At 46.0% G+C, this 68,234-nt stretch overlaps 1 protein-coding gene and 1 long non-coding RNA gene across 2 annotated transcripts; one reads left to right on the top strand and one right to left on the bottom strand.

Moving 5' to 3' along the window:
- Positions 1-12,906: 12,906 nt before the first annotated feature.
- LOC149859917 (uncharacterized) lies at positions 12,907-59,903 on the bottom strand. The gene is made up of 3 exons (XR_016443416.1): positions 59,671-59,903; positions 16,530-16,825; positions 12,907-13,173 (listed from the first exon to the last, which is right to left on the bottom strand). It is a non-coding gene; the product is annotated as an uncharacterized LOC149859917 (long non-coding RNA).
- PPP1R3C (protein phosphatase 1 regulatory subunit 3C) lies at positions 36,512-40,719 on the top strand. The gene is made up of 2 exons (XM_090058326.1): positions 36,512-36,664; positions 38,008-40,719. The coding sequence occupies exon 2, from the start codon at positions 38,009-38,011 to the stop codon at positions 38,954-38,956; it is 948 nt and encodes a 315-aa protein (XP_089914452.1). The 5' UTR covers positions 36,512-36,664; position 38,008; the 3' UTR covers positions 38,957-40,719.
- Positions 59,904-68,234: the final 8,331 nt, after the last annotated feature.

Raw genomic sequence — 68,234 nt, 5'->3', positions numbered from 1 at the left:
AACTGCCTGCCTCCAGAGGAAAGCTCAGCAAGACTCTGGATGATACTTGTGAGTAATGTACTTGAAACCTAGCTAGAAATATAGCTTGCTGTAAAGCAGATATGTGTTCAAAGTCTACCTAGCCACATTGTTTGCTCTCAAGTTATTCTGTGATACATCTCTATCCTGTACCCTTCCCCAAGTCTACACTCTGTAACCAATGAAGCCTCTCCACTATATAAAGCCTGGTGGTCTGGCCAGGAGAGGGATAGGGACATGCCTTTGTGTCCCCTTGGTCCAGCTGACTAAAGGAGGCTATTTTTTGTGCTAAAGGAAGCACCCCAAGTTTTCACAGTGGGTTGAGCAACCACAAGATCTACAAGGCCTGTATACCCCAGAGGGCACAGGGCCAAAGACAGACCAGAACCCCCGGGTAGTGGCAGCGGTGACCCCAAGATTGTGGGTGCGCTCTGGAAAGGGGGATAGCCAGACGTAAGGCACCCCCAGGGAGGCACTTGGAGCTTGGTAGGTGGTTGGGCACAGTGGGATGGGTGGCTCAGCTCAGGAACACCCCTTACTGGTTTGCCACAAAGATAACTGAATATAGCACTGACTAGGATGAGAGAATAGACAAATTGACCGTGTCTAGATGAGTGCGGCCGTGCAGCATGTGGTGCTGCAGACCCATCTGCCGCATCACACACTGCACATTCAGATATTTTCCATGCTGCTACCTTGCAGCATGAGAAGGTTTTTTGACCCTGGGAGATCTTGGGGTCAAAAAAACCTATGTGGAAAAAAAGTGATGCAGAGCTGGTAGCAGCATACACCACCCAAAACCAGAGCCTGGCTGGCTGGAGCTACATTCTGGCTGCCAGCAGGCTCCCAGCTGCAGGAACATCACAGCTGCAGCTTCCTCTGCCCTCAAGACCCCAGGTAAGGCTGCTGGGGCCAGCATGGTTGCTGGCCCCAGCATCCCCTACCCCACCCAGTGTAACTTGCTGTGTACCAGAGCATGCGTGGCACAGGCATTCCCTGGGGACAAGTAGCAGACACAAGATTTGCTGCTGCTTCTTGTCCCTGGGGAAACAAATGTTCGTACTCGTGTGGATGTGGCCATTGAAAGCAAAGGAATAACTTTAAAAAATACCCAAACATTATGGCAAAGTTAAGAAAAAGGAGTTAAATTAAAATAGATGCAAAGCCCAAACTACTGACTAGAGTCTTGTTTCTGGTTTAGAACTTGATGCAGCCAAAGAGGAACCAGGGTCTGGTAACAACTCCTGAATTTGCATTTGGGTTCTGGTCTGTGCATTATTATAGAAGTAGGATATAAACTAACCAATAAGGTCTCTAGATTTTGTTGCCATGAGCGTCACAGTGTGTTTCAGGTAGAGGTGGTCTACCCATGTCAGAAAAGTCATGTTGCCAATCTGGCAAGTAGCATGTATAGCTGCCATAGTGCAATCTGAGATGGCTAACATGAATTCAAGTTTTGGCCAATACTTCAGCCCCCACTAGGGTTAGAAAATTAATTTGAATGACAAAAAAAACATTGTATGAATTGAGGAGATCAATCATAACATTTCTATCGTGGTAGCCATATTGAAGTCCAAGGTGAATTTACAGCTTTATTCGTTCTTATACACCCAAAGAGACTCACCCTTACTGTCCTTAAATAAACATTACAATGGAGCATATAGGATCACTGAGTTCAGTGAAGTATGGGAGTTACAACTCAGAATCTACAAGATGCGTCATATGTCTCGAAGTAGGTTAGCAATCAACAATTAGCCAAAGTTACCTGCTGGAATTGCACGAATAAATGAAGCACTTGTTCAACATAGGACAGTTGCTAAATTTGACACTTTTTATGGCATTATTCTTGACAAACTATCATGTTGTGTTGATCCTGCACTGCAACATTCCAAAAGCCTGAATTGGCACTGTTCTTGTTACAGCTCTTTTACACACAAAGGACATATTAAGAGATCATTAAGAAAGTCGCATAAGATGAAAGGAAAACCCTACCAACAACATCAGGTGAAGAAAACAAGACAGATTATCTACTCCAGCAGCTCACTGAAGGATGTACATATTCTGCCAGAAATATTTTAATAAGAGACTGAGTCAAGTGTTGTCATTTGAATTAGCCAATGCAATACATATGCTGGCAGAGAAGAATGAAGTGTTGGCGAATTGGTGTAAAAAATGTAATAGCTGCTGAAGCATGTTACCATCCTGAATGCAGGCAGAGAAACAATGAAAGCACCAAGTCTCTCATTCCTATTCACATACGGAGATTGAGCAAGAAGATATCCTTCTAACTCTTGAAGCAAGAGCATGGCATTAAGTAATTGATGAACTAGATGCCAGTTTTGCATGGAAAACTGTGTACAGTCTGACAGATAAACTTGAAAGATATTGAGATTTAATAGAAGATGAAGGTGGTGAATGTCCTCTGACCGCACTGAAGCAAATGAAGCAAGAACTTCAGAGAGTCATTCAGTTTCAGCACCAAAGAAATGCAAATCTTCCACTCCTTGTTTTCCAAACTGTGACAACTGGTAAAGCCGTACAAGCAATTATAACTTTGCATATCAATGATGAAGAAGCCATTGGACTGCAGTTCAGAGTAGAGTTTTCAGAGATACAAAACTTGTACTATGCTGCTCTCAAGATCAAAGCAGATTTGAAAGTTATAGCCAACATGAAGGGATACAGCAAGCCCAAAAAATGCATTCCTGATGGCCTTTATACTTTGATTTTTGATCTTGGAAGATTACAGTGTTGATTTAGATGTTGGACGTCATGCACAAGATAAGAATCTAGACAGAGCTGTACTGAATATATGTCAAGATTTGATTTACCTGCAATCAAGGGGCAAAAAGCTAATGCTAAAACATTTTGGATTAGTATTGCTAATGTATCATACAACTAGATCTGAGAGGCTGGTACAAAGTCTTCATGCTGCTGGATGCAACGTACTGTTGATTGCACTGAGACCACCATTGCTGAGAAAAACTTAATGGAATTGTTATCCCAAGGAATCTCAACACTGACATCTTGGAGGAGATATTGGATGGAAAACAAACATTTCATGCAACGTGAATTGTAGCATTTCAAAGAGGAACATCAAAACCAGTTGAGATTGAAGAAAGCACCACCATAATAGGAAGGAAAAGAACCTTGAAAGATGTACCACCTGAATTTGACAAAATCATCCTGGTGATGATAACTTGTCACATGTCATTGAAACCACCCATCCATAGTACAGGTAGTGATATTAATGAAAAATTCAACAACACCACTGTTCAACAGATGTCAGCAGAGCTACCATGGATTCTGCGTAGAATATCAACTGACAACCAGGAGAATGTTGCCGTACCAGGTTGGATAGCACTTAACCAGTTTCCTTCTGATGGTACTTCACCATCAATTGTTGGATTTTGTCCTAAGATGCTGGTGCAGGCCGTAGAGTATGACACAATTCAAACTGTCATTATGCAAAGTAAAACAATTGCAGGATGCCTGGGACAACAGTGCACAGTCATAACGTTTGATCAAGCATTGTACTGCAAAGCAAATGAACTTGTGTGGGCTCAGCCAGAAGACACAGAAAGAGTAATCATTCAACTGGGAGATTTCCATATTATCATTATTTACCTAACAGCTACTAATCAGCATTCTACCACTTCAGGACTTGAAGACTGTTGGACAGAAAGCAGATTATTTTCAGAAAACACCACCACCAACATAATGGAAGGAAAATTGTACAACTGTACTGTCAGACCACACAAGATAACATTTGAAGCAATATGGTACATTTTGATAAACTAATTCATTTTGTGGTTGTCTAGTTCACGCAAAGGATTATATTATGATGTTGTTGACCAGCTTTCCTGTAGTATAGCTGTTGTCTTCAGAAATGATAACTGCAAAGCAGGAAGGAATGCAGTGAAAGAACTATTAGTGCATCTGCTAACAACTGTCACTCTACTTCAAGAATTTGTGGAAGAATACTCACATTAAGGTATATTCAAGTACTGGATGAACTATTGGAAATAGTCAATACTCTCTTGTGCTTCATCAGAGATGAACCAGAAGGAAACTGGCATGAGCATTTATGTGCCTTTGGAGAAATACTTCTAGTGATAGCTGTGCATGATAATGGGATCCAGTATATCTTGAATGTATGAAGGGTTTAGTGAATTTTGCTTCTATGCTATATGCTGAATTTATGGAAGGAGGATTCAGGGTCAAGACAACTGATCTCCCATTTGTGAACATTTCAGCTGACCAAGCAATAGAGCACATTAATAAGGTTTGTAAAATTGCTGGCGGCAAAGTAAACATAACACGCAACAAATCAGTTAGACAATGTTGGGAGCTAAACTACAATAAAAGAGGTCACCTAACTGAGATGGTAAATTTAAATGTTTGGGATCAATACAGCAACATCTTTCAATCGTAACGCAAGACAAAGGACACAACTGAAACAAGAATGCAATGAAGTCAAATTGATTCAAAAGCAGTTAAATTTTTTTCACTTGTTTAAGGTTCCCAATGATGAACTGTTATGTATTTCTACACGAGATGTGGTGCAAGAAGATATTGCATTAGATATTCTGAATGCACATGATAAATAAAGAAAGACAAATTATGAACACCATTATCCAGAAATGTCTTACTGCACATGCTACTGAGAGCTTCTATGCAAATATACCCAAATCAAAATTGAAAACCTTCAAGGATGTAAAGTCAACTATGGGACAGTACAGCAAAATGAAACAGATGCAGAATGTAAAGGAGATCCAGCAAAGGCTAGTTGCAGTGGTTATAGCAGGTAAAAAGTTTGACATGCACTCTTCCTACAGCATGAACTGTCTGAATACCCTCTGTTAATTTTAAACCCAACAAATCACTCAACATATTGACAACCATCTTGGATTCCAATATAGTGCTACATGCAGTACTTGCCAGATTGACACCATGACTTTTCTGACATTTGTAGACCACCTCTACTCATGAACGCTGCATGCCCCCGGAGGCTGGGTGGGGTATGGTGAGCTCCTGTAGGCAGTGGCAGCATTGTCGGTGGTGAGAGCATGGTGGTGGTAAGTTGAGAACTCACACAGGCAGTTGCGGTGCTGTCGGTGGTGGTGGGGTCTCGAGCACTAACTATCAGTTAGTGACCACCCACAGATGCCACCGGTGGTGTCGGTGGCGACCAACCGCAGGTGCCGCCAGCAGTGTCAGCGGCACCTTATCGCAGGGGTGTACCACCACGCTCGGGGTGCGCATGCACCCCCTACGTGTTTCCAATGCTACTACCCAAAATACACTATGGCCACATGTGGCAATAAGGTGCCCATGGGGTGACACCTTTACCCGTCTTATTTTACCCTACTATAGGTTACACCAGGCTGGCAGGCTCCAAACAGACTGTCCACCAGGTGAGAATAGCTAGAGCAGTGCTCTGCCCATGATCATTCCTGCCCTGGCATGCACTCTTAGCATTGCCAGCTTTATGTCACCAGCTGACTATCCCCTTACACCAGCAAAACTCTCGGCTGAGTCAGATTTCACTGCTCTTGTGCCTCCAGGCAGCTCAGAGCGATCAGAAGACAGGAGAGAATCTGCCCACCTTCCCTCCCCAAATCAGACATGCTAATTTATCAATGGAAGAAACTTGAAAATTAACATAGGCAGACTGCAGTGAAGAGAACCTTGAGGTAGTAGGCCTTTCTGAAACATATTGCCATGAACAAAAAGAGGGTTACCCAGGTTACTGAGACAGTGATTCTAGCGTAGTGGGAGAAAATTTCTCCAAAGAGAGGGCCACGAGAGAATCTGCATAGACTCAAGTCATATGAAGTATTTTAGCAAATCCTTTTATTTTTTTAAATTAGTCTTCAGATCAGTAAAATGACATTGAATATCCAGCTTCAAGGGATGTAGAGACACAACTAAGTCTAATGAGATGATAATGTGGTACTTTGCCTGCCCACATATATAAATTGGCTAAATGTCAATATAGGGGCTACATAGGGAGTTTTGATGAATTGTCACAGGCTGGGCCAGCAATCCCTACCCTCTGCAAAAATTCACCAAAACTCCCTATGTTCATGGGGTCGTGGGCAGATGGGGAGCGGTGTTTGGGAGTGGAATGGGTGTGTGAGGCCAGGCTCATAGGGTGTGGTCATGGGGGGTGTGACATTGTGGGGCCAGGGCAGAGCCACAATCCAGTCCTGCACACCTCTCTGCCTGTGGGGGATGGGGGGGCAATCTTAGGGGGGGGATGTGCAGACGTGTATGTGTGGGAGGGACTGCCTGGGCACTACGTCCCAGGAACTGGCTGGGGGTGAGGAGAGGGAGGAAGGGCCAGGGGGTGCATGCAGCAGAACTTGCCTGGACGGTGCAGTTCATGGTTGCCCCTTCAGCACTCCACATGGGGCTAAGCCCCTACCCACTTTAGCCCGTGCCCACTGGGCAGCTTACTGTAAGCCTACACAGCTTACTGGCAGGGCTGCTCCCAATGTGGCTGCAGCTGCCTGGGTGTTGCTCAGCTTCCTTTGTCTCCAGCAGCAGTTCCTCCTGCTCCTGCCCCTGCTCTGCCACTCTGGGCAAGGAGAAAGCTTCAGCCAGGTGGTTCCTGCCCCTACACCTGTTTCCACCCTCCCCCACAGCTCCCTCCTGCCTTCCACCTGCTTCACTGCTGCTCATACTGGGTGGAGGGATGGAGTGGGTGGAAGGCAGCTGGGAGCTGGAGCCACATGTGCTGGGGCAGGAGCCTCCTAGCTGAATCTTTCTCCCCACCTGGAGTGATGTAGCAGGGGCAGGAGCAGCAGGAGGAGCCACTGCAGGAGGCAAGGGAAGCTGAGCAGCACCGGGGTGGCTGCAGCCACACTGGGAGCAGCCCTGCCAGTAAGCTGTGCATGCTGCTGGCCTCGCCTGGAGACGGCAGGTGTGGGCAGGAGCATGGTGCTGGCTGCCCTGAGTGGGGCTTGACCCTATGCAGAGCACCTCAGGAGCAACCCTGGGTCAGATTTAATCAATTGATGGGTGTGCCCTGTGGGCCAGAGCCAGTCAGTTCGCAGGCCAGATCCAGCCCACCACTGCTTATTCTGCCCACCCTTGCTTTAAGACAAGACTTAGGCAATTTTCCCAACAATTTAAAGAATGGCTTCTTGGAACAGATAGTTCCTTAGCTTGGAAAAGGAAAAGCTGGTCCTAAGCAACACTTGATTCAGGAAGTAAGTATCGTTTTGCCTTGAAGTACTGATACTCCAATATAATGAAGTTGTTATATTAATTATATCCCTTGGGGGATGGATCAAAACCCAAACTTTAGGAAAGGACTTCTGATTTTTTTTAAGGTAAAATAGATCCTGACATCAAATGGTCTTCATCTGAGAAACACTCAGTGTGTTTGCCTGAAAGTTCATCCACCAAAAACTTTGGTATAAGGATAGCAGTCACCCACAAAAACATGTCTGTGTAGATGACAGTGCACATTCCTGGGGCTGGGAGTATGGAATAAACTTGCCCAGAAAGTAAGACCCACACAAACCTTAGAACCTTCCTTTCCAGGTGCCACACACGCATTTGTTCACAATTCTGCCTTAACAAAGGCAACGCTCATAAAACAACACTGCCCATACAATTTGCCTGGAGTGGAACTGACAGAAAAAAGGAACACTGTATAATACATGTTAGTAGAAATACCTACTTATCAGAGAGATAGTATAGAGATGGTGAGGAATATGTTGGGCTAGTTTAATGAAAATATAGGGAAAGAAGGGCAGAATTGGTGCCTAGCTGGTAGCCATGGAAAAGAAAGATTTAGGGAAAGGTATGGGGTGAAATGAACAAAGTGGTTCAGCTAATTTTAATGAGACTATATACTTGTAATAAGAATAAGTTTTAAATGGTCAACAAATTTCATTCAGTTCCCTAGTTATTTTACTCTTGTATGAGCTGTAGACCTGAACTTGTTGGGCTTTACCTTTGCTGACAAGATCCTATGGTTTGACATACAGTTAACTGTGATTCTTTCAAAGCTGACAAGAATAGAAGCGGCTTAAGGTAAGCTGCAAAGTGAGACTCCAGGGAGTTAGAAATGAGAGACATTTCTTCAGTCCCTGCCAGCCAGTTTCCTACAGCTCAAGAGCTAGCTAGTATTTTTTCAGTAGTCAGTTGACAAATATTCAGCTGTAAGAGGCCAGAGGAAAGCAGGGAAAAAAAGTGTGCTGTATTTTATTGCCACATTTAAGTCAATAAAACTCACTTGCTTCATCCATTTGTTTACATATTTCCAATAATTTAGAGTAGTGGCTAAGCAGAGAACTTTATAGGAGTCAGATTCACTTCCTTAGGCACAGGGTGTGCATCCAGATGAGTGCACATGTGCCTCTTGAGGCATCTTAAACCAGTTTGAGACGCTGCAAGAGGCATGCTGAGAAGAAAAAAACATTACCTGAACTGCATATTTGTAGTGCAGGCTCTAAATTTGATACCTGGATTTCCAGGTATAAAAAAAAAAAACACCCTGGAAAAAACTGGGGTAGAGCATGGTTCCCCAGCATGCCCTGAGGCAAGCCAGGGCTCACTTCCAGCCAGGGCGGCTGTGGCGGGGTTGTGTGGGAGGGGCTGGTGGGGGGCACGGGTCCTCCACAGGGCTCACAGCCCGCCCCTGCAGCAGTAGTAGCTGTTGGGTGCTTAGGGTCCAGTGCGGGCAGAGCCCCAGTGGTGTGGCACAGTGTCGCCCCAGCCGCCTCAGACCCAGCGCCATCTGTGCTGCTTGTCACAGGTCCGGCCTGATGTGGTGTAGCGTGGGACTGTGCACCTTCAGGCAGCATGGGAGCCACTTGGGCTGTCACCTGGGGCCCAGCACCGCTCACAGGGACCACATGTCATGCCAGGCTGGGCCCTGCCTCCATGGAACTGGTCGGCCTGATGGCATGCAGGGCCCATGGAGGCAGAACCCAGCCTAGTGCTACATGTGGTCCCTGCTAGGGGCACTGAGTCTCGGGTAACAGCTGGAGTGGCCCAGTGCTGCCTGAAGGTGCATGTGCTGGACTTGTGACAAGCAGCATAGGCATCACTGGGTCTGAGGTGGCTGAGGCCGTGCCATGCCATGCCACTGGGGGCACTGCTCTGGCCACAGCAGGCCCTGAGTGCCTGCTGGCCGCTCCTTGCTGTGGGGGTGGGGCTATGGCCCTTCAGGGGGGAACTGTGGCTCTGTGAGGAGGGGCTGTGGCCCCAGTGGGGGGGAGCTGTGGGCCCTGTGTGTGGGCAGTCTGTGAGCTGCGGGGGGCTATGCCCTGCAGGGGGCAGGGGACCTACCTCCCCCGAACAGCCCCCCTCCATACAGCCCCCCTACACCCAGTCCCCCCACAATCCACTCACAGACCCCACACCCCAAAGTGACCCCCACAAACCTCTCACCCATACACCTGGCCATGTGGGTCAGGAGTGAGGGGACTGGGGTGGGGAGGGTGCTGTGGGTTGACAGTGAGAGGCAGGGGCAGGATACTGGCATATCAGTGCTGCCCAGGTGTCACACGTCCTGTTGAGTGAAGGGGGGTAGAGCGGAGGCATCCCATCTGGGTCTGGCAGGTAGGCAGCTGTGGGGCCACAGGTCCAAGGGGGTGGATGTTGTTGCAGGTGGCAGCAGGTCACAGCCAGGCAGCAGCTCCCACTGCCAACTGCTGCAGTGGGTAGAGGGGGCAGGGGCTACTCCAGGTTAGGGCTGCTTCAGCAGTCCAGCTGGCACAAGGGGTAGTATCCTCAGATACCAAGTGGCTGGGCCTCAGAATCTCCTGAAGGCAAGTAGCCCTGAGATGCTCACCAGGGCAGGTTTTTGTATTGCTGGGGCCAGCACAGAGTGGGTTTTTATACTGCTAGGCAGACCCCCAGCGGTGCATGGGGACACTGATACATTTTCAGTATGGATGTGTTCAAATCAGCAGGTCCAGATGATCTCCACCCCGGGGTGCTGAGGGAATTGGCAGAGGTCATTGTGGGACCCCTGGCACAGCTTTATGAGCACTCGTGGTGCTCTGGAGAGGTGCCAGAGGACTGGAAAATGTGGTCCCCCTTTTCAAAAAAGGGAGGAAGGAGGACCCAGGAAACTATAGGCCTATTAATCTTACCTTGGTCCTGGGGACGCTCTTCGAGAAAATTATTCGGGAGCACACCTGAGAGGGACCAGCAGGGGAGATTATACTTAGGGGCAACCAACATGGGTTCATTAGAGGCAGGTCCTGTCCCATCAACCTGGTTGCACAAAATCCTTGTGATGGACGTAGTCTTTCTGGACTTTAGGAAGGCCTTTGACACCGTCTTTCACCCCATTCTCATTAAAAAAATTAGGCAACTGTAGTGTTGATGCCTACACAGTCAGATGGGTCGCAAATTGGCTGGAGGGCCGCACCCAGAGAGTGGTGGTGGATGGGTCATTTTTGACCTGGAGCAATGTGGGCGGTGGGGTTCCCCAGGGCTCGATCCTTGGGCCCCCAGTGTTCAACATCTTCATCAGCAACTTGGACAAGGGGGTGAAAAGCACGTTGTTCAAATTTGTGGATGACTGTAAGATGTGGGGAGAAGTGGGCACACTAGAAGGGAGGGACAGGCTACAACTAGATCTGGACAGGTTACAGTGGTGGGCAGATGAGACTAGGATGAATTTCAATACTGACAAGTGCAAGGTACCGCACCTAGGGAGGAAGAACCAGCAGCATACCTACAGGCTGGGGAACTCCCTTCTCATCAGCACAGAGGCAGAAAAGGATCTTGGAGTCATTATTGATTCCAAGATGAACATGGGCCGCCAATGTGAGGACACGGTCAGTAAGGCTAACCGCACCTTGTTATGAATCCACAAATGCATCTCGAGCAGGTCCAAGGAGGTGATCCTCCCCCTCTATGTGACACTGGTCAGGCCGCAGCTGGAGTACTGTGTCCAGTTCTGGGTGCAACACTTCAGGAGGAATGTGGGCAACATTGAGAGGGTTCAAAGGAGGGCCACTTGCATGATCAGAGAGCAGCAGGGCAGGCCCTATGAGGAGAGACTACGAGAAGTGAACCTGTTCAGCCCCCACAAGAGAAGGCTCAGGGGCGATCTGGTAGCTGTCTATAAACTTACCAGGGGGACCAGCAGGGAACAGGAGAGACCCTGTTCCCCTGAGCACTACCAGGAGTAACTAGGAATAATGGCCACAAGTTGATTGATGGTAGGTTCAGGCTGGACATCATGAAGCACTACTTCACAGTCAGGGTAGCTAGGATCTGCAATGAACTTCCAAGGGAAGTGGTGCTTGCTCCTACCCTGGGGGTCTTCAAGGGGAGGCTAGATAATCACATAGCCGGGGTCGTTTGACCCCAGTACTCTTTCCAGCCCATGGCAGGGGGTCGGACTTGATGATCTGCTCAGGTCCCTTCCGACCCTACCAACTATGAAACTATGATACATGAGACATGGGAGGCTGCTGTAGTGTGGTAATTTCCACACTCCAGCAGACTTGATTAATTGAGTCTTCTCTAATGCACTGTAATTATAGTATGTCGGAGCAGCCTCCTTGCACATGTATAGGAGCCCTATACATGAACAATGAAATTATCCCCAGAGACAGGATGATTTATTTTGTGTCAAATCCTTTGCTCAGTCCTATTGGCACAGGCTACCTGGGATATGTGTTGAATCAGTGAAGCTCTCAGCTGGAATGGTCAGAGCCTGCAAGGCACTTCAGCACATGAGCAGCTATTTTGACTCCAATGGTCCTACTCAGGTGCTTAAATTTCAGACCCATGCTTAACTGCCTCACTGAATCAGGCTCCTAGGTGGCAGTGGTGGCCACTCAAGCATCCTCTTAGGACAGGGCTGGACAATTATTTCGGGCGGAGGGCCGCTTACTGAGTTTTGGCAAGCCATCGAGGGCCGCATGACAGGCAGTCAGGGGCAGATAAATATTAATTTTCTCTTTTTTTTAGGGGCCCCGCAGGCTGGATAGAATGGCCTGGTGGGCTGCATTTTGCCCACCCCTGTCTTAGGAGGTCACACATTGCCTGGTTGTGGTACTTCTGTATGAAACAGATTTGCCACGATTAGAGGGCTTTAGCTTAGTACTTACTGGCAGAAGCCATGAATGGGCAAACAAACATCCGTCTTTATAGCTATCCTTAAGCTAACCATTCCTCTGTGCTAATTATATCTTGGTGTAAGATATACTTGATGCTGACTCTGCATAACACATTAAATATATAGCTAAGCTCTTGTATAGAATTCCTTTCTACTTTATGAAAACAGAAGACTTCACACTTCAAAATAGTAAGAAAAGAAACATAACAGTGGGACCCACCAGCTAAAATATTGATGAAAACTGAGAACAGTAGGAAACCATGTTACTAATTACATCCACCACAGAGCTAACACAAATCCTTTCCCCTTGAATTAACATCTCTTGAGCAAAACAATGCTTGAGCTGCAGGAGCATATTAACAGCACAAAGTCTCCAGCCTGAGCATCAGCAGCTCTCAAGGTCCAGGCCATGCCTCCTGATGGGCCAGTTAGGCCACATTTAAAGCATCACCAAACCTGAATTAGAGGCATGTGTATCCATATGGGAGTCGGAGCATTTGAGTTCTACCACAAACTAACACAGGAGCTAGGACTGGAGAACCAAATGGATATTTTACTTTTTGAGCAAGGAAGTTTTATTAACGTAGAAACACTTCTTAGAGAAACCAGTCAGAAATCCAAATTTGTCTTTGTTTATGTTTTTGAAAATGCCTGTGTCTGTCTGTTGGTTAAGCTTGCAAATACACTTGGTTTAGATACCTTAGAGATCATTTCAAATATATAGTTTATTACAGGTTACTTTCCTTGGAGAAGATGCCACAGTGTCCTCATTTAAACCCATGCTTCTGGTGCCAACTGCTCCTAGGACAAATGCAAAGGCTTAAGTGACTTCATAGTTGCCAGACAGTGTCCATACTTAATATTTCAGTAGAAGCTAGATAGTAACTCTTCTACAGCTATATTGGGGGACTGATGAAAAGTATAAAAGAACATGGTTATTATGAGTACTTGCAATCTCTGGTGTTCTTTTTATCCCTCTGGTGCCAGGAAATCTGTTTATATTTTAAAATGTAATCCATGCCATTTGGAAGTCCAGCCTTCTGCCCATAAATCTACAAAAGAGAAAATGAAGTTGACTGAAAAGGTACCACAAACACAATGTTCACTATGTGTCAACACATGCTACTAAAGTCAACTATTTAAAACCAGCAAGAGACTAATTTTCAGAGAACACGATGCTCACATTTTAATAACTGCATTAAAAATATGGCCAAGAACCTACCCAGTAATACCACATGCCAATTCTATTTTGTGCCTTGGTCTTTTACAAAAAAATGGGAATAAACACCTATAATTACACCTACAAAGTTTCTATGGAATTGCACAGATGAGAGGCCTGTTTCCTTGGAAGGTGCCTGCTTCTTAGAGAAAATTGCATTGCCATGCTCAAGGAAAAGAATTTGCTTTTGAAAAAGTAAAACAAACATACACTAGAAAAAGGTGATAATGCTGCAGATGTCAGGGCTAGAGCAAGATCATGCGAGTCCCCTGCTTCATCCTTATTTTTAAATAATGCTTACTTTAAATCTTCCTTCTTTGAAGGGTCCTGGGAAAATGGAGGTATCTTGAAGTAGGGTCAACTTTTGCCCTAATGCTAGATATTTGATGATATATATTTAAATATGGGGTAGTATTTACATATTTGCTCTTTGCCCTACTGTTATACATGTATTAATCAAGTGAATTACCTTCCCTTTCATTGAGTTGTATCTAAGGGACTTGTTCCGAGAAACCTATATGCTGCTAGAAAAACAAATATATGTTTGCATATATGCACTTGACAACTGCTCCTTTGTGTCTGTCCCTTACTGATGATCCTCCTTCAGAGCACTCTGCAATGCAGCACTAATTTCTTAACTTAGGTTGATCTGAGAGAGGAATCATTAGATTTGTGATGATGAATTTTTGTGTCGCAGAAAAAATGAAACATCTATGTCTAGGTAGCAGACTTACTGGGTCTGGTGCTACTTCATTTTTTTGATCCTTTGAAAGTGTAGTAAAATGTTATATTATTTAATTACATAATGCATTTTCATAGGGAAGACAACATCTCAGTGGGCTGGATTATAAACCAGTGAAAACTCTTAGTGCCATTAAATCAGTGGAGCTACACCAAGCCCCATGAGTTTAAGATTTGGCTGAATGACCAAATGGGAGCCTAAACTGTTGTATCTCTTTTATTGAAGGGACAGAAGAGACGAGTAAGAGAAGGAAAAGGAAAAAATGTGTATTTTAAATTAGGTTATGAATTATCAGTATTTAGTTAACATCCCACCCTTGTATCTGTGTTATACCATTTTAGGCACAAGCGGAAGGAGTGAAGGAGGGGATGTGGTTTACATCAGTAAAGCATCATCTCTGAACTTGCCCCATTTTGTTTATCAACCCTCAAGAACACAGAGAGATGTTCTTCCAGATACAAATCAAAGAGGAAGTGCCTGTAAAGTGCTAGCTGCATAACAATGACACAATTAACCTCACTAAAATAGGTGGCAATAGATGAGAAGTTAATCTATTCACTGATATTTAGATAATATATATGAATCAACTCATCTTTTGCTTCCCTCTACCCTTGTGACAGGCTACGTTTCATTAATAAAATGCATAAATAGCCTAATTTTGATTGACCTTAAAAAAATCAGACAAAGCAAAGATTCCTTTAATGTACCAGGGTTTTCAGTTCTGATTTAGCATCAGCCTCAGCCTTTAGAACATAGATGATGGCAGAGTAAACTATTACAATAAGCACCCTTAAAAGACTCTTCAGGACCAGATTTGTGGCACTTGCCCATCATTTTGGCTTATTTTCTTGCTTGATACCATCTTGATATCAGCCTTCTTTTTATCAACTTCCCCTTTCTTAGGGTCCTGCAGGCCTATTATATTGTTCAGCTTGGTCTATCTTGTAGTATAACAGGTAACTTTCACTACATTTCAGTTCAATAGTACCTCTTTCAGGAAAACAGTCAGTCATTTTTTCTTATTTAAAAAAAAAGCCAGAGGCACTGATTTCAGTGCATCAGCCTCTCGTTTTCATGCTCTCTCAGTCTATGCACATACCTTCTGCATTACAAATATTATCACCTGCTTCTGAAAACAGGCTGTACAAAAGTAAATTTAGAAAAGGATGCATAGTCAATTATTTGCATGAATGAAGTCTCAGTGATTAACTGAGCTGGGAAGGTTTTTACAAGACAAGAAATTGATTTGGGGCACCGTGCCCCACCAACAGTCATGGTGAGTTCTGGCAGTTTAATAATATTTTAAGTACATGAATGAATGGAGGTGAAGTTTCAACAGACTAGTCTTAAATATTGTATGCCAGATCTTTTGGACTAATGCCACTGATTTGTAAACATAAACATTACATAATTAGCAACAGAAAAGCTAATTAGGGAGGCAAGAGGGGTGTGTGCAGCAGAGTTTGCCTGGGCAGTATTTTGCCTACCCCTGATTTATAGACTGTCTTGTCAGCTACAAAATTCTCTTGCTTTGTTTTAACAAATCTAAGACGTGGATCCCAGATCTGTTATAGACTTGGGGTGCTGCTTAGCTAATTAAGCACTCACGGATGTCTAAAGGAGAATGATTTTAGGACAAGCTCCGCTAAAGTTGTTTCATTATCCTGACCTCTCAGTGACCTCATTTCTCCTTTGAGAGGACAAACTTGCTGAAGGAACAAAAAGTTTTTTCTAGGGCATTTCAGTTTTCAGAAGAAAACAACTGGCATTAATGACTCCAAGGGTTTTTTGGAGATTTTACAATGGAAAATACTCATCTCAGTTCCTCTGGATTTACCTCATTATAACTCCATCAGCTCCACTGGAATTTTTCCAGATTTAAATCAGCATAAAGAGCAGCATGGAGAAGATGATCTGAATATTTAACAAGATACTGTATAGCTGTGGTTTTACCATTTCAAGTATATGCTTTGGTACTTCCTCAAAATATAAAATGGAAATTTTTGTCATGTCTTAGAGCTTAAGTGGGATAAGATTGGCAAATATTAGCTAACACACTGTGGGTGAGTCTACACATGCGCATTTACTGCGCAGTAACCAAATTTACTATCCAGCGTGGGCACACATCTACACATGTATGCCCATACTGTGTAGTAAACCTGGTGACTTACACTGACTTGAGTGTAAATTTAATACCTGCATCAAATTTATGCCTGATTAGTTACTTCGCAGTAACGTGTGTGTAGACACCTTAGTGCGCAGTAACACTGTGTGTGGAACTAACTTTAGTCCCACATCAGTCCACACACGGTGTTAATGCTTCGTGATGCCTGCAAGTGTAGTCACTGGCCTATTCCCGCTTACCGCGCAGTAATTTACTGTGCAGTAAATTTAATCTGGCATAGATGAACATGTAGACATGCCTTGTTTGTACTGAAATTCCTTACATTTCCTTGTTATTTCTGCGTACAGGTTACTTGTATTCCGGGGTAGGACTTCAGGATGATGTAAAAGTTTTCATATATGATGTTTTGATAACATGAGAATACCCATGTCTTAGTGCTCAGTGGCTAGATGGGGAATACTTGTCTTTAAGTATACTTTGAGGTTATTTCTTCAAGTTTCTTTTTCCTTAGCATACCATCCTGCCTGGAATCTTCCTACTATCTTCTTCCTGTTTTCCAAACAATCTTGTTCTACTACTGTAGCTTCAAGATCCAGAAGTGTGACCACCATAATACATCTGTTGGAAAGACACAAAAATGTTATTTTAATATAGTCTGCCAAGCAGGCTATAAGCTGTGCAACTTCAAGAAGTTTAACTTATTTAACTTAACTAATATTACTTATTCCTATTACCAATACTAACCCATAAACAAAACAGTTACTCAGTTATTCTGTTCCTGCTTTGAGGAACAGCCAAGAGATGGGAAGTAAATTTTATTACACAAATTGTTTGATTCTATTACTGTGTAAAAAGCTAAAAGCTGAGTGCTTTTTTTGTGTGTCACATCAGTTATATATGGGTGCCACTGATGGAGTTAACTGAGTATCTTGGTGCAAAGCTGGAGTTAGTCATACAGTGCTCTCAGTTAAAGCTGTGCAACCCCATTTTGGCCAGTGGTCATACACAAGTATAAATGAAAGCAGATTTGTCTCACGCCCTCACGGTATGTTTGAGGGAGTCATTTGTTTTGCAGAAACTACTATCCAGAAAGTTGGGTTAAAAGAAACAGTAGGAAGAGGTGAAGTGTCAATGCCTATCCTTGAGGTTGCTGCATGGTAGTGGTTGCCCTTTCTGGGTTGGTTTCTTTTTTTAAGATTCTGACCATCAGAAGATAATGGCTCAAACACAGATCTGTAAGGGAATGTGTGAACTCTATAGTGATACAAACCATGTTACACATTTAGAAACTATGTTAATTCAAAGGATGGGTCTCCCAACCCTGGGTTCACAGTTTACCACAAAGGACTCACCCATCTGTTCCTCTTTGGTCATACTAGGGAGGGACCCGCAACTATGCAGATTAAATGATTTGGGAGAGACCCAAGTCCCCTCCCTCAGATCCATTCTCAGGATCACCCAGAGACTGAGAGCCTGAGCCTAGCCTCTGGAATAAGTACTCCTGCTTCACCCATCTGCTTAACTTCCCTAATTGCTAGTATCTGTTGTGCTGAGTAGGACTGAATGTATGGGCCTTTTTTTTCCTCATCTGTGGCAGATCTGAGGTCAGGAGAGAGGTCAAGCAGACATGTCTTGGAAATCCTTTGTGCAAGCTAAAATGGTAGCAGACAAGAATATGGTCATATTTATTGTTGTACAAAAAATGTACCTTCTAGATAAACCAGATTAGGCCATGCAGTATCTAACAATGAGTCTAATAAGATTAAACTAGGATTTTAAATTAATTTCAAGACCAACCATAGAAGGCATATGCATGGCCCTGTGCCAGGATAGTCTATAAAAGGAGATTTGATTGCCAATCAAGGATCTGTTTAGACCTGCAAAGCATTGGAATCATATATGAATCAGCAATCTTATTTTTCAGATCAGTAAACAATGAATCATCACTTCTTTCATGCTCCTTTTCCTGTACACTTTATGTAAAAGGTCACATATATTGGCTCTTATTCATTGCTCTTGCAGTGTGTTGGCATTTTGACTTCGAGGTGATAAGATCCTGTGTTATATGAGCGGCACTGTTTTTAGGTAAGATCTAAACTATGGCTGCTTAAGGTTATTCCTGCAGTAGTTATAAGACAGTAGGGTAACCCTACTGTTAGTCCTTTAGTTACAAATAGCTTGAGAACTCTAAGCTTCAACTAAGCCTCTAGCACAGGGGTGAGCAAAATGTGGCCTGGGGGCTGGATGTGGCCCACCAGGCCATTCTATTCAGCCCACAGGGCCCCTAAAAAACTTAGAAAATTAATATTAATCTGCCCTGGGCTGCCTGTCATGTGGCCCTTGATGGCTTGCCGAAACTCAGTAAGTGGCCCTCTGCCCAAAATAATTGCCCGCCCCTGCTTTAGCAGACCCTTTTGATGATCTCATGATAAATGCCTTAATGCATGGTTAAATCAAAAGTCTGTTTGGTACCAGACTGAATCAAATCATATTTTAAATGTACTTTCAAATTGTGCTAAAGCCTGGAACTTTCCAAGGCTATATTTCGGTCAGAAGCACAAATAAAATGAGTTTTATTTCTACCAACGATGCAAGACAGAACAGCACTGTGACCACTTTTTAACTAGGATGGATTTTACACTGTCAGTTGACCCTTACAGCTGGATCCATTTAAATATAGACATACAAAGAACTACACTCCAAAAGTAAGCCTTTGGCAACTGAGTCTTTACAATCCGGAAATCAGACATGTTCTTTTGGCCAGATGAGGACAATATGAATACATTAAGAACATGGCTGTTACCTAGAGAAACTAAATGAATGTATATGTAGAAGGTAATGGCCGTAATAAATTGGAAAAATCATTTATATGCTATTGCTTGTATATACAATGAGCATTCACTTATCAAATGCAAATGGTGTGTGGTTTGCAGGTGGGTTCCATGTGACTGGAGAAATGGGCAAAGTAAAGTAGTGGGGGCAGTACAGCTGCAGCTGGGTGGAAGCGTGGAGAGCTACGCACAGCCTGCACCCAGGGGGGCAGTGGGAGTGCGGAGCTTGGCTGGGCAGGGTGTAGGTGTGAGGGAGGGTGGGGATCCCTCAACACACTCCCCAATGTGGTGCGCAGATTCTGCTGCCAGCAGCAGCAGCAGCAGTCAGGGGGGCTCAGAGCACTCATGTCTGGTGCAGGCACTGGCTCTTGGTGGGGCACAGCTCTGGCCAGTGCTGTGTGCGGTGGGGGGCAAGAAGCACAGCCTGCCTGGCCCGCCTCTATTGCAGGGGCTCTGTACTGCGCGCCTGCAGCTCCGACACTCGCATTGGGGGAAGTTCCATGCTGGAGCCAGCTGCCTTCCTCACCCCCTGCACGCAGGTTCCCAGACTCTGTGGGGAGTGGAGGGAGCCCTGTCCCCTGCTTCCATGTGGAGTCAAGCACAGGACTTCCCCTGGTGTAAGTGTGGAAGCTGCAGGAGCACAGTGTGGAGCCCCTGCACCAGAGGCGGGTCAGGCAGGCTGTATTCCTTGCCCCTTAACACAGCAGTGGACATGAGTACCCTGAGCAGCCCCATCTGCTGCTGCTGGCAGCAGGGGCTATGCGCCATGTGGGGGGGTCCCCATACCCCTCATCCTCCCTCACACCCCACAAACCTCACACATCCACACCCATTCCCCACAACCTCCACCAACATATAACCCACCCCAACATACTCTATGCCCCCTGGACACACACAGCCACACTCCCACAACTGCCCTACACACAAACCCCACCATGCCCACACCCCACAATACACACATATACCCCCCCATACCCCACCATGCACACACTCCCACACACCTCACTATACCACACCCCACACTCCCCACACACAATAATCAGGAGTAAGACTTTATTTTTGAGTTATTATGCAATCAGCTCTATATAGACTATGCAAACACAAACCACAATAAAAATATTTTTTGTAATAAAATTAAAATATATGATAGATGTTTGACTTTTAGTGTGTGGGGAATTTTTTTGCTGGTTCTAAGATGGCAGCCCCACCTCCCAAAAGGGGTATACAGGGGTATGGGGACAGGGAAGGACTTCTGGAGGCAAACATCAGGGGTTAAGGGGCAGGACTTCCAGTCCCAATATAGTGACCAGGAGGTGGGGCAACTCTCAAGGGATGGGGCTACCCATGTGGCCTTTGACAGATCACCAAAACTGGTTAAGCAGCCTTCTAGCTGAAATAATTGCCCACCCCTGGTGTAGTAGGAGATGGAGGCAGATATTAAGGCAAAAGTCCTGACAGCCAGAGAAAGGGAGTCTGCAGTAGACAGTACCAAAGTGGCATGGCCCTTCAGGAGAGGAGGCTGAAATTTAATATAGAGAACATCTGCCAAAATACTGGTTTTAGAGGTGAAAAAGGTAATGTGGCGGCAAGAAGCCCCCACAGGTGCTGAGAACTCCAGAGACAAACTCCGGCATTCCTGGAAGGGGAGAGAGAGCACCCTGCACCCTGGGAAACTTACCATCTGGACAGGCGGGGCGGAGCAGGAGCCGTGCAAGCCGGATGCTCGCTCTTCAAGCTGCTGCTTCCTGAGTGGGGTGGCGGCCAGCTGACTGCAAGTTGATTACAGCACCTTATGCCGCCACCACGGGGAATTTAAAAACCCTGCCGGAAGCTGGCGAGGGTGGGGAGGAAGCCAGCTGGGAGCATGCCAGCCAGGCGGAGGCTTCAGGCGCTGGCTGTGGTAGCACAGAAAGTACTGCCCCGCAGCAAAGGAGGGGGAACAGTGTCTGGCATCAGGCTGGGGACAGACAATCCCCAGCCCCACAAAATTAAAGCTTACTAGAGGTGTCCCTGTTGGTGAAAGACACCAGACGCCTATGGCTCAGACCCTTGAGACCAGGGACTGAGGCTCCAGGTATATCAATATCCCAGCAATGGGCTGGATTACCAAAACCAACACTGGACGCCATAGTTAAGGGGGCCAACGTAGATTGTTGGGGCAATGAGTGGAATACCCAAGCAGTGGATGGGGTGTAGGAGAGGCAGAGCCCCGAGGAACACCTTGGCACACTTGTGAGTACCCCGTCTTCAGGTCTATAGGGGAAGAGAACACCACTAAATCCCCTTCTTCTCGTCATATACCAACTAGTCATGGCAGGTGAGTTGGGGGACCCCGACCTAGGGGGTGGTGTTGTACTCACAGCGCCTACTCAAGGCGTTACAGGTAAATACAACTTATTACACCTAGAAATACTGTCACCCAGACAAACATCTCCTGTACATACCAAATAGCATCGAAGGAATTGCACAAGTTTCTGTATTTTGGGGGGAACATTTGTTCACCAGAGCACCCCAAGGGATGATGAGGTTGAACAGTCATAAACTACTACAAGACCATTTCAGGCTGGACATAAGGAAGAATTTCTTTACTGTCTGAGCCCCCAAGGTCTGGAACAGCCTGCCATCGGAGGTGATTGAACACCTTCAAGAGCAAATTGGATGCTTATCTTGCTGGGATCCTATGACCCCAGCTGACTTCCTGTCCTTTGGGCAGGGGGCTGCACTCGATGATCTTCTGAGGTCCCTTCCAGCCCTAATGTCTCTGAAATCTATGAAATCTATGAATTATCAGGGGCCTTCCAGACATGCAGGTAAAGGTGCAAGGGGATCTGAAATATGACCCATGCAATTGTACCTGCTGCCATACCATATAGGCATGGCAGGAGGCGTGATCCTGGGATCATGCTTTAGATCCAATAACACCTTATTGCTGGTGCAGGGTGAGCCCAGGCAAGATCCCAGCTGCTAGAATTGCCTAGCCTGAAGTGTTTCATGCACCCCAAAGGCTGGGAGCTCCTAGCAGCTGTGATCTCCAAAAGGGAACGATCCTAGATGCATAAGCTAAGTCTATTCTGTCTCAAAGGAAAGGCAGCAAAAGGGCACAGCAGCCCTCTTGGCTCAGCAAGGAACTAGCGGACCTCCTGCGTCTAAAAAGAAAGATGTACAAAAGATGGAGGACAGGATCCACCTCCAAGGAGGAATATTCTGCACTGATCCGGACCTGCAGGGAGTGAACCAGGAAAGCCAAGGCTGTAACGGAACTCCAACTGGCTATAAGTATCAAGGATAATAAAAAGTCCTTTTTTAGCTATGTGGGGAGCTGGAGGAAAAGCAAGGGCACCATTGGACCCCTGCTAAACTAGATGGGACAACTGAAAACCGACGCCCAGGAAAAAACGAACCTACTAAATGGGTACTTTGCATCAGTCTTTTATCAGTCCCATGGGACACCCCTGCCCACTACGGGACAGGGAGGCCCAGGTGAGGGAGATTCCTTACCCTTCATCAATGCTGACCTCATGAAGGAACACCATGAGAGGCTGGACACCTTCAAGTCAGCCGGCCCTGACAATCTACACCCCGGGGTACTCAAGAAGCTGGCTAGCATCATCGCTCAGCCCCTAGCATGGATCTTCGAGAACTCCTGGTTCAACATCTTCATTAATGATGTGGACACTGGAGTCAGAAGTGGACTGGCCAAGTTTGCTGACGATACCAAACTCTGGGGTAAAGCATCCAAACCTGAGAACAGGAGGGCAATCCAGGCTGACCTTGACAGGCTCAGGAAATGGGCGGACGAAAACTTGACGGTGTATAACACCAAAAAATGCAAGGTCCTCCACCTTGGTGGAAAAACATACAGCATGCTTACAGGTTTGGCAGTGCTAGCACTAGGTTCTGGCTAACACTACAGATGAGAGGGACTTGGGGGTCATGATTGACCACAAGATGAACATGAACCGTCAGTGTGATGCTGCAGCCAGTAAAGTGAGCAAAACGCTGGCTTGCTCAAACAAATAGATGCTTCTCGAGCAAATCCCGGGACGTCATTCTCCCATTGTACTCGGCCTTGGTGAGGCTGCAGCTGGAGTACTGCGTCCAGTTTTGGGCGCCACAATTCAAAAAGGATGTGGAGAAGCTTGAAGAGTGCAGAGGAGAGCCACGTGCATGATCAGAGGTCAGGAAAACAGACCTTATGATGAGAGGTTGAAAGCCATGGGACTCTTCAGCCTGGAAAAGCGTAGGCTCAGGGGTGATCTGATGGCCACATATGAGTTTATAAGGGTGTTCACCAGGATCTTGGGAAACGTTTGTTCACCAGGGGACCCCAAGGGATGACAAAGTTGAATGGTTATAAACTTCTCCAAGACCGTTTCAGGCTGGACATATGGAAGAACTTTTTTACTGTCCAAGCCCCCAGGTCTGGAATAGCCTGCCATCAGAGATGGTTGAAGCACCTACTTTGAACGCCTTCAAGAGAAATTTGGATGTTTATCTTGCTGGGATCCTATGACCCCAGCTCACTTCCTGCCCCAGGGGCAGGGGGCTGGACTTGATGAACTTCCGAGGTCCCTTCCAGCCCTAATGTCTATGAATTCTATGAAATCTCCCACCCTTGTCAAGGTAATTTTACAGTTAACCAGTTAATTGCATGATACCTGTAATGTGTAGAGGGAGCCTGAGCTTGAACATAGTGTCTTTGCTACAACAAACAGATAAAATAGGATTCTGTTCAGATTCTTCTAAAAGGGAAACCAAAAATCTTATCCTGAGATCTAATCTTGACAGGGTAATTCCCAAGAGAATTGAATAATGGTTGTTTTGTTGTCAGACCCAACTGTTTATGAAATAACAAAACAATATACTGTATTTTAAAGGTTGCAGAGCTTGTTGCTCATATTGCTTGTAAGAAGCAAGTACTACTTGGCAATGATCAGCTCTCCATGATTTGGGAAGTACACATGAGTAACTGAGACGTGAAGTCATTACAAATGTGTTACCCAGGCAATAGTCCTAGGAGCAACTTGAATTCCACACTCGGAAGCCCTCACAATTTTCCTCTTACCCACTGTTTAAAACAAGAATGCTCCTGTACTAGGATTTAACAGAAGCTTTATTCTTGCCAGCAAATATGAAAGTGAAGTTATGCTTCACAAACATGACCCTAGAGGGTCGGGGTAGAATGGAAGGAGGGAAAAATACAGAGGAAGCTAGAATAAACAAAGTAGTGCCTACTAACCCCCCATCTTAAGATTCACGTTATTCAATACCAGACAAGATCTGGAGGAGAGAGGGTTCATTTGTATCTTACACCAGTCAGTGACCGGGGGGTAGGAGGGAGGAAGGGAGGTCCCCCGGTGGCTGATCCCACCGACTGGGGGTCGGGCCCGCAGCCACTTCCGGAAGCAGGGCAGCCACTTTTGCTGGAGGCCCTGCTCCTCAGCTGACACTCACGGGGGTGGGGGGAGGGGCATTGATGCTCCCACCTGCCCTCGTGCCCACTGGCTAAACAGGGAGTGCAGCCTGGCAGGGGGTACACAGCTCCCACCACAGAGATATCGGATGTAACCATTGTCCTGCTTAAACCTAGAGACCCTGTGTACCTGTTCGGCTGTGCCTCTCAAGGCCTGATGCTGGGCACCTCAAAAGCAGAAAAGAATTCTTTAACTACTAACCAAGCACCTGCAGCATACAAGCACCAGAGGGTTACATTAGAGATCCCTACGTGCCTTCAGACAGCTTGAAGGCTAGAGCAGTGTTTCTCAAACTGTGGGTTGTGACCCAGAAGTGAGCTGCAAGAATATATGAAAGGGTCATGAACAAACTTTAAAAATGGATTCTCCTTAAAGGAGAAAAACGTGGGAAACTGGCTTTTCCCTAGCAGGTAGCAGAGTTCCAGCTTGTGAGGGGCTCCTTGAGGTTGCGGGGATCAGGAGGAGGGCGATCAAGCAGGGGGCACACGTGTATGGGGCGTGTTTGCTAAGCAAACTACAGGGTCATGTAAGGTTGCAGGACAATTTGCAGTGTCAATGCCCAAGTTGTCCTCGTTCTGTTTATAAATAGAGCACTCAAGTTTCCAATGATTTCAGTTTGGCTCATTTTCTTTAAAAAGACACTGTTGACCTCCCCCATTCACCAATCTTGAAGCTTCAAAATGGGAATACTACAGAAGAAATTTTTTATTGTTGTTTTTGTGCATTTGACAGTATTTTGCATGGGTTACTTTTCCTGTTTGCTTAGGTTTTACTCACAGGCACATACGAGTATTGTAGGAAGAGACGAATATGATTACAAATATATGAACGCTGGCAGGTGTTGTACCTGAAACAAATTATATTGTGCTTAAAACAAAATTGATCAGATTCCACTTCTCTGGTCTGTCTATTATGGCGGGGGGGAGTAAGTTCATATGATGAACTTTAGTTCAAGTGTCCCTGTCACCATTTTTAAGCACCAGGATGCTGATCCCACGGACAAGCCGCCTGCGGCAATGTCCCACTCCCTGCCCCTTCCCTGGGTCCCATTCACCACCCTGGCTGGGCAGCACCCCCAGCCCCTGCCCCAATCCCTCCCTCATCATGGGGGCCTCAATCTGACCCCCCTACACCCTTTCCCCTCCACAGACTTACCTGCAGGGAGCTGATCGCCATGCTGGCAGGCTGCATTCCTGTTGTGGTAATAAATTTAACTCGGCTCCTAACTTGACTAAGGAAACAGAGACCAGAGGTCCTGATACTGCTTACTTCAGTTATATGTTCTGAGATAAGGAATCCTGCATGCCTTGTTTTGTCTTGATATATTAGCCTGTGTACAGATGTTAAGTTTATTTTTCTCTCTGAGAAACCAGAAACTGATAACTATTTCTATAAGCACAATGTTTCACTCTTCTTTAAGTAGACTGCCTATATGTCTGTGTGTATGTTAGATCAGTGATTTACTGTCCAAGGTCGTTTTTTTCTCTCTCTCTGTCTTAAGTATAAATATGCTTGTAAACTTATAGAGTTTGAGAAATCCTTTGAAACAGACAAGTGGGTGATTCCTCTTGCTGTATAGAATTCTCCCTGTGATCACAGGATAGCCCTAAATAAAGAAAAGCTGGCTCTGTCAGTTCTGATTCAACCACAAAGCAAAGTTTGATTTCTTCCACACTGTAAATCAATTATCAGATAGGTATCAGCTGATATGACCAGTATGTAATAATTGGTAATAATCAGCTATTGGTATTAGCCAAGAAAATCTTTATAGTGCACCCCTAATATTTAGAGGTAAGTTCTACCACAATTCTTGCTGGCTTTGACTTTTTCAAATGAATCAACTCTTAAAAAAAGAACCAAAACAACCCCAACACCTCTCTCCAACAACGGCATCATTAACAGCACATTAACATGTTTGTGTTTGAATGTTAGCTAACAGACACCAAATGGCTTATTTGTTTCCTGGTTTGTTGCAGGGAGCAAAGGAAAGAACTGGTTTTTGTTTTTTAACCTGTGTGCTCAGACTAAGTAATTAAATGAGCTTTTGGGATTCTTTATTTGCTTTAATGGCTTTTAAGTTCCTGCTGCTGGGTTTGTGCTGCTCTGTCTCCACAGTTTTAGGAGGAAAGAAGGGGGCTGTGCTGCAAATGAGGATACTGAAGGACAGGCCTCCAGCAAGCAGCTGAGTCAAGCTAAGGCAATCATTTTCTCCGGACAAATTTAAGACACACCCACATCCATAGAAAAAGGGGGACAGAAGAAGAGTATAGTTCAGGGGTGGGCAAAATATGGCCTAGGGGGCTGGATCCGGCCCACCAGGCCATTCTATCTGGCACACAGGGCCCCTAAAATTTTAGAAGATTAATATTTATTTGCTCCTGACTGCTTGTCAAAGATGACAGGAGCCAGGGACAATAGGACCCAGCAGCAAGCCCCCCCCCAGCCCTGCCTAGCAGAGGCTTCTGGCCTGGGACTGTGGGGCTGTTCCTGCTTCCGTGCACTGGAGAGGGAATTGCAGCCCTTGGCAGCTTGCCAGAACACAGTAAGTGGCCCTCCACCCAAAATAACTGCCTGTCCCGGCATAGTTCCTGACTTCACTTGCCTTATAATCCACCCCGGGAACAAATTGCTGCTGTTTACAGGATGGGAGATTAACAGAGTATCCAACTTGCAGTAACAGCTTCTGATTTAATAAGGAAAGTCCAAAAGTAAGTTTGAAACTAAAAAAAAATTACTTCTCAAAAGGAATCTCTGACTTTTGCTTAATGTATTTTTGGGCAATAAAGGTGATGTCAGTTGGGGCAGATCCAGAGAAGGTGCAGAGCTGGGGCTGCACCCCCCTTTCAAATCACTCAGCAACCATGGACATTTTGAATCCCCCAAGCAGATAAGAATTCCACTTGCTCATTTGTCCTCTGTGCTCAGAGGCATATCTCCTCCCCTCCTTACTTCCTTGCCCACCACTGCCACTGCCCCCACTGATCCGGGGGTGGGGAGAGGTTCCAGGGCCAGGCTGTGTGCTCCAGTCTGGCTGCACGTGGGTTGGCTTCAACCCAGGATAGCAGCACATGGGATCCCGCTCCTTGCCTGGTCCCCCTGGGTGTTCCCTGCCAGGATTAGAGCAGGTGGAAGGAGTGGGAACCCACCCATCACCGTCCCATGCTGTGTCTAACCCCTCTGTGACCTGGCTGCAGCTGGACAGAAGGGGCTCTGGAGTTCCTTTTGCCCATGGGGCCATTGCGACACCTCCCGTTGGGCACATCCAGACGAGCACACACATGCCAGTAATGGCATCTCAGACTAGTTTGAGACACCACAAGAGGCACACTGAGAACAAAAAAATGTTCCCAGTGCAGGCTCAAAATTTGATACCTGGATTTCCAGGTATCAAATAAAAATACTGCGGAGAAAAGCAGTGCAGGGCACGATTCCCCACTCTGCCCTGAGGCAAACCATGGCTCAGACCTTCAGAGACACTCTGGCATACAGCCAGAGCATCTCTATGGTGCCCCCTGTTGGAGGGCAAGCAGGAGAGGTGCAAAGCTGTAGCCAGGTGCTGTCCCCAGTAAGTAGGGACTGGGGGGTGAGGAGGTTTGCAGGGGTGGGGGGAGAGGGGAGGCTGTACATATCTCCCAACCCCCACAACTCCAAATTGCTTTACATGTGTAAATATATCAATAAAACATTGCCCAACATTGCCCAAAAGTATCAATAAAACATTGCTCTTACTATCCAGCCCACAGGGCCCCTAAAAATTTCATTTTAATAGAAGAAGAACACTATTTGGGGTATTTTAATGAGAGAATTTGGGTTCTTCTCTGATAAGAGGGAACACCAGAGATCTCTGCTGGTGAGACAAGTGGCAAGACCTGTGCAGAGGAGCCTGTCCAGAGCCAGCACTGGGGACTCAGCTGGAGGGCAGATGAGGTTTCATAGTTTCCAGGGTTGGAAGGGACCTGAGTAGATCATCTAGTCCACCCCCCCTGCCATGGGCAGGAAAGAATGCTGGGGTCAAACAACCCCAGCAAGGTGTACGTCTAGCCTCCTCTTAAAGACCCCCAGGGTAGGAGCCAGCACCTCTTTTCTTGGAAGTTGGTTCCAGATCCTACCTGCCCTAACAGTGAAGTAGCGCCTCCTGATATCTAACCTAAACCTACCCTCTACCAGCTTGTGACCATTATTGCTGGTCACTCCTGGCAGTGCTCAGGGGAACAGGGACTTCCCCAGTACCTGCTGGTCCCCCCTGACTAGTTTGTAACAGGCCACTAGATCCCCCCTCAGCCTTCTCTTGTGGAGGCTGAACAGGTTCAAGTCCTGTAGCCTCTCCTCATAAGGCCTGCCCTGCTGCCCCCTGATCATGTGAGTGGCCCTCCTCTGGACCCTCTCCATGCTGTCCACATCCCTCTTGAAGTGCGGCGCCCAGACTGGATGCAGTACTCTAGCTCCAGCCTGACCAGTGCTGCACAGAGGGGGAGGATCACCTCCTTGGACCTGCTTGAGATGCATCTGTGGATATATGAGAAGGTATGGTGGCTGACCTCTTGGCAGTTTGGGGCGAGGAGCACATGCTTTGACAGTTCAAAGTGGGCCACCACAAGGAGCACCTCTGGGCAATAGCTGCCCAGATGGCAGAGTGGGGGCACCCCATCCGGAACTGGCAGGGGTGCAGCCTTGGGGCCAAAGGCCCAAGGGGTGGCGGATGCTGTTGCAGGTTGCAGCAGGTCACAGCCAGGCAGCAGCCCCCACTGCCAGACTGCTGCAGTGGGTAGAGGGTGCAGAGGCCACCCCAGGTTAGGGCTGGCACAAGGGGTAGTATCCCCAGATACCAAGTGGCCAAGCCTCAGGGCAGGTTTTTATACTGCTGGAGCCAGCACAGGTGCTGGCCCTACCCTCTAGCTCTCTCTGGCTGCAGATCTGGAAGGATCTGGGCAGGGTTATTTTGCCCCAAATGGCACAACTTGCCCCACACCAAAGTCTGGTGCATGTCTGGGCACATGCGCTGAGGCAAAAATCCCTGGCTCAAATTTGTGCTGCTCTTATTTCAGCTGTTGCAAGTGCATGTGTCTGTATGTGTGGACACACCCATACAGTGCAAAATCTTGCAACTACTTCTGTATGTCAGTAGAGAAGCAATTGAGTGAGAGCAAACTGAGATTTTTTTTGGCATGGAGCAAGAAGGTCACAAGAGTACATGGTGAAGAAAGATCAGGCCAAGAGATTTAGGGGCTGGAGAAGAAGTGGAATACTCAAGAACACTTGGAACAAGTCTATAAACCGGCTTGAGAACATGCAGCGGTGTTTCTGTTGAGATGGCGATGAAAAGCAGTTTGTGTAAAATGACGAATCATAAAACAGGTTCCACTGAGGGGGAGATACACTTAGACAATAATCTTTAGGGTACGCAGCATGACTTAGTTACAGGGGTGGCCAGAGGTACTCACCCTGGGAGCCATATCTGATCCTCCACCAAATTTGAAGAGTTGGAGAGGAGGGGAGGGAAGGGAGTTAACCATCCTGGATTGGAGGGGCGGGGGGCGGGCTGCTGAGCGACCCTCACACATACACCACCAGGTCAGTCTGGCTTTTCCCAAGGGGAGCATTCCCTGGGGTAACTGGCACAGCTGCAGCTCCTGCCCCGCCAGCCCGGCACCTGAGTCGGCAGTCCCGGAGCAGTGGGAGGTGCCAGGCTGCTCTGTCCCCTGGAACCACCTCAGGGAAAAGTGGGCAGGGCTCTAGGGTGCTGTCCCCCAGAGCCACAAGAACTGTGCTGGTGAGCCGCATGTGGCTTGTGAGCCATGGTTTGGCCACCTCTGACTAGTCCATGCTCATGAACCATGGAGAACATACAAAAGTGACAATTTTTGCCTCATCTGGCTCCAGAAAATGGTCTACAGCTATGACCAAACAGAAGTGCATGGCTGGAGACTTCTTTAAAAGGGCCGAATCCTGCAAAAACCTGAACACGTTACAAAATAGAGTGTGTTCTTTAACTTGTGTCCAGGAAGCTCTCAGCCTGCCACTGTTTTCAGAATGGGAGAGAGGAAAGGGAGTAGAGGGAATTCAGCCTAAATTTTTTTCAGCCAGCACTGGAGGATGGGATGGGTGTATTGGAGCCCCTCCAAAGTGTGTGTGTTGGGGGTCCAGTTTACCCACCCTACCCTTCAGCATCGGCTGGGGAACCCCAAGAATGAGCTTCCTCTGCTCCCTGCCTCCCCTCCCATTCTGAAAACAGTGTCTGGGCTGGGAGAGCAGAGTGGCATTGCTATGGAGACTGGGCTGCAGGCCCACAGCAAGCAACTGATATCCCCTACTACCAGACCCAATAGCGAACTTCTGTTGGGTCTGGGAGATCACTGCAACTCATAGCGCTTCCTCCAAAGTGCTATGAGTTACAACAGGGAGCCGTTCTTCTGTCTGCACCCGAAGTTAATGAATTGCCTTACCCCAGAGAACAGGAATATGTATATTTACTTTTGGACCAGTCTGCGCTGTAAAGGAATGATTCATAAGAGCACGGAAGACAAGATGCTGTAACTGGTTTATGTAGCCATCAGTTTGCTGAGAAGACAGACATGCCTTTCAGAGGTGTTGGATGGAGTACAGTATTTCAATTTTGTTGGATATTGGATTTTTTCCCCCACAACCATTCACAAAAGTTGAATCGTGAGTCTATATCAGTGACTCTCAAGTAGAGTGCTGTGGCACTCTTGGGTGCCATAAGATCCTTTTAAGGGTTCCATAGGGTGTTACCCAATATTAGCACCATTAGGTGTGCAAACGCCTGCACAGGATTCACAACATAAGTCCAGAGATTTCAAATAGGAATCCATGGGCACATCCCCATAATCATGCATGTGCAGTTTGTGACACCACAAACCCCATCTGCAGTGCTGCAAATTGCACCCATTGCACACGAATGCATTTGCCATGCTACTAATTTACAGTGCAGTGGGTTTTTTGACACTGGAAGATCCCGGTGTAAAAAAAAAGTGCCAGAGAAAAGTGGGGGCAGTGCACATGGCTGCAGCATGGTGCCACCTGAAACCAGTCTGGCCAGAGCCTGGTGTGTCCAGATTGCTGCTGCTGCAGCCCCGGGAGGCCCCTTGGGCCCCAGGTAAGGCTGCTGGGGCCAGCCCAGGTGCTGGCCCAGCCTCCCCTACCCCAACCCTGGGCAATCTGTGAACCAGAGTGTGTGTGTAGGGCCATGCCTGGGGAAAACTAGCAGCACTGCTGCTGTTTGTCCCCAGGGAAACGCATGTTCCTGCTTGTGGGGATGCATCCCATAGTGTCAAAAACAGTCGGACCTGCTGTGGATTTTTGAGTGCTTTGCAACAAAAAAATTGCTCTATTATATTTCCATAACCAAAAAAAAAAAAAGAGGAAAAACCTAGGAGCTGGCATTTTCTGAGGGATTCCTTGAGCTTAAAAAGGTTGAGAATCCCTGGTTTATATAGTTAGCAGGGTTTTCCTTAGGCAAATGTTTATTTAATCTGTTACCTGAGTACCATATACACACCATCCACTTGTCATCTCTCATTCTCCTCCCTAGAAAGAAAAAATCTCTCTAATGAGAGTTTGTCCTGTGATTTCACAAAGAGTAGTAACTGCAGTCTTCCCGGTGTCGTTTTTGTTACAAATACGTAGAAAAAAGATTTGTTTGCCAGCTAAGAAATGCTGATTCCCCCCAGCTCTGTGTGAATGTTACTAATTCTTTACAACTTCTTCTACCAAACTGTGACACTTCTTTGCCCACAAGGGGACAATTCCTGATCATCTTGCAGGAATAGTAGTTTTGTCAAAATGACTAATAGTCCCCCAAGATTTGTCTGAGTTCTACTGACAGCCCTGGATACAGAGCATTTAGGCAAATATTTCTATATCTTGTTGCAGACCAACTTGCTTGGGTCTGCACTGAACTCTTACAATATGAATGTTTACCAACAGAGAGTTTTAAGAGGCCTTTACAGTGTCTGAATAATGCTCTTTTACTTATTCTACCATCAAGCAGCTGTGGTCCATTTCTAGATTTTACTTAATTTACAAGGTTCTTTTTGTTCTGTATATCACAAGGGAAGATCTAACCTTAGAAATTACTACAAGAGATTTCTTTGTCCATGTGTTTTTTTTGGATTTGCTAGATTGAGATGGAAAAGTTCTCCTATGGCAGGGGTAGGCTAAGTATGGCTTGTGGGCTAGATCTGACCTGCCCACTCACTGGATCTGTCCCACGCCGCTTCATACGGGTTCAAGCCCCACCCACTCCCACTGGGGCAGCCCCTTATACTGCTATGTTGGAAAAAGGAAAGTGTTCAGCAAGATTTCAGAGTAATTTGTTGTTGGCACATTTGTAGATTTCAGCAGGTAAACAGTCATTGTAGAATGCCTTGTTTCCAGGAACTGATTAAATGGCTTTCTGCACATCTAATGTAGGTGCGTTGTCCAAATCCATCATAACTTTGAACTGTAGTAATCCTTCAAGCTCTTTGTGTTTGATTTGTCTCACTGTTGTACAGAAATCCATACTGTTTGGTGCAATGCTTGAGTTCTTTTTATCAGTAATGACATTTCCTTCTAAGTCTTTCAACAGAGGTGACTAGACAGATTGCTCATTTGATGCCTTTGTACATTCCACAGCTCTCACCTGCGTCAGCTGCTTTCTGAGTACTGTCATGGAGTTTCAGCCAAAAATCTTGGACACACCTCTTAGTCTTCTTTTGGATTTCTCTTTGCATCTTTCTCAATTTTTCCAGAGTTATGGTGCTGAGACATTTCTTATAGTTGGTTAGTGCTGTCCTTTTTTTGTTCTTAACCAGTGGTAGAAGGGTTTCAGAGTGCTTGTCAAATCAGTCTGTAATTTTCTTGAATTTTTTTGCCAAATGCAGTTACAGCAGCATTGTACATGTTGGTTTTTAAACTTTCTCAATCCTTGGCGGCTGAGCTTAGGTAAACTTGCTATCACGACTTCTTCATGAAATAATCAACATTTTTCTATGTCTTTAGTTTGGCTGATGTCTATCTGAGGACAACTGTAAGTTTTGCTATGGTGAATCTGACTTTCACATTGATTCTGACTTTCCAGCAGACTAAAGCATGGTTAGTGTCACAGTCAGCACTGTGACACAACCTCATAATTCAGGATTTCTTTCAGGTGGTTATGCCTGGGCAGTACTAGACCTAATTGGTGCCAGTGCCCTGATCTTGGATGTTTCCATGATGTTTTTCTTGTGATTTTTCCAGCAAAGTCAGGGTTAGTTTGATTGCATAGATTTTTGACTTGCTAAAGTTCTAACATTTACTGGCCATTTTTATTCATATTACCAATTCTGTGTTTGCCCAGAATACCAGGCCATTTCTTAAAACTACACCCAAATCTTGCACTGAAGTTGCCAAGTATTATTATAGTCTAATTTTTGTGAGTTTTCTCAATGTCTTCTTCAAGTTGTTGGTAGGAAATGTAGGTGCACAGACACTAAACAACATTATGAAGCTGTTCTGTGTATACACTCTGTTGTAAGTCTAAAAGATACAGCAATGGGGCTTTCACAGAAAGATAGTAAGTTTCTAACAGCAAAGCCTATTTCCTGCTCTCTCCTTTCTCCTGATAGCTTCCCATGCCAGAACATAATGTAATCACTCTCTTGGATAGAACCTGCATCTGAAAGCCAAGTTGCTGATAATGCAGCAATGTCAATTCTGAGTCTAACCAATTCAGAATTTAGTAATGCTGTTTTCCATAAATCAGAGTCCGAATCAAACCTAGGGGGCAGAGTCTGAGCATTCCAGCATGTTCCCGAATGTGTAGAGCTGTTGATAATTTCCTAGGGGTCCTCAACACATAGGGACAGTAGCTTTCTGGTAGAATACACCTCCTGCATAGCAACACCCACAGGAGGTTTGCCTAGACTGATCTGGTTTGCTTAGGAGGCATTGTCATTGTGGGCTGCCAACTTCCAGACAGACGTCATCACTTGCTTCCATACTGCTGGGGGAAGACCTGGCTTGTGGTCTATCTCCACAACTCTGATTTTGCTGCAAATAGTGCTGCAGAACACTCTGCAAAACCTCCTCCCTGCTGATGGTGAGACTCCTGGTGAGTACTAACCCATATGAACACACGTGCACAACTACTCCTATGATCTCAGCTGGAGGGCCTTTTGTGGTCTGTAAAGGCAGGGAGACCACATCGTAATAAAGTAATTTCCTTCTGCTCATTCTGCATATGTTAAGATTTCTCAACAATTTTTAAAAAAGCAAATGACCTAAAGATAGTAAATGAAACTTGACTACCTTTGTAGATGCAGTAGCACTCTCACATAACACTGACCCACATGTGAAAATAAAGATCATGTCTATTCCTCTATAACATGCCAAAGTACTTTCCCTAACTGATTAAGAGTTGTGGAGAACCTTGCACAAAGGCTGAGGAATTATATTCAACTACAGAGAGATTTCTGACCCTGCCAACCAGAGTTTATGTTTCTTCAGTAAAGCTTGTTTTCTACAACTTGGACTAGGAGCTACTTTTGTTCTAAGTATGTCAGACCCTTCTGGCTGGGACTCCAAAGCTCACTCTTGTGGCTTAAACAAAATCCACTTCGCTTTGGGTAGCCATACAGCAAACCCTGAATGCTTCCATGCTGCTTGTGGACATGCCATTTGAAAAAGACTCCTCTTAGCCCTCTGGCTTTCAAACTTTGCTTCAAGGTTGAAAATGAAAATCCAGCCTGTAACTCTACTGCTGCCTCCTTCCTTCACTCCTGGAGACTGCTAGCTCCAGGCTAATCGCCATAAGGATCTCCTCAAGCAGGGAACCTCCAGGTGACAGTGTCAATTCTCAGAGATCTGTGCTCAGCACCTTCACTAATGCAGTTCCATGGGCAATCAGCTCCGAAAAATGTTTTCTCAAACAAAAAATGATTCAAGTGCCCTGAGCTAGAAAAAGGAGCTGGGGGGAGGGAGAGATGTTAAAAAAATAAAAGTTTCTTCAAGAACAGTGGTTTTGGAAACAACTTTGGTGGAGTTTTGCAGTTTGTGGGGGACTAGAAGGGATTAAGAAAAGCTACACTTTAATCCTCGAAGTGTGGTCCCACTTGGATAACGGTTCAGTCCTTAATGCAGCCTCAAAGAGCAGATATCATACTGGGAGCTGCTAAAACCTGTGCAAAACAGGAGACAGGAGGTCTTTGTAAACCAAAATATCACAACATGCTGTCTCTTGTCAATGCATTTAAATATATTGCAAATAATTCTTCCACCCGATCCTGCAGTACTTGCTGGTATTTGCAGAGTTTAAGGTTAAATGTACATAAAAATACAAACACGGGAGCTACCTCATCATTTACATTTTCTATTAGCAGGAAATGAACGAGTACACAGCTATTTGCCTGGTTTGCTGTCTGGAGAGGGGCTGTTATTCACTTCGCAGCTGGTTAAAAATATTACATTTAAAAACCAAGTGAACTTGCTTGTTGGGCTGTTTTTCGTATGCTTTTAGGTGTTGGGGGGGCGGGGGGGAAGAAACCAAACAGCTCTTGCTTTCCTGACACCTCCTCCTTCCAGCAGCACAGGGCTTCCCCGCACTTGCAGGCCTGCAAATGAGCGTGAATAAACGTTCAGCCCGCGACCAAGCTCCTGCGGGCAGGCCCCTCTTGGAGGGGGAGCCCACGGACAGCAGTGGGGCCCTGACAGGGAGCAGCATTTATCCCTTCCCATGTTTCGGATTAGGGCTTTCCTCAGTAGCCTGCAGGGGACCCTCGCCTCTGGCACCGGGCAGTGGGGACCGCTCAGACCCGCGGGCTTATGCTGCTTCAGCCCATTTCCATGACAGCTGCTCCCAACACTAGACACCCCCGGAGGCCCGACTCCTCGTCTGGGAAATGCAGCTCGCTTGGAAAGGTTGTGCAGCGATGACCCCACAAGGCAGCCGCCCCTCGAAAGCTGCCGCTGCGCCTCGGCAGAAAGCGGCAGGCGCGGCCCTGGCAGCGGGCGGGGCGGGGCGGGGCTGGCTGCGCGCGGCCTCCGCGTGGAGGCAGCGCCGCGCTAGATAAGCGGCCGGGGCGGCGCCGCAGCGGAGCGGGGCCGGGCCGGGCTCCAGCCGAGGGGCCGCAGAGCAGAAGCGCCTCGCGCCCGCGCTGGCTGGTGACCTGCGCCAGGTAAGTCCCGGGCCCCGCGGCCGTGGCCGGCGCGACACCCGGCTTCTCGTCGTCCCAGTCCCAGACGGCCCTGGCTTGGGGGCGCCGCTCCCTGCTCCTTCTTAACAGAATGAAGGACAGGCGGCTGCAAAAGCAGCAGAACAGCCGGGATTTGAATTGCTGGTTTGTGGGAAGAAAACTGGGCTGGGAGCTTCCGAGAGCGCGGTGGGGTGTGTTCCACCCCGCAGCCTGAGAATATGTCGCCTTCAGCTAAGAGTGCTGGCTTGCTTGTCTTGCCCTAAGAGCCCAGAGCCACGGGACTTGGAGTCTAGTTAAAAAATCCTCCCCGCTATTTCTTGCACTGTTCTGCATAGCAGTGAAAGTGCTGGAAGGAGAAACCTGTTTCTGAACATGACAAAGCAAATATTCTTGCTTCCTATGACTCAACAGAATTTTAGATTTTAATGAAGAATACACCACAGCTGTCAAGAGGATTGCACTGGAAGCCCAGCTCACAAACCTACACAGCCAGGATGTATTTCCTGAATAGTCATTAGGGGATGAGATGGTTTATAATTAGACTGTAGCATAAAACCCCTATAGTCTTACAGTAGGTCAGTGGTAGACCTTACACATGAATTTGAAGCTGATTGCAGAAGGAAAGCATTTTTAAGAGCTGCTATACTAGCTCACTGCATTGAGGTATTGGGGGGTGGCAAATAGGGAGAATCACATTCTTTTTGCACAAATTACATTAGCCAAAAGAAGGTACAGTCTGCCTCTAGTACTTAGAGCTGGGTGAAAAAGTGTTGTTAATCAAATGAGCTTGACCTCTTGTGCATTAGAATAATTCAAATGGGCTTGAAAATGTACTTATTTATGATGTGAACATAACATCTAACCTGAGTCATATAGTGTTATTTCCAGACAAACCAATTTGCCAAAATCAATGGAAGCTTGCTCAGTGCCTTTTTTGACTGGAGCTTTCTAAATCAGATGCACCCTTTCATTATGAATAGCAAGATCTGTACTAGCGTATGAAAATCCTCTTTCATGCGTGAATATCTGCCGGGGGGGAGGGGGGAAGTATATTTTGAATAATTGTGTAATTTAAAATCCTCTCTTGCAGAGAGGTTTGTCGGGAAAAATGAAAGAATCTGGCCAAATCCAAACAATCCAGAATCCTGAAGAATGGTCGAATGACTTCTTATGCTATTTCCTTAGCTCCAACTGAACGACAGTTTGTTTTTTGTATTGCATTGAATAATTAGGACACTGTATGAAGTCAAGCATGCAGAGCTCTCTTCCAATGTATACCTGATGTAGCAAACAACCTAACATGCTGTCTCCCCACTCAATTTCAGAATGATACAGATCTTGGACCCAAGACATTTGCCCACCTCTATGATGCCTGTTGATGTGGCCATGAGAATATGCTTAGCCCATTCTCCACCTCTGAAGAGTTTTCTCAGTCCCCTCGATGACTGTCAAAGAAACAACTTTGTTAACAGATTCAAGCCTCTAAGGCCATGTCTCAATTTGAAACGAGAATCTGAGTCCCAGGGTAACAACTGGAACCGTTCACCAAGCCGAGCCAAAAAACGAGTTGTGTTTGCGGACTCAAAAGGGCTTTCTCTGACCGCAATACACGTCTTCTCTGAATTCCAGGAGCATCCTGTATGGGATCTTCAGTTCAACTTGTTAGATCTTGAGGACATAACAGCCAGTTTAAAACTACACGAAGAGAAAAACTTGATTCTGGGTTTCTCTCAGCCTTCAGCCGACTATTTAGACTTCCGGAATCGGTTGCAAAAGAACTTTGTCTGCCTTGAGAATTGTACACTGCAAGAAAGGGCAGTATCGGGGACAGTGAAAGTGAAAAATGTCAGCTTTGAGAAAATGGTTCAGGTTCGGATTACCTTTGATACATGGAAAAGTTACACCAATGTTGACTGTGTCTACATGAACAATGTGTACGGAGACTCCGATAGTGATACCTTCTCATTTGCCATTGACCTGCCTACAGCCATTCCCACTCAAGAGAAGATTGAATTTTGCATTTCTTACCGAAGCGGAGAGCACATCTTCTGGGACAATAATGAGGGTCAGAACTATAAAATTCTCCATGCAGAATGGAAACCTGATGGTGTCCAAGTACCAGCATCTACCAAGAAGGACCGTGCCATTGACAACGTTCCAAGGAAAACACCAGAAAAAGAAGCTGAGCGGTTTGGACGTCCAAGGATGTCCAATGGTCTCCTTCCTGCATGGCAGAATTGGGGCAGGATTGAAAACTCAGCCCCATATTGGTGATAAGTTATAAGCCAATGAACATTCCTGCTTTCAACAACTGAAGAGTGTTAGTCTACCTGTGCTTCACACAGTACAAAACCTCTGAGTAGGTTTTGATTCTTCTTTCAAATCGAAATTCACTTCTACTTAGGCCTTAAGTGTTGTTTGTGTGTGTATGAAGTTTGTTTGTATCTATCTTTTCAGGCAAATGACCATCTTAACTTCTATGTTTTCTTTCTTTTTCTTTTTGTTTGTTTAAGAACTTCACAGCCCAAAATCTTACCCATGGATAAACAGAAGCCCATTTTTAAAAAGGAAAAGCAAGTGCTTCAGTTTGTTACCTACTGTACATATAGCATGCCTAGGTTAAACATACTAAACCTTTTCTGATATTTACTTGCCTTTAATCATTAGGTAAGAAAGACGCTAGTGAGGAAGTACGAAGTGCACGCATCTTAAGAAGTGTGGGGTATGTGAACAGAAAGACACAATATTTTCTGTTCATAATATAGTATGTAGTAGAGAAGAGGTATTGCTGCTGAGACTGGCCCTTGTCATGCCCCTCTCTACATCCTCATGGAAACAAAGTGCAAGGTTAGGATTCTGTAACAAACACAAGACAGGGAGTATGTTTTTGTGGGGGATGGATAATAGAGAAGTGAGAGAAGGGGAAGAGGTAAGATGCACTGTGTATTTTAGAAGTCACAGAACTCTTTGAAAGCTGGTCTTCCAGAAACCTGTGGAAAGTTTAAGGGGTGAAAATGAGCAGTAAAGTAAATGCAGTTATCTTAAATGGCAACCTTTTTGTTCAGACTACTTCTGTTATGCAAAATAAGTGATAGAGTAAAGATGGGGTGGGGTAGGAGGAAATGTTGAGTTTGCCAGTTTTGTCTTGTAAGTGATACCTGTTTTATACCATGGGCCCTTACTTGTACCCATGCCTTACCAAGTGGAAGTTAGCTTTCTCCATTTTAAAAGTAAACTGGGCCTTTAAAAATCCTTGTGGATGCCATAATTAGTGTCTGATATATTAGCAGGCCAAGTGGTTTATGAAGTGCCCTAATCTGTAAATGTATTAAATAATTAATCTGATGAGTAGTCTACTGAGCTAGTCCTACAACTGTGACTCTTAGTGTCCTGTTGCTTATTGCAGAGTGAATAACAATTTCCTTCAGAAACAGCTTCTCAAAGCACTAAGCTTAGGCAACTGAACTCCTTCATATTGAAGATGGTGAGTTAGCTGCATGTCTTAAAGGCCAAATAAAAAAAAAGCAGAGTTGCCACTAGTTTTCTTTGAAGAAAATATATGAATAGTTAAAATCTTGCACATAAGTAGTACAGTCTATTTTCTCATACCTCACTTTCTTTGAAGTTGAAATGTTTGATTAAGGATTTGAGCAAGCCAGTGTATTTTTGTAATTGTATGCTTATAGCAAAGCTACCCAAGCTATCAAATTGGAAAGATTTATTCTTCTGTGAGACAGAAGTGGGAGAAACTAAGAATGTATTGGATTGGACAAAGCAATCTAAAAATACTTACAACATAACACACACTAATCCATGCTTGCTTATTAAGTACGCAGAGATGATGATTGGTATGAAAATACAAGTACTGTTTATGTTCAACTGTCATTCAAATATGGAGCTTCAGAGCTGAAAACTACTTGCAATGCAATGTAAAGGTAAACATTAAGGTGAAACAAGCCTCTTCTGCTATATCATGTTTTCTACTGTCACTGTACTATGTAATGTAGTTTATTTTATGAATAAATCATATTTTGATATATTTGTTTCCTGATGGGTCAAAAACTTCTCCCAACTTACCCTCTTCTGGTAACTGTTTTGTCGTTGTCTGGGACTGAAGTGTACAGGAAGGTTTGGTCGAGTCACTCATGCTCTGCTAAGAAGCACAGCAAGAGCTGGCTGAAAAACTTCTTCTGTCCTGCAGAAAAATTTCAGCAGTGGACATGGTCTTGAACTAAGATGAAATTTAACAAATTTCATTGCATGAGAAGTCCTGAAGCGCTTCATAATAACTCAGACTACGGGGTTTTTTTGACCAATATTTAAATCACTCCTTCACAACTGAAACAACTGTTTGGCTCAACCTGACCATAGGCTAACCACTAAAGTGTTTACCCTGAGTCCCAAGAGAGTTTTGGAGTCCACACCAAGCTTTATATAACTGCTGTAGTCCTGCTGTTATCAGTACCCAACCTAACTTGTTGAAAGTGAGGGCAGGTGCATTATGTGAGCTGCAGTCGCACCTTTTTTGAGTGCCTTGTGGATATCCACCTGATGCTGCGCTGCAGCTCTTCACTTGGTGAGGTAACAGCAAGGCAATGTGAAGGAGGGAGTCCAGGAAGGTTGGGCAGTTGCACCATTAAGGAGAAAAGGGGAATAAGGTATCCCCCAACTATTCTCTTTGTAATGAGCCAGGCACAGACAAATTAATATAAAGCTTCCTTCCTCTACCTCCAAGAAGCTGATCAGTACTTTGACTTGCAACTACCTCAACCTAAACTCTTGTTTCTCACTAGAAGATAAAATTTAGCAAATCATAGGAACACCTATTCCTGTTTTGCAGAAGCCACACTGTCCAAAGCTCATCATGTAGAAAATTCTTGACTAGCCGTGAATAGCAAAGGTACCCCCTTGGGAAACTTTACAAGAGTGCTATTCTAAGGGTGCCCTCTCTGCTCTGGGGATCAAACAAGAACCCTCTGCATATCAGAAAGTAACCCTCTGTGTCCTATGCTTGAATAAGTTGTCTTAACCCATACTTGTCAACTGCTACGGGCATGTCTACATCACTTCTAAGACCTCAGACTCTAGTGTGTTTTAGACTAGCCACTTGCAATGAGCCTGGAACAGCTTCACTGTTGTGTTTCTGGGTTTGGAGTATGGGAATGAGAGTGGATGGATGGGGTATACTCAGGGCTATCTGAGCTAGGACTTGCCTTAGTCATGGTATAGACTTGCTTTATATGGCCAGGCCACTGTGTGCTTGTGAGCTAACTTAAAAATCCTACCTTTCTCCAAAGCAACGTAGTACCAACTTCCCTCCACATGGAAGAAGGTGAACTAGGATGAAATTTTTGCAGCTGAGTTGGGGCATATCCATACTGCCTCTGTTAGAGAGAGAGAGTGCTCCACCAATGCATTTCTGCTGTTTGGGAGATGGTCAGCACTGCTCTAACATGGTTAGGCAGGGTTTAATTTCCTAGCAGCATTCCCTAGCATAGCTGGGAGGAAGTATGGATGTGCCTTTGAGGGCTTTTCTCCAAAGGCCCAGGTTGTGCATCAGTTTGCGATTTGTCTCTAGCTAAATAAATGTAGCATTACTGGAATGTCTAGAATGGAAGTGCTATGCCACAGTGGTGGGAGTAGAGTGCCATTCTCCTACACCCAGGCCTAGCAAAAGGTTAGTTGGCAGGTCTTCATATGTGTGTGGGTGTATTTGCTTACTCTCTTCCACCAAGCTGTAATGTCACTTAAAATACCAAAGTAAGCTGTTTTCTTTAAACACGATAGTTCTATAGAAACAATGCTTTGCAGTGCACTGCCTTTATATCAGCTCCCCAGGACAATTATCTTGCAAGGTTTGGATTTTCCCTATGCAAGACAAGTTAACTGTGTCTTCCAGGGATCTTAAGTCAAGGCTTAAGCCCCAGTGTCCTCTGCCATAAAAGAAACCCTTCTCGGCAGTGCAGAGGCAGAAAAGGATCTTGGAGTCATCATTGATGCCGAGATGAACATGGGCTGGCAGTGGAGGGATACAGTCAGGAAGGCCAACCGTACCCTGTCATGCATCCACAGATGCATCTCAAGCAGGTCCAAGGAGGTGATACTCCCCCTCTATGTGGCACTGGTCAGGCTGCAGTTGGAGTACTGCGTCCAGTTCTGGGCACCGCACTTCAAGAGGGATGTGGACAACATGGAGAGGGTCCAGAGGGGGGCCACTCGCATGATCGGGGGCAGCAGAGCAGGCCCTATGAGGAGAGGCTACGGGACCTGAACCTGTTCAGCCTTCACAAGAGAAGGCTGAGGGGGGATCTAGTGGCCATTTACAAACTGGTCAGGGGGGACCAGCAGTCATTGGGAGAATCCCTGTTCCCCCGAGCACTACCAGGAGTGACTAGAAATAACGGTCACAAGCTGGCAGAGAGTAGATTCAGATTAGACATCAGGAAGTGCTACTTCACTGTCAGGGCGGCTACGATCTGGAACCAACTTCCAGGCTAAGTGGTGCTGGCTCCTACCATGGGGATCTTTAAGAGGAGGCTAGGTGTACACCTTGCTGGGGTTGTTTGATCCCAGTACTCTTTCCTGCCACGGCAGGGGGTCAGATTAGATGATCTACTCAGCTCCCTTCTGACCCTGGAAACTATGAAACTATGAAACCAAAATATGTCCTTTTTGTGCTCAGTCTCAAAACAATCCCCTTGCTGCAGAAAAGAAGTACCTCTCTGTTCTCCTTTCTTGCTCTATAGCAGAGTTCCACAGGCTGGACAATGAGACCCAGATGCACAAAAATATTTAAGCTGCTAAAGTAGGACTTAGTTCCCTAAATCCAACACTGCAGACCAACTGCCTAACCCAGGAGGCAGGTAATTATATTAAAGATCCCCAGGTGCCTAAAGTTTTTGGGGGTATGTTCTTAAGTGCCTCAGTCTTGACATGGCTGAGCTGCTTCTCTCTGCCTAATCTGCTGCTGGCGTCCATAAAGAGGCATTTCACCATCTTCATAGATTTCATAGACATTAGGGCTGGAAGGGACCTCGGGAGATCATTGAGTCCAGCCCCCTGCCCAAAGGGCAGGAAGTCAGCTGGGGTCATAGGATCCCAGCAAGATAAGCATCCAATTTACTCTTGAAGGTGTTCAATGTAGGCACTTGAACCACCTCCGCTGGCAGACTGTTCCAGACCTTGGGGGCTCGGACAGTAAAGAAATTCTTCCTTATGTCCAGCCTGAAACGGTCTTGCAGGAGTTTGTGACCGTTCGACCTCGTCATCCCTTGGGGCGCTCTGGTGAACAGATGTTCCCCCAGATCCTGGTGGTCACCCTTGATAAACTTGTAGGTGGCCATCAGATCACCCCTGAGCCTGCGCTTTTCCAGGCTAAAGAGTCCCATGGCTCTCAGCCTGTCATCGTAAGTTCTGTTTTCCTGACCTCTGATCATGCACGTGGCTTTTCTGTGGACTCTCTCAAGCTTCTCCACATCCTTTTTGAATTGTGGAGCCCAAAACTGGACGCAGTACTCCAGCTGCAGCCTCACCAAGGTCGAGTACAAAGGGAGAATGACGTCCTGGGACTTGCTCGAGAAGCATCTATGGATGCACGCCAGCATTTTGGTCGCTTTACTAGCCGCAGCATCGCATTGGAGGCTCATGTTCATCTTGTGGTCAATGATGACCCCCAAGTCTTTTTCTTCTGTAGTGCTAACCAACGTAGCACTGCCGAGCCTATAAGGGTGCTGCAGGTTTTTCCTCCCAAGGTGGAGAACCTTGCATTTTTCAGTGTTAAACATCATGAGGTTCTCATCTGCCGATTTGCTGAGCTTGTCCAGGTCAACCTGGATCACCCGCCTATCTTCTGGCGTGGATGCTTTGCCCCAAAGTTTGGTGTCATCGGCAAACTTGGCCAGTCCACTCCTGACTCCAATGTCCACGTCGTTAATGAAGATGTTGAACAGTATGGGTCCCAGGACAGAGCCTTGAGGGACCCCACTGGTCACAGGGCACCATGATGAGTGACTGCCATCAATCACAACCCTCTGGGTCCGACCACGAAGCCAATTTCCCAGCCAGCGGATTGTGGTGGAGCCAAAGCCACAACCGGCCAGTTTGGCCAAGAGGTGATCATGGGATACCAGATCAAAAGCTTTTTTGAAGTCAAGATATATGACATCAATCTCTTCTCCCTTGTCCAGGTGATAGGTCACCTGGTCATAGAAGGAAATGAGATTGGTCAAACAAGACCTAACCGCAACAAACCCATGCTGGCTGTCCCTTAGAATGTTAGCCTGGGCCAGTCCCTCAAGGATGGCCTCCTTAATAACTTTTCTAAGATCTTCCCCAGGATAGAAGTCAGGCTAATGGGCCTGTAGTTAGCCGGATCCACTCTCCTCCCTTTCTTGAAGATCGGCACCACATTGGCCTTCTTCCAGTCTTCTGGCACTACACCAGAGTGCCAGGAGTTTTCAAAGATCCGTGCCAGGGGCTGGGCTATGACACTCGCCAGCTCCTTGAGTACCCTGGGGTGCAGGTTGTCAGGGCCAGCTGACTTGAAGGTATCCAGCTTCTCAAGGTGTTCCTTCACGAGGTCAGCATTGATGGAGGGTAGGGGATCCCCCTCACCCAGATTTCCCTGTCCCATAGCAGGCATGGGCATCCCGTGTGACTAATGAAAGACTGATGCAAAGTACCTATTTAATAGGTTGGCTTTTTCCTGGGCGTCAGTTGTCAGTTGCCCCATCTGGTTTAGCAGGGGTCCAACATTGCCCTTGCTTTTCCTCCGGCTCCCCACATATCTGAAAAAGGACTTTTTGTTGTCCTTGATGCCTGAAGCTAGTTGGAGTTCAGTTGCAGCCTTGGCTTTCCTGGTTTGCTCCCTGCAGGACCGGACCAGCGCGGAGTAATCCTCCTTGGAGGTGAATCCCATCCTCCATTCTTTGTAGGCTTTCCTTTTTAGCCACAGTAGGTCCGCTAGGTCTCTGGAGAGCCAGGGGGGCTGCTGTGCCTTCTTGCTGCCTTTCCTCCGTGTTGGAATAGATTTAGCTTGTGCACTGAGGATCGCTTCCTTGAGAAGCAACCACTCTTCTTGAACTCCCAACTCCCTGGGGTCATGGTCCCTGAGGGCCTGACTGACTAGCCTCTTGAGCTTGTCAAAGTCGGCTTTTCTGAAGTCAAGGACTTCTGTGTTGCTGACTGACTTGCCAGCTTTACGGTGGATGGTGAAGGTGATCAGCTCGTGGTCGCTGTCACCCAACTTCCCATCAATCACTAGGTCGCTGATTAGGTTGTCCCCTGTAGCCAGTACCAGGTCAAGCAGCGCTTTGCCTCTCGTTGGCCCATAGACTTCTTGAGTCAGGTAGAGGTCATCTTAGTAGAGGATCCAGGCTTGCTCTGAGCTTACCCAATCTGGCTTTGCACCAAAAGCAGTGGTGGCCACTGTTGTCCTTCAAAGGGCAGTGGAAAGAAGGGTTGCCCTCTCCTCTATGTATTTCAGTGGTTGAAGCAGTTGTTCAGCCATAGTCTACACTGAACAGTTTCCCTAGAACAGGGATGGAGCTTTGCCCAGCCTGTGGCAAGCCCCTTCATCTCGCCTGGCCCAGGCACCATCCAGCCATGATGCATACTGCTACCCCCTGGGTGCACAATGGAGCTGGGGCAGCTCTGCAGCTGGACCACCTTTCTAGGCAGCCTCAGCAGCAGCAGTTCCTTCTGGCTGCCACCACCCTTGGCCTCAGCCCTGCAGTACTGGTAGGGACCTGTACGCAGCTCTGACCTCCCCTCTCACTTTTTCCCCCCTCCCATACCTGCTGCAGACTCACCTGCTCACGCTGAACAGCTGCAACAGCACTGGTGGCGCAGAAGTGTGCTCGGCACGGGGAAAAGCAGCCCCCCCCCCCCCACTCACCGCTGCCTGGTGCTCCCTGCTACAGCCATATGGAGCCTGTGCTGGGTTACCCTATGACTCCATTGTACTCCCCCGGAGGTGTGATGACAGTGGTGGAGTAGCAGAGTAGCCCAGTGTGGGCTCCAGAAGGCTGCTGCAGGAAGTGCTAGACAGTAGCGGAGGGGAGGGGACTGCTTTTCCCCTGCAGCAAGCCCACTTCTACTGGTGTTCAGCATGAGCAATCAAGTCTGCAGCAGGGTTAGGTGGGGCAGGGTGGGGGTGTGTGCATATCTCTGCCAGTACCATGGGGCTGGGGCCAGTGGCTGCTGTCACCTGGATGGCCTAGAAAGGCAGTCCAGTGTGGAGCCACCCCAGCCCTGCTGATGTGCCGTGGGTGGGCAGTGTGGAGCAGGCATGGGGGCTAGGTCAGGATGATTTGTTTCTGCCGGGGTAAGTCTGGAGCAGGTGTGGGGCAAGGCTGGGGCTGCATGCTGCTGGTGGTGGTGGGGAGGCACTGCAGGGCACGTGTGGTCTGGGCTAGTGCTGTGCGAAACAGCATCATTTCTTTTTGACTTACATTTTGCTGTTTCAACAGAACAGTGTTTCATTTTGAGTTTCTTTTAGTTTCAAAGCACTGTTCCATTTCGTCTTGTTGCAACTGTTTTGCTGTTTCGACACTGTTCCGACATTTCACCCATAGACTATAATGGGGAAGCACAAAACTGCCCATAACTTTGTTATTTCTTGCCTGATTTGGATGAAACTCACAGAGATTGTATTCCCTTCTGAAGTCATGAAGCCTGCCCAGCTTCAAGGAAATAGGTGCAGGAGTTTCTGGGAAACTGTACCTCAAGCTGCTGACAAGTAAAACTCATGACATATGACTCTGTGTGTGTGTGTGTGTGTGTGTGTGTGTGTGTGTGTGTTAAGGTGAAGCTGTTTTTCTGTCCCTCCCCCAGTACACTGGGATTGGAAGGGACCTCAGGGAAGGATCACAGTCAGTGGCCAGCTACATAGTCAATATCAGAGCAGTCCTTCTCCCCTCTTCCCCCTCCCCCTCCTTAGCTTCTGTTTCCCTGCAAGCAAGCCCAGCTCTTGAAATGTTTCATTTTGTTTCAAGGCTGTTTTGAAGCCTTTCATTTCATTTTGATTTTGCTGTTTTGAGCTTGAAACAAGTCAAAACAGCATTGAAACGAAACACCCAGTGAAATTTTGCATAGCCCTACTCTGGGCTCTTGTGAGGTGGAGGTGGGTGGTGACCGGGTTGTGGGGCTCCCATGCACACCCCACGATATCCACAAATCCTCCCCCACAAACCACACAATCACACACCCCACAAACACTACATCCACCCAAACCCTTTACCACGCACCCCCCCACACACACCTGTGAGTCTCTGGGGGGAGCCCTGGTCATTGCTACACACCCCACTACATGCATGCACCCACCCACCCACCCAACCCCTCCCCCCAAACACCCCCAGCCACCCTCCCCCTCTGCACACCCCACAAACCCCATACCCGCACACACCCACACATCCCCACAAACACACCACCCACAAACCCCCCATATCCACCCACTTTCCCACATCCACACATACTCCACACCCACTCCATACCCCACATATACCCACAGCCCCCACAAACCCCATATCCCCTATACCCCTCCACAATATACAAGAGTAAGACTTCATTTTGAACTACTATGCAATCACCACTATATGCATGACAAACGCACATACATCAGGACAAAAATATCTTTAAAAAATAAAATTAAAATATGTTATTGTTGATGTTTGATTTTTAATATATATATATTTTTTCCTGGTTGCAAGGTGGCAAACCCCCTTCCCAAAAGGAATACTTTTGGGGCAGGGGAAGGGACTTCTGGTGGCAAAGGTCAGGAGTTAGTGGGCAAAACTCAAATGCTGCCAGCAAAACTCTCATCATGTCTACTCCCCAAGCTCCTTGGTGGTGGCAGGACCCTCCATATTACTTCCCAGTAAATTAAGGCTTCTGCTGTTGCTCTCAAACCCATTGTGATGTTCTGCATTCATTGCCTCCTAAATCTGGTGCAGCATTGATGTATCTGCAGGGCATTTCACCTGGCTAATTAGCACTTGTGAGTGACAGTGCCAATTAGATCACTTCAGGCTAAACAGCCTGTTTATGGCACTGTGCAAACATGTCTATGCTGCTCCCAGTTATGTGTGGAGTAGCATAGTGTATCTGAGACTACTGTTATCTCGTACAGTAAATTTGATGTATAGATGTGGCTTAAGATCACAATGTGGCTCAGTTTGGGATCCTATTTCTAACCAACATGCTAAATAAGGAGATAGTTACTGCTTATTCTGTCTCTCATAGGAGGGACACAAACTTGGATTTTGTTCTACATCTACTTTGATTTATTTCACAGGAAACTAAACCTACAGAAGAGAGCCTACAGTGCAACTACTTCATTAAACTATTCCTCAGGACATCCTTCTCAGATGTTATTTTAACTTCAACAGCTGAGATGACAGAGCAAAGGAGTAAAACACAATGAACACAGCCCACTGAAAAACAAGCAGTAACTTTGTATGGCTAGAGATTCCTAATAGTTAGCTACAGTGGTGGTATGGCTCAAAACTGTCTGAAAGGCTGGCTTTAAAGGGGCCTAGCTTAGGAAGGCAGCCTAATATCATCAAGCACTCTTGAAAATTTGGCCACAGTCTTACAATGAATAATTAAGGTTGAAGCTGCTACCTATTAGGCAAGGTGGTGTCAAACATTGTGCACCAGAAAAACACTACTTTTCTAAGAGAAAATTCCATCCAAAATGCAGATTCAACAAAATCTAAATGTTTCCTAAGAACATACTGATTGCATCAGAATTTTCACAGGAAATGATCATAGAATCATAGAGAAGTAGGGCTGGAAGCGACCTCCGTATGTCATCTAGTCCAACCCCCTGTCTGAGGCAGGATCATCCCTATCCAAACCAACCTATATAAATCCATAATCTAACCTCTTAGTAAAACTACAGTTTACCCTGACATAGCACAAGCCATAACACCCTAACGTGCCACAGGTAAAGCAGGGAGATCATGGCAGCAAGCTGTTTGGTTTTGCTCTTATACTATACATGATTATAATAATATTAGCATTATTCTAACTTTTATTGGAATGAACATGAGTCATCAATGTGACAAAGCAATCAGTAAAACTAACCGCACTTTATCATGCATTAGCAGGTGCATGACGAACAGGTCCAGGGAGGTGATACTTCCCTTCTATGCAGCATTGGCCAAGCCACAGCTAAGTAGTGTCCAGTTTTGGGTGCTGCACTTCAAGAGGGATGTGGACAACCTCGAGAGGGTTCAGAGGAAGGCCACTCATATGGTTAGGGGCTTGCAGGCAAAGCTCTACAAGGAGAGACTGAGGGACCTGGATCTCTTCAGCCTCTGCAAGAGAAGGCTGAGAGCAGATCTTGTGGCTGCCTGCAAATTCATTGTGGGGGGCTGCAAGGAATAGGAGATCCTCTATTTACCAGGGCACCCCTTGGAGTAACTAGGAACAACGGTCACAAATTGACAGAGAGCAGATTTAAGGTTAGACATCAGGAAGAACTTATTTACAGTAAGGGATGCCAGAATCTGAAATGGGCTTTCAGGGCAGGTGGTGCTCTCCCCTACCTTTGGGGTCTTTAAGAAGAGGCTAGATATGCACCTGGCTGGGGTTGTCTGACCCCAGCGCTCTTTCCTGCCCAGGGCAGGGACTTGGACTTGATAATCTACTGAGGTCCCTTCTGACCTCAGACATCTGTAAATCCATGAATCTATTATGAAGATAAAACAAGAACTTTCCGACCTTATCCAGCACAAAGTATTTGAATAAGGTTGAAATTAAATATTTCAGAATTTTTTTTTTCATAAAAGATTCTGAGATTTTGATTTTTTATTCCCAGTGTGGAATAAAACCAAATTTTAATATCCTGGAATGTTCTTTGGGAAACAAAAATCCTTTTTTTCAGCCAATTTCTAGGCATAACATCCTTAAATTCTGTCTGCAGCTTTAGGAATCAAAATGTAGTACAATATACTAATTGTCTTTTGCTGTATTTCTGGTTTAGCCTGTTTTATTTCGATGCAACAGTCTCCTAAAATTAGTGCAAGAAGTGCCAATAACATACAGACCCCCATACTGACCTCAGGGAATGTTTCTTAGCATACCTGTCTCTTGTTTATAGAGAAACTACTGGAGCTCAAGCTGGATGAATAAATAAGTTAAAGTGGAGCTACCTCATTGACTCCATTTTCCCAGGGACATCATTTAATTTATAAAGCATTTGCCTTTCAAAGTCCTCTCCTACCATCAGTCTGCTAGCTCCTGTTTCTGCACATCTCTTCATTTTCTCTCACTATTTCTGGGCAGAGGTGTAACTGGTCAGCACTATGCCCTGGGCAGAGGCAATGAATGCTGCAGAAGCTGGAGGTTCACTACCGCTAGGGGAAATGGCAGTAAAAAAGGTGACAACTTGCTGCTGAGTGCTAAAAAACACTTTTTTTGGTGGCAAAAAAGAAGGTGACTAGCAGCAAACCATGCATGGTGCCACTGTGAGAATGATGGCCTCTAGCCTGTACGGCAACTACAGGGGACTCCAGAACTTGGCCTATAATTCTGTAAGTAATATGCTGGTCTCCTAGTGGGACAAAAGCAATGTAAGTATGGAAAACTGTTAATTTTAACATGCTCTTCAGAAATTAACATCTCTTCTGTACATGACAGCATTCACAGAAAGATGAAAAATCAAGAATAAATATTAAGGCACTCACCTACACAGGCCACCCTTCATGCTAATTATGCAAAAACTGATTGCATGTGTGCCTGTGATCCCTTACGCAGGCACACACTATCTCATTTTCTGACAACAATAAACCTTTAAAAAAGTAGCAGGACTGATATCGACATTTATTTTGGCATGGATTACCTCACGCTGTTCTGTCCTGATCTCGTTAAGCCCATTTTCCAAACAAGAAAAGATCAGGTACAAATCTGCTTCAACAAGGAGAGAACCCTGTCAATTCTATGATTTTCCAATAACTGGAGCAGAGTTAGAAAATTAGTAGTTTTTTACCTATACCCGAAGGAGGAAGCTTGACAAAGGATTGGTAGGTCTATTATACCACCACAGGGGAACATAGGGCTGAAAGGGGCCTCAAGACCCAAGACTAGTCCAAAGGAATCTCCAAGCTCACTGCTTTGAGCTTTGTCACAAATACAAGGAAGCAAAAAGACAAAAAAAAAAAGATTAGTAGTACAGCCGTGTGAAACAACACCATTTTGTTCTGACTTCTGTTTTTCCATTTTGATGGGACAGTGTTTCATTTCAAGTTTTGTTTTGTTTCGAAGCACTATTCTGTTTCATTTCGTTGAGCTGGTTTAGTTCTTTCGATGTTTCGCTCATAGACTATAATGTGGAAGTACAAAACTGCCTATAATGTTGTCATTTTTTGGCAGATTTGAATGAAAGCAGCAGGGATGGTAGTACCTTTTGAGGGCATGAAGCCTGCTGAGTTTCAAGGAGATAGGCACAGGGGTTTCTGGGAAACTGCACCTCAAACTGCTGACAAGTAAAACTCGTGACGTGTGACTGCGTAAGAGAAGGCATGCCCTCACAGGTGCTGGGGCCTCTGTGAGACATGGTAGTGTGCCCCAATGAGGTCTCCTGATCCCCTACAGCCCCAGGCCAGTCCACCGTGTGCGCTGTTCCTGGGTGGAAGGAAAGAAGCCAGAGGCTGGCATGCACTGCAGGCAAGACAGGCAGTCAGTGAAAATGGAAATGGAGGTGTCAGGGGGTGAGGGACAGGCTGGGGTGGGGAAGGGAAGGAGGAAGTAGCAGGGCAGGTAGAAGTGGAGCAGTACCTGGGGAGTCAGATGTCTGGCAGGTTGTAGTGTGTCAGAATTCCACTGTCTATATTGACTCCATGAGTTTCTATACCTAGGAGGTTGATGAAGTGCAGTTCATAGGCTCATCTGTGAAAAGTGATTTGTAAATTCAAAAAAGCACCAGAAGCCAACTACAGCCCAAAACACACCAAATGGATCCAGGCCATGCCATGACAAGACATGCAAAACCTGCCAACAATATCTCCAGTATGGAGATATCTTCACAATACAATACATATCTCCAGCATGGCACAAAGTGCTCTGATGGAAAATATGTGGAGATACCAACCAACAACTGCACACCAGAATGAATGCACACCAAAAATCTATCAAAGTCAACAACATAACACCACCTGTCTCCAATCTCTCAGGCCTGATCATCAAAAGGAATTTACAAACCACTTTTCACTGATGGGTCTATGAACTGCCTCTTGTTTCGTTTTGAGGCTGTTTCAAAGTCCTTCATTTCATTTCATTTAGATTTAGCTCAAAATGAGTGAAAACAGAGACAAAATGAAGCAGCCGGTGAAATTTCACACAGCCCAATTATTAGGGAAGGTAAATCATTGATTTGTAGTACAAAGGATGTTAGGAAAATTCCTCCCACACATCTGCTCATTTTTAGTGGTAATTGGGAAGTGCTTTCAGAGGTTCAGGGCTTCTTGTATGTTCCCTTCAAGCATCTGGTTCAGGTCTCTTTTAGAGACAAGACACAGGGCTACAGGGGCCAGACATCAGAAGCAGTATGGCAATTCCTACTTTTTTTTACTAACCTTATGTGAGTACAGCTAATGGGGAATCCAGGGAATTGCTTTGATAGTAATACACATTAAAATATTTTTGCAAGAACAAGAGTTGATCCATCTGACATGGCTCACTACATCCTTCATAATAAGTACCTTATGACTAGGGCTCTACTGAACTCGGGGAGGCACCTAGTTAATTTTGCGCACAGATCCCAGGGCCAGCTGCCATTTTTGTGGGCTGAGTGCAGCACCTCCCCCCCCCCCCGAATACCTCTGATTGGCTAAGGGGCCCTGGCACTCCTGCCCCGCCCTGCAGATTGCCAGATGGCCTGAAACCACAATTTACTTACTCTGATTAAGCTCTGGGAAGCCATTAATTTACATGCTATTAACTTAAGTGTGGATTAATGGCTTTCCAGGTCTAATCAAGGTAATTAAGCCATGGTTTCAGGCTACCCCAAGCTGGACCATGGTCCTGGGCTGGCTGTGACAGGCAACTGGAAGGCTTCAAGCGGCTGCACCAGGGCCCGTGGAACCCCAGCATGGCTCTTTGCTGGAGGCAGGTTCATGCACACAACGAGCCATGCCGGAGCTCCGTGGACCCCAGTGCACCTGCTTGCAGCCTTCCGGTTGCCTGCCACAGCCAGCTCATGACCACAGTCCAGTTGCGTGTGCAGCCTTCTTGCCCCTGCCCACCACCCTCCCACTCACCTGCTCCAAGATTGCAGGGCTCTTCCCTTTACTATGCTTGCAGGTAAGTTGTTTTTTGTTTGTTTGTTTTTTTAGCGACCTCACTGTTTTTCACAGAGCCCGCCTGAATTTCACAGTTTCCACAAAAATTGAATAATCATGGATCATTACTTATGACTGAAATTTATAGTTAATATAGAAATAACATAAACTACAACCTGAACTGTCTCCTGAATTTGGCAATTCTCAAGGCTTTTCTCAACAGGATGCCTTTGCCCCTGCCCTTGGCCCTGCCCCTAGCCTTTACTATTTCCTAAGGACAACCAAACCCCTTTACATTTTCAGGTGGAGATGCATCAGCCTACTAGTTTGTGTCAACTTGACTCCATAACAGTATCTTTTACTATTTAGTTGTACTCGCAAATTTGCAATCAAGTTACAAATTTAGAGCTAAATGACAGCCATGACTGTACTGGCTAGGCTGGGATAGGAGCATTATGTTACAAAACACAGGCCTTCCTGTGCAGGACCTTCTTCCAAGGAACAAAGACTTGCCCACATTCCCCACAGCAACATACAAACCAGGGCAACATCAAATCGCAAAACAACATAAGCCATAATTTTACAACTCAAAGCCAAGAGAGAGAGGTAGAGGATAAGCTGGTACAGTATGAGACAATGTAGGACACTTAGAGTATGGGGAATAGGACAGGGATTGCAACTAAAGAATGCTACTATTCATATAATATTCAAACACTCAAATATTAATTGATCTTTTCCTTGCTGGTCTGTTTATGCTCCCTTTATCTGAATGCTAGATGGGGAAGTGGCAAGGCAGAGCAGGGCTAGCAGCTTTCCTCTAAACCTACTTTGAAATAAAAGTGATCCCTTAGGAAAAGATTTCTCTCCACTCTGCTTTCAGAGATCCAGTTTTGGGATTATAGCATGAGACACTGAAGGCCCCTACCGCCTCTGAGCAGTAGACTATGATGCTGGTCTGCTGTGTGCTCATTGTCAGCTGTGCAGAAAAGTAGGAGCCTCAAATGTTGATTGAGTGATGGATTGGAAGGGGCATTACCTGTTGGCTGAAATGCTGACTGACATTCATGCTACCCTGAGAGTCTTTCCTCATTTATAAAAGATAAAATACCTCACAGGAATTTAATCCAGCAACAAGGATGTGTGCTGTAGTCACCAGGGGCCAATCTGCTGCATTCTGTACTTTGGTTCAAACGAAGGCATAACTTCTAAGCATCACAGCACAACCAGCAAAACAATAAGAGCTGGAGAGCTTTGCATCCTGAACCCTCAGAGTACTCAGAAGAGCACCTGGCTGCTGGAAGGTGTTGAGGCGGACCTGGACAAGCTCGGCTGAGGGTAGCTAAAAGCTTGGCTGAAGGCAGCAGAAATGCCTCACTTCAGTGATCTTGCCTTGGCTTTCTTGCCATCCCTTCCTTCTATGTCAGCCAATGGGACTGGCAGTACAAAATTGTCTGCGAGAGCTGTGAAGTGCCAGCAGGTTGATCCAAGATCATGCAGAGTGCTTAGGAAACTCACAGGCCAGAGCTGAATGCTGAACAGACTGTGTTCCCTGGCATAATCCCTTTGTACAGGAAATACTGCAGATGGGGCCTGTTCTAAAAGTTTCACAGGGTTTATCCTTGCAAAAAAGGACTGTGACATGGACCAATACAGTTTGTATTGTAGGTGGATGTTGCATTTATTTGATTGTATTATATTCAGTTGATAACTGAAAAAGTTGATGGAGGCTGCATTTGTTCTTAGCTAATAATACTAGAAAAGATATTTTGGTATTTCCAGAGTATTTCAAGTTTATCCATCTAAAAAAATACAAACCAGTGACAGATATAGTCAATGGCTACTCTCATCAAGAATAAGTTTTTCCCCTATTTAAAAAAAAAAATTAGCCTCAAGTAGGCTGGTTTACACAAATAATATCTTTCTCTTCGCATTTCATCCAATACAAGGGTTCTAGGCAATGCTCCTGAAGAAAGACTATTAAATCTAAAACTTAATATAAAAACCACAACACATGCTGGATAAGGCAAATACAAAACAACCCTGTCCCCCTCCTAAAAACAAAAGAAAGCAATTGAATAAAAGAAACTTCAGCTCAGCCAGCAAAAGGAACTATGCTGCCATGCTGAAGCAGAAACAAATTCTGACCCACTGAAGGTAAGATGGAAATGACTTTTTTCTTTTTTTATTAGAACTTAGGACACATTCAGAGAAACGGCAAGAGACACCATGTAGATCATGTACTGAGCTCTCTTATTTCAGGTGGCAGGTCTTTATAAACTTCTGGTTTTGGAAGTTGCTCACTTTGGCAGTCAATCAGTTCTGCTCTATCAGCTTTCAGAACAAGATTCAAGATGTGTTCAGTTTGTTTAATGTTTCCCTGTGGTTTGTTTCCAATTCTAGTTTTTATTCTTTGAACTGAATGCTAGATTTGTAATTTCTTGTAATAGTGTTAAGGTGCTACAGAAAATAATCAGTGAGAAAAATAGCTAAGGGCAAAATATGGAACCACTAAATCTAATCCTTCTCTTTTCTCTTCTAGGAGGTGATCAGCAAGCCCTTTTCCCTTTGCAAGTTCCATTTCACAGAGGACTGTAGTATGGTGAATCCACTCATAGAATCATAGAATCACTGAGTCGGAAGGGACCTAGACAGATCATCGAGTCCTACCCCCTGCCATGGGCAGGAAGGAGCACTGGGGCTGGCAGGGGTCATAAGACCCCAGCCAGGTGCCTATCCAGTCTCCTCTTGAAGATTTCCAGGGAAAGTGAGAGCACCACCCCTCTGGCCAGAGCCTGGAACAGGCTTCCCACCCTTATAGTGAAGTAGTACTTCCTAATATCCAACCTAAACCTGTCCTCCCTCAGCTTGTGGCCATTGTTCCTGGTGACTCCAAGGGGGGCCCTGGCGAACAGACTTTCCCTGAGTCCCTGCTGGTGGCCCCTGATAAGGTTATAGGCAGCCACAAGATCCCCCCTCTTGCGGAGACTGGAGAGATTCAGGTCCCTCAGCCTCTCCTCATAGAGCTGGCCACGGAGGCCCCTGCTAATCAAGCATGGGAACAGATAGAAATAATTCAAGAACAGATATTCTCATGGACTTTCAACTTCTCTGGGACATGTAGGGGAAGGACATGACAATAGCTGAACTCTCATTGTGTTTCTGTACCTCTGTTTAGGCTGGGATAAGGGGTATTTAATTCTATCCAAACCAGCTTGCCCATCCATGCTCATTAGCAGGAAAAAACTTGGAGTTATCAGTTGCAGAAGAAAATCCTTCCACAGACGTCAGAATCATATCCCATATAACCAAACTGATCACCTGTGGAGGCTCCTTTGGGTTTTGCCCTGATCTGAAGTCATAATTCATACTCTAAGGCTAGGTACAGACACTCAAAAAGCTTGAGGCAGAATTAATCAAATCTTCCTGGGTTTCCTAAGCTGCGTAGATTGGATTGGGAGCGAACACACATTTATCCTTGTAGGGAGGGGTGTGGGGGGGTGGCATGAAGATACCTGCACTGGCCAAGGCCAGCAGGCTGGGGGCGCTGATGCATGTCCTAGTGTGCTGGAGAGGGTAGCCAAATGCAGCCAAGTGGCTTGGCCACTTCCAACTGGCTGCCCAGCACATGCCTCCAACCCTCTGCTATCAGGTGCAGAGAGGGGGACCCAGAGCAGAATCTCTCCCTGGCCCTGCCCTCCACCTGGCTGGCTGCCAGGGGTGTGGGAGCTGGGAAAGTGGAGGCCCCTACCCCCTGTCCCCACCCGGGTCCCCTCTCCAGTCAGCACAGCTGGGTTGGGGGGAAGTGCATGGCAGGGGCTTCTCCTCTTCCCCTGCCATCTGTGATCAGCCTGGCTTCTCTCCCCAGTCTGCCCCCAGCACCTGTCAGTGGGGGGGGAGTGGAGGGAGCAGAGAGGAAGCTCCTGCCATGCAGACCGAGCCACCCTGACCCAGTCAGAATGTGGCAGGGGTCTCGCTTCCCCCCATATCCGCCCCACCACTGACAGCACTGGGTCAGGCAGCAGGGGAAACCCCAATGCATACTCCCAGCTGTGGTGGCTGGGGCCGGGGCAGGGAGGGGGCCTTTCCCACCCCTTTCCACTTCCTGGCCTGGCTGACAGGGGCAGGTAGGGTGCTGGGCTGGGGAGCAGAGGCTTTGTGACAGCTTGGCAGGGGGCCATTCTGGTGCTTGTCCAGAGCAGACGATGAGTGCAGGCTGAGGGTAGCCTGCTGGCCCTGCAAAAGGCAGGTTATATTAACAAAAAAAGAAGCAATTTCCCTTGGTGAGAGTCAGGTTCCTATATTACTTATTTTGAACCGGAAAGTTTTTGTTCTCTACCTGTGCATCTGTGTGTGTTGGCGGGGGGGGGGGGTGTCTTCTTTGTCTAGGGTGTTTGAAGTTACCACCCATTTTTCCTGAGCTGAAGGATCCATTGGAGAGGTAGGACTTTAGCCTGGAACTCTACAGCTAACAGATACATCACAAAATCTTTCCCAGCTGCCCATGTAGAACATGGGGAATGCTAATATCATCAAAAGGGACAATTAAGGAAAGGCATGTAAGTCATTAATATGGCAAGACTCATGGATAGTGAATGCCAAATTTGTAGCAAACAGGAGCAGTTAGTCTCCCATGAGCAGCCCAAAATGTCTCGTGTTATTCTACCCCCACAGTGCTTAAGGCTGGCTCCTTACATGGTTCTCTTGGGAGGCTTTTCAAAGCTCACAAATGCTTGTGCTTTGGATTATATCAAAAAGTATGTTGGCCACCTTCTCTTCAAGGCTGACCTCTTTGTCCTGTGCCTTACATAGGTCAGGGTTGCTTAAGAAATTCAGTTCTGCTGTTAAGGGATAGGAGGCTGGCAGAACACAACAATACCGTGGAGGCCCAGCAGCAGGTGATAGCATAAAACACAGCTCAGAGTTACATCTGAGGTTGGAAGAAACACCTAATTTGTCAGGAGGACAAGGGGTACCTGCAGAGCCAAAGTCACTAACCTAGGAGAAAGATGCAGGTGGGTGCAGGGTCCATGGGGGTCTCCATTTCTGAAGTGCTACATAAAGAACATGAGAGGGAGACAGTTCTTATCTCTGACTTCATAGTCAGCAAAAGGACTGAACTAATGCTTTCATGATAACTATTTATCAGCAACTGGAATAGCTGAATAAGGGAGTGCAGAAATGTTGGGTTCTTCATCTGATGGTTCTAAAGCAAAAGCCTTAGCTAAAGCTAAAAAAGGATTAAGAGTTAGAGCTGCAGTTCTCTCCAGTCTAACAGGACGCTAGTAAGAGCTCTCGTGTGTCACTTTCTGAAGTGGCCTTGTGGACCCTGTCCAGACACCACTGACCCTTTTTCCCAATTCTTCTTGTTTACTAAGCATCTTTCGCCCCCCGTGGCAAAGCTATTAAAAACTGCACTCACAAAAAGCCACTATCATAAAAAACTCTTTTGAGGTCACACTGTAGACAGCCAGGTTCCTGCCTCTCCCTGCAAGACTAAACCAGAATAAACTGTTAATATTTTTTTTTTATACAGCCTCTTGGTAAAAAAAGAGCAGTGTAATTTTCCTCAACACATGCCTTATGCTTTAGGTCATGCACGGTCATCACAGAATTAAAATAAACTGGTGAAAGTTTTTTCATCCAGAATGGCCATTATCAGGAATCTTTTGGTGTAAAGTACATTTTTGTCAGAGACTTTCTTCTTACCTTTCTTGCTTTGGGTCTCAAGTTGTGCAAAGTGGCATTAAAGCACATTTCCATGCTGTATGCATCTGTTCTTCATCAGCACAAATCCTTCTGCTTCTTTGTAAGGTTTTAAAGGTGATTCTGTTTCCTGTAACTGCGTTATTGTGGCTAGATGTTTTTGTATATAAGCAACACTACTGCCAGTATTACATGAGGAAAATAATCTGGAGTATTTTCTTTTGAATCAGTAACATTCGACAGGGGTGACTTTGGCTTGTTGTGTTCAAACCATCAGCCCAAGATTTTCTTCTACAAAGAACACTTGCTTTAAAAACTACAATCCCAAATAATGTACCCCAGCATTGCAGATTCCTTTGTGCAATGGCTAAAAATGAGTCTTCCTGTACTGTAAAAAAATGGGAATGTCTGTAACCGCTTCTGCTACTGGCAAGTAACAGGATGATGAAGAATGATGGAGAGTGGACAAGAGTTTCTGGAAGTCTTCCACAATCTCGTCCCTTAACACTCACCACCAGCTTCTCTCTTCCCACGCTGACTGCCAAGCACTAATTCTGCACACATCAGACACAAAACAGAGTAAAATTTGCTAGGCACTGCAGCGAGGTGAAGGCAAGAGCAGGCTGGGAAGCAGGGCAGCCTGTGCCTCTGCTGCAATGGGCCCAAGATGCTGAACCAGCAACAGCTCTTCATTGAACCTGGCAGAATCTGACTAACTGACTGGAGAGGCTCTGATACTAGAGGACAGATGATAGGGACACATCATTCTGAGCCCCAGACTAATTTTGCTGATTTAGAAATGTGTCTGAGAAACAGATTTACCTTTTCTCAGTATTTCATAGCAGTTTTGTTTCTTTCCTTCAGCGAGGGCCAGCACATCCTGTATGGATTTCATCTGACACAAAAATGGGAGGAGGCTGCTGTGTGTGGTTAAGTTAATCTCCATCTTCTCGCTCACTTCCAGGTTCTTGCAGGCATGCTGAAATATGTCAGACAGGCTGTTATAGCAACAACCCTGAGGATGGTCTGTTTCTGGAGTAGAAAGTACCCTTTTTCATTGTGACAGGCTGCAAATAAGTTCAGATTGCCTCGCTCCTGGGGTTTGGTTTTATGGATAACCCAGGTAACACCATAATTCAGCTGAAGCTTCCTTACTTTCCTATTTATTTATTGCTGGGTCTTCCATGGGGCCTCTAATTCCCAATACTCCTAGCGAGCAACAACTTGCCATCTTCCATCCTGTCTGGAGCTGACAAGAGCCACCTGCTGCCATGAGTCAGCAGTCATTACTCTATGTCTTTATGAAAGTTCAGGATGACCCAGAAGTAGGTCTCTAACTCCTGTCCTAGGCCAGATAGCTTGCCTTGTTACAGGAACAAACTGCAAACAATATTAGGGAAAAGCAGGGACTGTGCCTCACATAGACAATTTACTGCTGGGTGAAAAGGGGGGCAGGGCTTTATTTCTCCAGGATAATTGCTATGGCATACATTCTCACTCTGCAGTAAGCGAGAGCTACATTGTAGTAGCTTATCCCAGAAGTTTCCATTTCCCATGAGGTAAGACTGTGCACATAGGTAGTTACTATGGAGCAAGTGATACACAGTAAATCCCTGTCTTCTTCCACTCCTGATACATTTCTTGGGGCTAGGTGTGGACAGTCAAAAATCCCAAGACTGAATTGATTCAATCTTTTGAACTGATCAATCTATCAGTGGTGTAGATTGAACCAACAGGCACAAGAACAGACATTCTTTTTTGATTCCAGAAATGCTGCCACATGCCCACAGTGGTACAGGCCAGAAGCCAGGGGCACTAGAGTACAGCTTCCTGCTTGGCTGGAGAAGACAGCTTGGGTCAAGGCTAGCCTGCCCACCCCGCGAAGTGTGGGGGGGAAAAGGGGGTATGTGGGGCAGGTGCAAAGCATCCTGAGATGCTGGGGGACAGAGTTAACATGAATCTGAAAGGAATCTGGTTCAATAAACCAATTTAAACTAAATCAGTTCAGTCTGATCCTACATCCATTCAGGTTTATCTTAAACTGGTTTTGGCCGTTTTGAAAGTGGTTTATGTGCATTGAACTTCTGGGCTAAGTACACATAGTCAAAAAGCCCAAGGCTGAATCGATTCAATCTTTGCAGTTTAGTTGAAACTGCATAGATTGAACTGACAAGAAGTGAACAGACATTTACTTTTGATTCCAGAAATGCAGCCACATGCTTGCAGTGGCTCAGGCCAGAAGCCAGGGGGTGCTAGAGCATGTCTCCCAGCCTGCCAGCCACTGCTGAAGAGAAGGTGGGGAAGCTGGGAGGGAAACCCTCAAAGGCTTTCCTCCCCTTCCTTGCTCAAGCAGAGAGGTGGGGTTTGAGTGCCTTTGCCTGAATCAACACCAGCTGAGGTCTTCCTGGTAAGGCTTTTCCCTCAGAGGCTTCTCCTGTCCCTGCCAGCTTGAGCAAAGCAGGGGAGGGGGCAGGGCACTGGAGAGAATTTGGGGCAGAAGTTCCATAGATTGGTTTTACCTAAATCAGTTAAGTTTGATACTGCATTCAACCAGGTTTATCTTAAATTAGTTTCAGACATTTTGAAAGTGGTTTATGTGCACTGAAGTTCTGCTTTGTTATACGTTTAAACTGGTTTCTAATCACTTATACCAGTTTATGTGAAACTTTTATCCCTAGCCCATATGTTTGTACCCTAGGTGCTGTGAATCAGCTGTCTCTATTTTGCAAGTATATGAGAGCATAATTAGAAAGCAGTTTATTTTAGTGGGTCAAGAGACATCAGTATCCTGATATAACAGAGTCATTAGCAGTTAAGCCATTTTAGCCTGTTGGCATGCCTCCTAGACTATTAACAGCTAAAATAAGTTTTCTCCTATTACTTGCTCTTTAACTTATGTGACTTGGGCAAGATTGAGAGAGGGTCAGTCAGGCACCACAGAGACAGGCCAGTCTGATGGCAAACTGTAGCATGACATCTCCTACCTGCCCCTGAACAGAACAGATTGAGGTATTACATAATTAAGGTACCACATGATTAATCTACTCCTGGTAGGAAAAAAGGGTCTGGCTGCAAGTTTAAAAACAAAAACAAACAGAACTGGGTGCCAAGTATTCTGGAAAAGAGGAACAGTTAGTTTTGGACTGTGCAATCTACTTGGCTAATGCTGAACTATCACTAGGAAGTGCAACTCTCAAAACACTGTTGTTGATAATAGAAGGCAGTGGTGCTCAACCTTTGATCCTGCGAGTCAGATGAGCACTGTGGAGCTGGTCTGCAGACTGGATTGTTTGGGTGGGGTGGTTTGCAGGCCAAATCCAGTCTGGGGTCAGTGTGTAGGGTCAGTCCCTGAATGTGATCCAATGTGCTGGCCTAGCTGGAGCTGGTCATGGAAAGACCCTGATGCATTCTGATTCACATTTTGTGAACTGGTTCACATTTTGTTGCAAAGAGAAGATAAAGAGAGAGAGCAAGAAGACACAACCATGTGTGAGTGTCTACACTCCTATAGCAGTCATCAGGGCTCTCACCTGAGTTGGGGGCAGGAATCTGGAGTTCCAGTATGCTCCAAGGTCTGTTGATAAATTTTACATAAAAGTCATTGAATAAAATGTATAAACAGACCTTGGAGCTGGCCATAGGCAGAAAAAACACCTAGTTTATGAATACTAATAAGGGTGTGTGAGGTAGGGTCTAAGTTACTCAGGCCAGTCATGGCAGGTATTTCTGGGGAACTTTAATGCTGAAAACTGAGACTCATACAGACTTGAGGTTTCTCTGGGTTTAGGCAGCAGCTAAGTGCGGGGGTTTAGTATCACCTAAACCTTGCCAAAGTTCCACTTTTGGCATGTTAGGCCTTCTTGTATCTTGGCCTTTGTGATCAGATGTTTAAGTACTGAACACTCATCAACTCCATTCCTTTCAGTTTAGGATTGTTGAGGAATATATGGATCTATCCACCATTTGACCTCCCTTTCTCAAGAAGCTTTGGGGGAAAGAGTAGGAAGATAACCAGATGCCTGTGAAAACAGCCATCAGTAGCAGGCTACTAACATCTTTACTAGATGGCAGTAGGTATGAGGACCGTGGGGGACAGTTGCTCAAATGGAAAAATTGTTTCATTTAAGAAAATGGTAAAAACCCTTCAAACTTTACAAAATGCGCTCAAGACAGACAGCTACCTTCCATGCATAATAGCAATAGTGTTATCGAAACACAAGTCATGGTTCATTTGGATGAAAAATAAGGACCATTTAACACAGATGTATTTTGACTCGTCTCTGTAACAGATTACAGAGCTCTCTGATGTTCCCCCAAAACATGACACATTATACACAATGCAGTGTTATCTCACAACAAGAGACTGTATCATGTTTGCTAGGGAAAACAGCTACTACTGCTAGGGGTGTGTTCATTCAGAATTCTTTGGGTGTTGTAAATCCCTGGTTTAACATTTCCACAGAACTAATTTAGAAGGGAGGTTAGATAACTGTTCCATGGCAAACCTTATTTATAGTCAGTATTATAATTCTAGTAAAATTACATTTGGAAAAATAATTTAATTCTTTCACATCAGCATTAAAAAGCCCATCTGCTCCTGGCAAACATTATGTAATAATCCTTATTGGAATTAGAAGGCTATGAATTAGAATAATAGAATCAAAGAAAATGAGGGTTGGAAGGACATCAGGAGGTCACATCTAGTCCAACCGCTTGCCCAAAGCAGCACCATCTATAGCTAGATCATCCCAGCCAAAGCTTTGTCTAGCCGGGTCCTAAAAACCTCTAAGGCTGGAGCTTCCACCACGTCTCTGGGTAACCTGTTCCAGGATTTTCCTATCCTAATAAGAAAATTCTTCCTAATATGTAACCTAACCTTCCATTGCTGCAACTTGAGACCATTGCTCCTTGTTCTGTCATCTGCTACCGTTGTGAACAGTTCAGCTCCATCCACTTTGGAACCATCCTTCAGGTAGTTGAAGGCTGCTATTAAATCCCCTAAGTCTCTTCTCTAGAATAAATACACCCTCTCAGCCCTTCCTCATAAGTCATGTCCCCCAGCACCTCACCATTTTTCTTGCCCTCTGCTGGACCCTCTCCAATTTGTCCACATCCTTTCTGTAGTGGGGACCCAAAACTGAACACAGTACTCCAGATGTGGCCTCACCAGTGCTGAATAGAAGGCAATTATAACTTCCCTTGACCTGCTGGCAACACTCCTACTGATGTAGCTCAGTATGCCGTTAGCCTTCTTGGCAACAAGGGCACATTGCTGGCTCCAATTCAGCTTGTTATCCAGTGTAACCCCCAGGTTCTTTACTGCAGAGCTGTCACCCAGCCAGTCAGCCCCCAGTCTGTACCGGTGCACGAGATTGTTCTGTCTTAAGTGCAGGACTTTGCACTTGTCCTTGTTGAACCTCATGAGATTCCTTTTGGCCCAATCTTCCAATTTATCTAGATCACTTTGAATCCTAGCCCTACCCTCCAGCATATCTACTACTCCCCCCAGCTTGGAGTCATCTGCAAACTTGCTGAGGGTGCCATCTTCCAGGTTGTTGATGAAGATATTGAACAAAACCAGCCCCAGGACCGACTCCTGGGGCACTCCACTTGATACTAGCTGCTAACTAGACATTGAGTCATTGATTACTACCCTCTAAGCCTGATGCTCCAGCCAGTTTTCTATCCACCTTACAGCCCTTTCATGCAGCCTGCAAGAATGTTGTGGGAGACAGTATCAAAAGCCTTGTTAAAGTCAAGTTGTATCACATCCACTGGTCTCTCTGCATCCAAGTCACCTTGTAACAGAAGGCAGTCAGGTTGGTGCTGCATGACTTGCCTTTGGTGAATCCATGCTGACTATTCATAATCACCTTCTCCTCCTCCAAGTGCTTAGAAATGGATTCATTGAGGATCTGCTCCATGATTTTTCCAGGGTCTGAGGTCAGGCTGACTGGTCTGTAGTTCCCTGAATCTTCCTTTTTCCCTTTCTTAAATATGGGCATGACATTTCATAGATTTCATAGATTTCATAGACATTAGGGCTGGAAGGGAGATCATCGAGTCCAGCCCCCTGCCCAAAGGGCAGGAAGTCACCTGGGGTCATAGGATCCCAGCAAGATAAGCATCCAATTTGCTCTTGAAGGTATTCAATGTAGGTGCTTGAACCACCTCCGCTGGCAGACTGTTCCAGACCTTGGGGGCTCGGACAGTAAAGAAATTCTTCCTTATGTCCAGCCTGAAACGGTCTTGCAGGAGTTTGTGACCGTTCGACCTCGTCATCCCTTGGGGTGCTCTGGTGAACAGACGTTCCCCCAGATCCTGGTGGTCACCCCTGATAAACTTATAGGTGGCCATCAGATCACCCCTGAGCCTGCGCTTTTCCAGGCTAAAGAGTCCCATGGCTCTCAGCCTGTCATTGTAAGATCTGTTTTCCTGACCTCTGATCACGCGCGTGGCTCTTCTCTGGACTCTCTCAAGCTTCTCCACATCCTTTTTGAATTGTGGAGCCCAAAACTGGACGCAGTACTCCAGCTGCGGCCTCACCAAGGCTGAGTACAAGGGGAGAATGACGTCCCGGGATTTGCTTGAGAAGCATCTATGGATGCAAGCCAGCATTTTGGTCGCTTTACTAGCCGCAGCATCGCATTGGAGGCTCATGTTCATCTTGTGGTCAATGATGACCCCCAAGTCTTTTTCTTCTGTAGTGCTATCCAACGTAGCACTGCCGAGCCTATAAGGGTGCTGCAGGTTTTTCCTCCCAAGGTGGAGAACCTTGCATTTTTCGGTGTTAAACACCATGAGGTTCTCATCTGCCGATTTGCTGAGCTTGTCCAGGTCAGCCTGGATCACCTGCCTATCTTCTGGCGTGGATGCTTTGCCCCAAAGTTTGGTGTCATTGGCGAACTTGGCCAGTCCACTCCTGACTCCAATGTCCACATCGTTAATGAAGATGTTGAACAGTATGGGACAGAGCCTTGAGGGACCCCACTGGTCACAGGGCACCATGATGAGTGACTGCCATCAATCACAACCCTCTGGGTCCGACCACGAAGCCAATTTCCCAGCCAGCGGATTGTGGTGGAGCCAAAGCCACAACCGGCCAGTTTGGCCAAGAGGTGATCATGGGATACCAGATCAAAAGCTTTTTTGAAGTCAAGATATATGACATCAATCTCTTCTCCCTTGTCCAGGTGATAGATCACCTGGTCATAGAAGGAAATGAGATTGGTCAAACAAGACCTACCCGCAACAAACCCGTGCTGGCTGTCCCTTAGGATGTTAGCCTGGGCCAGTCCCTCAAGGATGGCCTCCTTAATAAACTTTTCTAAGATCTTCCCCAGGATAGAAGTCAGGCTAATGGGCCTGTAGTTAGCTGGATCCACTCTCCTCCCTTTCTTGAAGATCGGCACCACATTGGCCTTCTTCCTGTCTTCGGGCACTACACCAGAGCGCCAGGAGTTTTCAAAGATCCGTGCCAGGGGCTGGGCTATGATGCTCGCCAGCTCCTTGAGTACCCTGGGGTGCAGATTGTCAGGGCCGGCTGACTTGAAGATATCCAGCTTCTCAAGGTGTTCCTTCATGAGGTCAGCATTGATGGAGGGTAGGGGATCCCCCTCACCCAGATTTCCCTGTCCCATAGCAGGCATGGGCATCCCGTGTGACTGATGAAAGACTGACGCAAAGTACCTATTTAATAGGTTGGCTTTTTCCTGGGCGTCAGTTGTCAGTTGCCCCATCTGGTTTAGCAGGGGTCCAACATTGCCCTTGCTTTTCCTCCGGCTCCCACATATCTGAAAAAGGACTTTTTGTTGTCCTTGATGCCTGAAGCTAGTTGGAGTTCAGTTGCAGCCTTGGCTTTCCTGGTTTGCTCCCTGCAGGACTGGACCAGCGCAGAGTAATCCTCCTTGGAGGTGAATCCCGTCCTCCATCCTTTGTAGGCTTTCCTTTTTAGCCACAGTAGGTCCGCTAGGTCTCTGGAGAGCCAGGGGGGCTGCTGTGCCTTCTTGCTGCCTTTCCTCCGTGTTGGAATAGATTTAGCTTGCCCTTTTCCAATCATCCAGAACCACCATATGTATGATGGCTAATGGCTTTGCAATCTTACCAGCCAACTCCCAATCTAATCAGCCAACAGACAACTCCCTCAGCACCCTTGGGTGCATCCCATCTAGCCCCATGAACTTGCATATGTCCAGCTTTTCTAAATAGTCCCTAACCTGTTCTTTTGCCACTGTTGGCTGCTCACTTCATCCCCAAACTGTGATGCTGTGCAACTAGTCTAGGACCTGACCTTGCCTGTGTAGACCGAAGTGAAGAAGGCATTGGGCACTTCAGCCTTTTCTGCATCCTCTGTCACAAAGTTGCCTTCCCCATTCAGTAAGAGACCCACACTTTCCCTGATCCTCCTTCTTGCTACCAACATACTTGTAGAACACTTTCTTATTACCCTTCATGTCCCCTGCTAGCTGCAACTCCAATTGTGCTTTGGCTTTCCTAACTTCATCCCTGCATGCCCAAGCAATGCTCTTAAAATTCTAAACAGCATTAGAGCACCCCCACCCCTACCC

This window comes from Crocodylus siamensis, chromosome 7 (assembly GCF_052110815.1).
Source record: "Crocodylus siamensis isolate JL-2025a chromosome 7, ASM5211081v1, whole genome shotgun sequence".
Taxonomy (NCBI): Eukaryota; Metazoa; Chordata; order Crocodylia; family Crocodylidae; genus Crocodylus; species Crocodylus siamensis.
This window is presented reverse-complemented; position numbering and strand designations above follow the sequence as displayed.

What these genes read in the sequence shown, in the direction of transcription:
- PPP1R3C (XM_090058326.1), top strand. Translation starts at nt 38,009, where the DNA reads ATGATACAGATCTTGGACCCAAGACATTTGCCCACCTCTATGATGCCT.